This window comes from Meriones unguiculatus, chromosome 4, assembly GCF_030254825.1.
Source record: "Meriones unguiculatus strain TT.TT164.6M chromosome 4, Bangor_MerUng_6.1, whole genome shotgun sequence".
Taxonomy (NCBI): Eukaryota; Metazoa; Chordata; class Mammalia; order Rodentia; family Muridae; genus Meriones; species Meriones unguiculatus.
The window spans coordinates 36536386-36597001 of NC_083352.1; the positions used below are offsets into that span (position 1 = coordinate 36536386).

Here is a 60616-nt window from a genome sequence, read left to right on the forward strand (position 1 = left end):
AAATTAAACCTTCCCTCCCTGAAGTTGATGGTGCTGAACGATGTGTTTCGGGGACCAGAGAAGCAGCCAACGCGTAGTTTCGAACAATAACTTTCTACAGGTCAAGGAGAAAAGCGCTGCAATGGAATCCGAGTTTTGCTAACAGACTGAGGCTAGTGTGCAGCGATCGGAGGTAACTCCAAGAAGGTGAGGTGAGGCAGAAAGCGCCTGATACCGTACAGATGTGCAGTGAGTCTTCTCATAGAATCTCTTACAGTTCATAGCATTTTTATTTATGAATCAGGGGCATGTGCTAGATATTCAGAATTAAGATACTGTACGCAACTGAAGACTAAGAAATTAAATTGTACTTTTTTTTCTTAAATTCTTCTCTAAGAAGACAGAAAAACCTCTTCTCAGCATTTTTTTTTTCTGCACGAAATGTAATAATTAGGTAACAAAAGATACTAGTATTTGCTTGTTGATTGTGAAGCTGTGACAACGTTTGGTCTGTTTTACTCTACAAGCATTTTGGATCCAACCTGCTAGTGCCATTTCAGTTCCTTTGATCTCTGGCTTTTGTTTGTTTGTTGTTTTTGCTTTGTCTTGCTCGGGACCATTTTCTTTCTGTCCCACTCTCTCAGCTTATACTAACTGTTCTTCCTTCATCATCTCTTAGGACCCTTCGCATCTCGCTTATTTCGGTTTGAAAGTGCAGATTTTGTGCACCTACTTTTCCTTGGCTCATACTAAATAGACTATACACTTTATGAAACAGGTGGTAATTTATTGGCTGATGCTCAAATGCCCAAAGCTCAACAAGACACTGTCACATAATTGTACCCAATAATTTTTTTTTTCATTTTGGACAGCTTGCATAGTTATTAACACTGATTTGAAAATTAGGTGCACACGGTTCAAATACTTCATTACTGCCCCGGGCCAGCCCCCAAATCAGGTGATTAGAATCCTGGGAGCCATTTGAGGTGGTGGAAGACTCCACAAAAACCATGTTTGCTCCTAAATTATCTTCTCCTGTAATCTGACTGCTTTTAACATTCATTTCTGCCCAGTACTTTCATTACTCGGCTCTTTGTCAAGTCACACTCACTGGCAGATCTCAGTGGGTTTTGGCTTGTCTTCCTTAGCTCCATCAATCTTTCCCTCAGCGCTCCAAAAGTGTATAAGCTATGCTGAGATCCTTTCCGCCGCAAGTACATCATTACGGCGTGTTTTCAAGGTGCCACTTTCTGGTAAATTGCTCCTCCTAAACACAGCCCGTATGAAAATTGTGGAGTCCGCATTCACATCTCCAATTGTGCTTGTCCGAACCAATTTGAGAAAATACATAGAGGAAATTGAAAAGGCCACTGGAGAGCTCAGCCAGTAAAAACGATGGCTAGGCAAATTCTTTTTTAAAAATTTATTAATTACAATTTATTCACTTTGTATCCCAGCTGTAGACCCCTCTCTCATTCCCTCCCAATCCCATCCTTTCTCCATCATCTCCTCCCATGCCCCTCCCCCAGTTCACTGATAAGGGAGGTCCTCCTCCCCTTCCATCTGACCCGAGCCTATCAGGTCTCATCAGGACTGGCTGCCTTGTCTCTGACATGAATTCAGTGGCTGGCGCTTCACTAGGCAAACTTAAGAACTAGAGTTTGATGCCAAGTATCCACAGGAAATCTGAACAGCTGGCTTGTGATGCGGCTGAGCAGGTACAGACTTTTGCCACCAAGTCCGGATGCCTAACGCCCATTATCCGTAATCCACATGGTGGAAGGGGAGTGTTGACTCCTGAAGATTGTCCAGTGACATCCACACACACTGTATGACGTGCACATGTGCATGAACACACACACACATCCAGAGAGAGAGACAGACAGACAGACAGTGGGGGATATTATAATCTGGGCATGATGGAATTTGTTCTTAATCTGTTTGGGGGGTAGAGACAGAAAAGTCCCTTGAATGGCTAGATAGCTGAGTTTAGCTAATTAGAAAGCCCCAAATCTCAGTAGGACATGCTGCCTAGAAAACCTAGGGTGGATGGTACATGAGGAACAATGCAAGGTTGACCCTCCCCCCCAACTATGCACCAGCACATACATGAGACATACACACAGAGACATACATACAGAGACATACACACAAAGACATACACACACATAAAAACCTAACAGGTAAAAATTCTGTTTCTTTTTTTTTTTTAATAACTCATCACTGAATTCTGCCAGTCTTCCATTACCCAGGAGGGGGATTCATATAGGCAGAGAAGGAAAGAGTCTTGTAAACAGACATTTCGTGTGCTTGTCTGCATTTCTTCTGGGTTTGATTTTGCATTTACCAACCCTTTATGTATGTTTTCTTGGCCTTTCTCCCTCATTTCTTAGGGCTGGCTAGGGTTCCAAAGCGCACTGTCTCCAGCTGGTGGTGCTGTCTGGGAAGGAGAGGGAATTTAGGGAGTGGGGTGACCCCGGAAGAAGGAAACTGTTGACAGCATGTTCTGGCTTCCATGAGGTGAGCAAACTCCTCCTCCACAGGCTCCTGATGCCAAACTGCTGTTCACCCTGGGGTTGCAGTGATGGAACCAGGCAACCAGATCAGGGACTGAACCCTCCAGAACGGTGGGCAAAAGAAGTGTTTGCTGCCATGAACTGCTTCGGGCATTTGTCACAGAGACTAAAAAGACAAACAGCACCATTACTTGATACTTCCCTGGTATATCTGCTATATTTTTATTTAAAAAATATCTCCATGGGTAACATTCTATGATTCCCGCAGAAAATAATAGCGTTTATTTCTTTTTCCTGTATTTTCTTACATACATCAAGCCCCTTCTTTGTTACAGTGGAGGACAGAGCATCCCCGTATCTTCTTCAGTGACATCAGGGCCTTCTCCACGGAACAGTCTTCCATGGCCAATAGCTACCGAGTGATACCTATTGAACTCTTTCACACCGTTTGAGTTTTCTCCAAAATCCAGTCCACGTACTTGGCCACGCTGGTGTAGACGCCTGGCCTCTCCTTTTGAGCACAGCCTTCGCCCCAGCTCGTGATGCCCACCAAGTACCAGACCCCACTGTGTTTGCAGGCCAGGGGCCCTCCAGAGTCGCCCTGTGGAAGAGGGAGGAAAGGCAACAGGGCATGGATCGCTTCAGGCAATTCCTGTATTAAATAAGCATCAGTCACAGCAACTTCACCTAAAATTCTGGTCCTTTCTCAAGCATCTGAACATAAGATTGCTTACCTTTACCCAGCTTTTCTACTTTAGGCTTTGTTCACCTGAAACAAAACCATCATGTGTCCTGCTTGTGATGGCTTGTGACAACTCATCTGAGTCGTCCAGTTTGCACACCTGCCAACAGGAAACTCCAGCTAAGGAACCACCACTATCAGCCTGGCTTGTGGACAAACTGCCACCATCAGGCTGGCCTGTGGGCAAACCCCACCACCAGAGCTTGTGGGCATGTCAGTGGGGAATTTTCTTGATTCCTAATTGATAAATAACTTAAGTGGCTGAATGAGCCTAAAAGCAAGCCAGTAAGTGGCACTCCTCCAAGACCTCTGCTGAAGTTCCGGCCTCATGGTTCCTACCTCGACCTCCCCTTATTACCTTGCCCCTCCGCACGTTCCTCACCAAGGGCTCCAAAGCAGTGGAGCCCCCGAACCACAGGCTGAAGCCTCTGACATCACGAAAGCCCAGATTACCTTTCCTCTTGACAAGGTGTCTACATCAAGTGTTTTGTCATAGTGACGGAAGGCTGGCCACCCCAGAAGCAAGACCAATCATTTTTCCCCACGAAGGACTATTATTTCTCTTGACATTATTCGTAACCTGTCCTATAGTAACCTGTAGGCTAAATAAACCCTTTCCTTCAAGTTGTGTTTGCTCAGTGTTTTCATCACAGCAACAGAAAGCAAAGTAAGACACCTCCGGATGGGAGTGCTGGGTACTGTAAAAACCCATCAAACACTCCCTCCAATCTGGTGTAACTGATTGGTTGAGACAGTCTCACCTTGCATGCATCCTTCCCCCCTTCTTTGTATCCTGCACAGATCATCTTGTTGGTTATTTTATGCCTTCTGTATCTTGTCTGACATTCTTCATTTGAAACCAATGGTACCTTGGCTTTCTGGAGAGTACTTTGTATTTCATCTGAGAAAGGTCACATTGGTATTTTAGTGAAATAATAATTATATGGGTGTATTCAATTATATATAAAAGGTAAAACTGCACATAAAAACAGAGAAGGAAAAATTACTAAGCTTAATTCATAGGTCTTTTTTTATAACTACGAAGTATAAAGAAGACATTATTTCCACTATTGTGTATATACTTTTATTAGTGTTATTAAGTTCAAAATTAATTGTGACACTAACGGAGAATTTCTTCTCAGACAAAAATAATTAGAAACCAAGCTAGAACTTTTGTACAGAGTGTTAGGTCTCATATTAAAAGTCTTCAGTTAAAACAGTCTTTAGAGAGGCTTAATCGTATTTAACATTTCTAATCGCATGTATTGGTCTCTGTTATTAATCTCCCAGTAATTGAGTAGTGCTACGTTACTAGATAGAAAACAGAGACTTCAGGATGAAGCAGAGCTAGACACATAGTTCCTTACCTCTTGACCCTGTGTACCCCCATCCAGTCACCCAGCATTCCGTGTATACTACGTTTCTATCTCCTTTGGAAGGCAGACATATCGGCCGCTGAAAATCTAATTTTGAAAGTCATAGTTTAGTCATCAGAAGAGGTTTGGATTTTAGTCTGCCTGGAGATGGTGGGAAGTGGGGCCTAAGGAAGGAAGTTGAGTCATTGAGGGTATGCCCTTAAAAGGGATATGAGGACCCCAACACTTTTCTTTTTGCTTCCCAGCATCCGTGAGGTAGTAGTTTGCTCCTCTGCACATTCCTCACGATGGACTTTAAAGCATGGAACCCCCTAACCACACGCTGAAGCTTCTGACATCATGAGAGTCTAGACTTCCTTTCTTCTTGACATCAGGTACTTTGTCATAGTGACGGAAGGTTAACACAGAAGCAAAACCCATCATTTTCCCCCAGAAAGGGCTGTTATCTCACTTGATATTATCCATGCTTTCTCTATTTATGATATTCATATTATCTTTTTCTCATATATTTTCGTGCCTCGTGTTCAGTTTTGTCTAGAGAACACCCCAAGTGGAAGAAACTAGAGAAAAATAAGACAGGACTCTTTACACAAACTTTCATTTTAACAAGGCTTAATATTCTGTAGCATTCACTTAATCATGTTGCCAGGCCCTTTGTCCCTAGAACAGAATGTCAATCTACATTGTTCTTACTACTTCTGTATTTTCTAAAATGAAGTCATTCTATAGACCTGAAAAAGTCTGAATCCAAGTCTCTCAGGTGCACTTTCAGGGTATGATCTAGTATTCTAAGGCAAGACCCTTGGTCTCAACAGAGTGAGGCCATCTTCCTAGACTGTTCCTTGCTGTCACATGGGCCTGACAGATGAGACCGTGACTCTCATAGTGTGAACATTTTATCTAGGTCACCTTGATAGTTCACTTTCTACCTCAGATTCTATATACCTGTGTAATTCATGATGGATTCCAGTTTCAACAGGGCGATGTCATACCCATTTTCTGCCGTCTTGTATTGGTCATGAATTATTATTTCTTGAACCCTGAAGAAAGCAGCATCTTCATTTATTTCTGATTGATTTACAATGCCCCCGTAGACGCGCAGATTTCTAGATGTCTCTATTCTAAGGAACAAACAACACAGTGAAAGGAAAAAAATAAATTACGAGACAATTCCCAAATTTTTGTGTTTTGTAATTATGTATTCTCTGAAACCATTTCAACCTTTGGGTGTAAAATAAAATAATTTTATTCTCAAAAACTTAGTCGCATATTTCCCCTACAAAGAAAACACTGGAGTACTATTGACTTTATATCGAACACATTAAATAGATGGTCTTTCTATTCTCTATCAAATCCACAAGCTCAGGAAGAGTTGAGTTTTAGTCTCAACCTTGTCATTGACAGAAAAAAAAATCACATGGACTTTCTGGCATGCATGCATGCATGCAAAAAAAAAAAAAAGAAAGAAAGAAAGAAAAAAAAAAGAACAGCATCATCAACAACAGCAAAAACCTAACAAACAAGAAAATTTCTGTCCAGAAATAACAAAGAGGAGCTGAAAGCATCATAGAGGAAATTTTGCTCAACCAAATTTCCTTGGGATACACACTTCCCCAGCTAAAATGTTTACGTTTGGCCAATACTGAAAGTAATGAGAGGGTGTGTACTGAACTCTATGTATTTGGAGGCAGAGCAAGAAAGAATAAGGAAAACATGATTCAAAGAGTAGAAAATTATAAGCTTCATCCTGGCCCTGTGCACTGGGGCCAAGAACCAGCACTGGCTATTATTTGCATTTGAGTGAAGAGGCAGAACCGTGCGTAAACTAATGCTGCCGGATGATGAACGACTGTCTCTTCTGTGTAGGATTAATTTAGTGAAAGGGGTCATTTACATTTTCAAAGTGTGTGATGATGGTGACCCACGGGCAACAGCCAGGACTAACCCAGAGAAACAGTGAGCGGCCGTCAGTACCCACTGGTTTCCAATGATGGAGCCTCCACACAGGTGTCCCTGGATGGGCGAGGTGGTGTGCAGGGTCACCTGCCACGGCCAGTCCCCATGAGCAGACGCTGTTCCTCCGACAATCCTGGGCTTGATTTTGGTTGTGCACACTGCAACAGGAAGAATGTGGTGAGTGGTTGCCTACGGCTGCATCGTCACGGCTGGCTACTTCTGTTACTTGAGAAACCTCTCGGAAACCTTTCAGCCTGGAAGCAAGAAGGTAACGTTTAGACTGCTAATGAGTGAGCAGTGGCTGGGACACACTATCAGTCATTCCATGAAGACCTTACATGTAAGAGTTACATCTTTATATCTGTTCCATTTGTTTCCACAGAATGCTGAAAACATATATATATAGGTCTCAACATTGCATTGGGTATTAGGAAACACTTCCTTTAGTGGCATTGGTAGGTGTCTTTAGAAAGTCTAGTTACATTAGACACCAGCAGCCGTGTAACTTGTCACAAGCACCTTGCTGGGTGTGCCCTCACAGGAGGGTATTGGGAACAGTATAACCCACTTCTCTAACTTGCGCATCAGAAGGCAGACTGAAAGGATGCACGGTTTAATCGTCTCCTCTAGCTACCAATCTACAGCTGATCTGTTCTGTCACCTCCACGGGGCAGAGTCTACAAAGTCCACAGAAAAGAACAGAGTGAAGGCAGAAAGGGTGAGAAGTGCAATCTTGATCAAGGTGTCAATCCTGGATCCCACTTTTTCAAGCATGCCATATCCATACCCCTCAACAGTATTTTCTAATTGTCCCATCTACCACTAAGGAGTAGAATTAAGATCTATGGTCGTTTTTACCATGAGGAAAGCAGAGTATACGAACTACAATTTAATCAACTTTCTTGAGAGACACGGTCACCCAGAGATTGCCGTCAAACCTCTGCAGTCTCGGGAGGCATGATGTCTGGCTAGGGCATTAGGACTGTTGGGATAAAACTTCTGGATGTGCTGTAAATCAGGTCTTGAGAACTTAAGGATTGAGTCACCTTCTACAACAGCAAGGGATCTGACACCGAGGATCTAAAACTTCTAAAACTGTCATGAGGAGTGATTAGCATCACATTTCTGTCATGAAATCTCGGTTACATCATAATTTACAGGGCATCGAAATGTTGGTCATTATCTATTATATGCAATCATTATTTATGTCTTGCTGAAAGATCAGGTGGGAAGAAAATTAATAAGTTAATGCACTGGTTGTTAGCTTAATCACTGAGAATGAAAACAAAACAAACATTATTTGATCTTGAAAACAAAACTCAGCCCTCAGGCTCTGGCTCTTCAGGAAATGCTCTTTGAAATGATTAAAAATTACATAACACATACTCAATTTATCAATTCATGTGGGATTTAATGAAGAAATTGATTCATATGCTTAAAATGTAAGGAGGGTGGGCAAAAAAAGTAGAATAATAGAAAGTTTCAAAATGTGTTAATCTACAAATTATCTCTCGTCTGCATCTATTTTTCTTCTCATTTTTGATACAGGATCTTGCTGTTTAATCCAACCTGGCCTCAGACTTCTGATCCTCCTGCCTCAGCTTCCTGAGTGCTGGGATTATGTGTTCCTGTTTCCACCCCTCTCTGGTTGTGTTGATACATTCAGTCGAATATTTTCTTTAAGTTGTATTTTTTCAAGTACTTACCATTATCCATTTTGCACAACCTCAGTGTGTATCCAGAGACGCCTCCCCTCCCATGGAGTATTCTAGTTGGAGATCCATTTGAGGAAAGTTTTAAGTAACATCTGCCCCTATGGTTGAAAATGAAACAGTGATACATATATATATAATGCGTCCTGCAAGGAGATCCTCCAAGCAAACCCCCTGACCCCTGTCTTACTTCCTCTCATTGCAAGATCCTCGAGGTGGGTAATAGGTAAAGAACTGGCAGCGCACAGCGTCGGTGCAGAGTTTCTGGCAGGTTTCTTTGCTTTTCACATCAACGATGTCCAATTCTTCTCCCAAGAAGTCGGTGTCGTTGTAAAATGACGGGTGACAGAATACTAGACAACAAAGCACAGGCCGGGTTTGAAGGGTGCGGCCTTTCCAACCCTCTGTCTCTTCGGGACTGTTGATGTCAAGGAGAAGGGAGGCTCTGTTTGTTTACCTGGCGTACTGTGCCGGCAATGCTGAAGGCTGAAGCCGGAAAGGGCGTGGCTCTTCGGAATGCGCGCGCTCGGTAACCCACTCTCAGAGGTTTTAAGGAGGCAAAGATGCCTAGATGGCGAAAGGGGGTGTAGGAACAGGTATGTGAAACGTGTCAAAGAGAAAGAACACGTGTTGCAGTGTGTATGGAAAGCAAGGTTGACGCGCGTGGCTTTTTTTTTTTTATTTAACTTTTGTTAATTACACTTTATTCATTTTGTACCCCCCCATAAGCCCCTCTCTCCTCCCTTCCTGATCCCACCCTCCCTCCCCTTTTTGCATGCATGCCCCTCCCCAAGTCCACTGATAGGGGAGGTCCTTCTCTCCTTCCTTCTGATCTTAGTCTATCAGATCACATCAGAAGTGGCTGCATTGTCCTCTACTATGGCCTGGTAAGGCTGCTCCCCCCCAGGGGGAGGTGATCAAAGAGCAGGCCAATCAGATTATGTCAGAGGCAGTCCCTCTTCCCATTACTATGTAACCCAATTGGACTCTGAACTGCCCTGGGCTACATCTATGCAGGGGTTCTGGGTTATCTCCATAAATAGTCCTTGGTTGGAGTATGAGTCTCTGGGAAGTTCCCTGTGTTCAAATTTTCTTGTTCTGTTGCTCTTCTTGTGGAGTTCCTGTCCTCTCCAGCTCTTGCTATTTCCCACTTCTTACATAAATTCCATTCGCGCGTTGGCTTTTAAGAGCAACCGCATCCTCACCACCCCTTTTGAACCTCAGAGTCACATTCTGTAAATAGTATGTCACTGAGAACTTCCCAGAGCACTTTTGAAAACTGACTACTGTGGGCGTTCCCAGAGCCTTCCCTCTTGATCCTGTCCCTTTCAACAGTTTTAGCCTAAGCCAAAGAGTCCAGAACTGTCCTGCTACTTAGGGGTCGCCTCTCTTGACTGGGTAACACTTTTTTACTGCCTGGTTTTAGAGGAGAACAAATCACCTCTCGTGGTAACCGCTCACCTCTGAGATTCTTTTGGCCATCCTTGGGAAAAGAATGTAAAAAACAAACAACCAGGGTGATGGGTACAAATGCGGCGGCAAGCAAAGGCATCGGGCGCCAACACGCTGTCGACGTTAAGGTCTGCAAGCACTGTGTCAGGGAAAATGTCCCTAATGCAAGCTGTACAACAGAGACAACAAACAAACAATCAAACACACAAACAAACAAAAAAACTGGGTTAAAAGCCAGGGGCACCAACATCACAGACATTCCAGACAGTGTTTGTAAATTATATTAAAAATGGGACTTTCATCCAAACAACCTTTTATTTTTTTTTTATTTACAACAAAAGAAACTGATCATTATTTGAAATTTAAGCGGACATTCTTTCAAGGACAAATGAACCGTAACACAATGAAGTCAGTGGAAAGGCCACTGGGTCCATTTCATCAGTGAGCATCAGCTGTTTTTAAAGTGAGAGCTATAGGACTGGCCTTCAGCTTTACACGGGCTTAATGGTGCAACTATCCCACTGAGAGAACAATACCCACCCAAGTTAGAGAGTCCACAGGACTTCAGTGAAAATCCAGATACCACATAATTGAGTTTTGTTATTCTGGTTGGTGTCCCCGTTTGGCTGTACTTCAAAAGACACATTTTACTGAATAAAAACAAAGATAGAAAAATATTATTCTTTGCAAGTATATAAAAAGCACGAGAGGATAAGAAATGTTCATAGTCAGGGAGGAAATGAACGTAAGACTAAAGGAGTTTCCCAGGAGAGTATTCACCCGTTCACCTCAGGGCTAGTTGGCTGCTTGGATCCTGGCAGCTCCTCTAACCACTGGGTGGCCCTGCTGACTCAGGAACAGTATTATGGCATCAGTGAACAGACAGCAGGAGAAACCTGACGTTGTGACAAGTGCAATGTGAGTGGGTTAATGTTAGCCCTCTGAATACGCTTTTTATATACCGTAAAAAAAACGTTTTCCTGGCTTGCAGTTCACATTCTGTTAAGTCCAAGACATAGAAATTGTCCTCTGAGGTGAGATAAAGAGAGACAGGGAAGGCTACTTTCCATCTTTTTTTAATGACTGATTTTTAAATACATTTTAATGCTTTACTTCACATTCATTTCTTTTTTTAAATTGCTGAAAGCAGAATACGAATAGTCAATGTTAAAGTCCAACTATCAGACAACTGTAGTTTACTATGCGAACCTGGACCATGTCAAAGATTTCTAAGTCTATACTGAATCTTGGAAGATGGAGAGGTGGCTGTTCAGTCCTCTACAGTGACCTGTACACAGACACACACACACACACACACACACACACATGCAACACACATACACAAACACACAAGCACACACACATAAGAATAAAATGATTTAAAAAGAACAAATCATATACTTTTCTAATAAAACTTTAAATCTGAAAACTGCAGATTCAGTCATTAGTGTACAGATCACTTTTATTATTATTATATAAAAGGTTTCTTCCTTGAAGATTTCAAAAACCCACATGAAGCAGGATATAACGCTGTGTATGGGCTTCGATTACCTCCTCTTAGGCAAGGAACAGAATCATAGAGTTAGCTAGACAGAGAGCCAAATTTTAAGTTTTCCTCCTTTAGGTCAGGAGTATAATATTTATTAGACTGTGAAGAGCATTGCCAATCAAACCAGTTGCAATGCTCTCAAAACTACAAATGGAAAAATGTAGCGCTTTTGAAGTTAGGATACAGGGTAAGCATATATAGGATAAGCTTTATAACAGTGTGTAAAACCTGGATATGATGAAAGATGTCATCGAGCCACAGAATCTGTTCGTCTGCACTGTGTGTATTGCACATGGTGTGCGTGCGTGTGCGTGTGTGTGTGTGTGTGTGTGTGTGTGTGTGGTATGTGGATATGCAAGTGTGAATAAGAAGTCCAGAGAAGGACTTTTGGGTACCCTGCTCTATCACTCTCTGCCTTATTCCCTGGAGTCAGGATCTGTCATTAAACCTAGAGCTGACCAGTGAGCCACAGCGAGCCTCCTGTTTCTGTTCCCCTCACCATATTCCCGTGCCCCAAGCACTGAGGTTAAAGTCATGCACAGCCACGGCTGGCTTTTATGTGGGTGCTAGGATCCAAACATCAAGTCCTCATGTTTGCAGAGCCAATGCATTTAAACAATGAGCCATCTTTCAGTCCCGGAACTCAAAATCTTCATGACAGATTAAATGCATGCTAATTAGACGACAATCAAGGGAATTTTCATGACAGAACAATGATTCCTATTATGCAAATAGTATGCAAATGTATTCAGGGGTTAAAAAATTTAGGCTTCAAGTTGATGAAAATGAACCAAGGGTTTTCTTTCCCCTGGCACTCCTATACCCTGGGACTTGACTCGAGCTCACTCACCGATGCTCCACACTGGGAAAATGTCCTGTTGCATATGTGAAAAAATGGCAATGGACATCATTCGTGCATCTCTCTTGGCATTCCCGAGCGTTCTTCACAAGAGAACTGTTATAGTTCATGCCCTTCATGTCTAGGTCCACATACACATCTTTGCTGCAAGCTAAAAATAAAGGTGGAAAATATGGTCACCACCAGGATCCAAGGACAGCTACTCTATTGCTGTCTCAGCAATGGGCCCTCTTGACTTTCCATTTCTTACCCACTTTCCCATGGAAGTTCTTTGTTTTGTTTCACTCAATGTAATTCCTGTAATTCCCACTTTCACCAAGGGGTATTAGGATCAGGTAAATACATTATATAGTCCTATATCCCCCAAGGAAATAGTCTCTCTTCAAAAAAAAAAAAAAGACCAGGGCCAGATGGTTTCAGTGCAGAATCCTACCAGGCCTTCAAAGAAGAGCTAACTCCAATTCTCTTCAAACTATTTCACAAAATAGAAACAGAAGGAACACTACCAAACTCATTCTATGAAACCATAGCCACCTTGATACCTATATCATACAACGACCCAACAAAAAAAGAGAACTTCAGACCTATCTCTCTTATGAACATGAACTTTTTATTGATGTAAAAATACTCAATAAAATACTTGCAAACAGAATCTAAGAACACATAAAAGATATCCACCACGACCAAAAAGGCTTCATCCCAGGCATGCAGGGTAGTTCAATATACAGAAATCCATCAATGTAATCCACCATATAAGCAAACTGGAGAGAAACCATATGATCATTTCCTTAGATGCCAAAAAAGCATTTGACAAAATCCAACACCCATTCATGTTTAAAGTCTTGGAAAGATCAGGGATACAAGGCACATACCTAAACATAGTAAAGGCAATTTGCAGCAAGCCTGTAGCCAACATCAAATTAAATGGAGAGAAACTTAAATCAATCCCACTGAAACCAGGGACAAGGCAAGGCTGCCTGCTCTCTCCATATCTCTTCAACATAGTACTTGAAGTTCTAGCTAGAGCAATAAGACAACTAAAGGAGATCAAGGGGATACAAATCGGAAAGGAAGAAGTCAAAGTATCACTATTCACTGATGATATACATAAGTGACCCCAAAAGTTCAACCAGAGAACTCTGTCAGCTGATAAACACCTTCAGCAACATGGCTAGATACAAAATTAACTAAAAAAAAAATCAGTAGCCCTCCTGTATACAAAAAACAAAAGGGCAAAGAAAGAAATTAAGGAAACTACACCTTTCACAATAGCCACAAGTAACATAAAGTACCTTGGTATGACACTAACCAAGCAAGTGAAAGACCTGTTTGGAAAAAACTTCAAGTCTCTGAAGAAAGAAATTGAAGAAGATATCAGAAGATGGAAAGATCTCCCATGCTCATGGATCGGTAGGATTAACAATGAAAATGGCCATCCTGCCAAAAGCAACGTACAGATTCAATGTAATTCCCATCAAAATACCAACACGATTCTTTACAGAACTTGAAAGAAAAATTCTCTAACCAAGCAAGTGAAAGACCTGTTTGGAAAAAACTTCAAGTCTCTGAAGAAAGAAATTGAAGAAGATATCAGAAGATGGAAAGATCTCCCATGCTCATGGATCGGTAGGATTAACAATGAAAATGGCCATCCTGCCAAAAGCAACGTACAGATTCAATGTAATTCCCATCAAAATACCAACACAATTCTTTACAGAACTTGAAAGAAAAATTCTCAATTTCATATGGAAAAACAAAATGCTCTGAATTGCTAGAACAATCCTGTACAACAACAGATCATCTGGAGGTATCTCCATCCCTGATCTCAAGCTGTACTACAGAGCAACAGTAATAAAAACTACATGGTGGCATAGAAAGAGAATAGTGGCTCAATGGAATCAAATAGAAGACCCGGAAATAACCCACACACCTATGGATACTTGATTTTTGACAAAGAAGCCAAAACCATACAATGAAAAAAAGACAGCATCTTCAACAAATGGTGCTGGTGTAACTGGATGTCTACACGTAAAAAAATGAAAATAGATCCATAGTTATCACCCTGCACAAAACTAAAGTCCAAGTGAATCAAAGACCTCAACATAAAACTAGACACATTAAATCATTTAGATGAAAAAGTGGGGAAGAGCCTAGAATTCATTGGCACAGGAGACAACTTCCTGAACAGAACACCAACAGCACAGGCTCTAAGGTCAACAATCAGTAAATGGGACCTCATGAAACTGAAAAAGTTCTGTAAATCAAAGGACACTCTCATCAGGACAAAACGACTGCCTATGGACTGGGAAAGGCTCTTTACCAACCCTATATCTGCCAGAGGGCTAATATCCAGAATATATAAAGAACTTAAGAAGTTAAACATCAACAAGTCAAGTAATCCAATTATAAAATGAGGTACAGACTCTACCCAGCAGGGTATTAAAGCAGATGCTGAGACTCACAGACAAAATTTGGGCAGAGTGCAGGAAGAAGGGGGAGATGAAAGACCTGGAGGGGACAAGAGTTCCACAAGGAGAGCAACAGAACCAAAAAATCTGGGCAAAGGTGTCTTTTCTGAGATAATATTCCAACCAAGCACCATGCATGAGATAACCTAGAACCCCTGCAAAGATATAGCCCATAGCAGCTCAGTCTCCAAGTGGGTACCCTAGTAAGGGGAACAGGGGCTGTCTTTGACATGAACTCAGTGGCTGGCTCTTTCATCACATCCGCCTGAGGTGGGAAGAGCCTTACCAGACCACAGAGGAAGACAATACAGCCAGTCCTGATGAAACCTGATAGGCTAGGGTCAGATGGAAGGGGAGGAGGACCTCCCTTATCAGTGGACTTGGGGAGGGGCATGGGAGGAGATGAGGGAGAGAGGGGATTGGGATTGGGAGGGAATGAGGAAGGGGGTTACACCTGGGATACATAGTGAATAAATTGTAATGAATAAGTAAGTAAGTAAATAAATAAATAATAAATAAATAAATAAGAAAAAAGAGCACTGGTTGTTCTTCCAGAAGACCTGGGTTCAATTCCCAGCACCAACGAGGCAGCTCGCAGCTGTCTGTAACTCTAGTTCCAGGGGATCTGACGCTCTCACACAGATACACACAGGCAAAACACCAATGCACATAAAATACATAAATAAATCATTTTTTTTAAAAAGCTTGTAAATTTTCATTTTGACTTTCCAATCTAGTGTCTAAACTGAACTGACTAATTAATTCAGTCATTAATCATAAGCCATGTGACACTTCAGTCTGCATTTTCTCCCTTTTCATTTGAATTAGTATCTACAACAGGGGCTTTCATGTACAATTTTAGTTTGGGAAGGAAAAAGTAAATAAAAAATACTGAGAGCTGAAGTGGTGACATGCCTTTAGGAGGTTAAAAATGTTAATGAGTAAGAGTACGCTTATGAGGGAGAGGAAAGCATACTTCTACTCTATATAAGAAACGGTTCTTTAGTGGAGAAGCTTAATTCTAGATGGCACTATTTTATTTTAAAGTCACAAAACTGTATCTGAAACAATTCCATGTATGTATTGTAATGGCTAGTATTTCTTGCGTTTGATAAGAAATCTTACCACTTAATTGCTGAGGGCATTGCTTGAGGGAATAACCAGAAACTGCTCCTGTCATGTTTACCATTGGCAATGTTTCTGTGACACTGTCCTTCAGGATGCAAGCAAACCTGTTCTTTAAAAAAACAAATGAATAACATTACTCAGCAGGAATTCATGTTTTCAAAAAGTGGACCCTAAGGTCGAAGAGAAGGAAACAAATGACTGGGTCTCATGCCAAAACAAATGTTTACTTAACAAGATTCTAACTTTGCTTCCTATTTCAACATTCCTACATCTAAAAGAACACATATGCCCCTCCTCTCCAACACGACAGGAACAGGAATGGGTGGACTCCGGCCTATTGCTAAAATGTTGTTAAAAATCTACCAGTTTTTGTGTTGTCCATGAGCTAGAAATGCTTTTCTATTCTTACATAGCTACATTTTAAAGGCACTGGCCTGCCTTGGGCTGGGAACAATCCTTAGGTCTTTAAAGAGTAACAGGTGATCCTTCTAGCCCCTACATGGTTGCATTTTTAAATGGTGTTAGAAATACAGAATGTTCTATTTGCATTTGGTCCAATAAATCCTAACGTTTTATCCCTGGCTTGCCAATTTCTGTTCTAGATTTCAGAAGCATAAATAATATTAATGTGTAAATATTTGTGAGTCCAGCAATAACAAAGATATTGGCAACTTCATTTTGCATAAAAGGTTATATATTAAATTTTCAAGTTTAGCATAGAGGCAGAAATGGCTGGAATATCCAAGACTTTAAAAATGTGAGTAAAGAGACGGAACAGCCATGAAGAACCTGTGAAGTTCGATGAGAATTTAATTAACAGCTATAAATAACATTTGAAGCTTGTGATAGTATAGGGTAACTTTGTTCAGCTTCTTACACTTTGTTGTGAAATGCGTGTTGAAGAGTTTAGAAGTACCTGGCTATGATATTTTCAATCACTTTCTGTATTTAACAGTGACTTTACACAGGTAGGCAAAGCAAACGTGACAAAACATTGGAGTAAGCAGGAAATTATTGTAATGTTTTAAAGATATTTTTAAAGTATCTCTGTAAACATTTTTTTTTCTAATTGAATGGTTAGAAGAAAGAGCTAGATAATAGCCCTATCATTAACCAATAGCCACAAATAGAACAAATGTAAGACAAAACATGGAAGAAGAGAGAAAATGTGACTGTAAGACTGAGACCTCAAGAGGCGTTCCAGCTTTTTGCAATCGTGCCTAGGCCCCATCCTTCCTGTAACAGTTAGTACTTCAGTGGAAGGTAAACTCATTCGCCGGCTGGTAATGTCACATTATGTAAAATGACAGGAGGAAAATTGTAGGTAGATAATCAGCATTGGTGAATAACTGGCCTTGGAAATTAGTTCCTCCTCGGAGAAACAGAGATAGTTACCATTTGGGAGGCTCATCAGAAGACGACTCAGCCATGAACGTGAAGAGCAAGCAGCGCGGGTGATGGGTGCAGACCAGTTGGCAGTACTTGGCACTTGGTGTGAAAACGGTACTTATGTCACCTCCTTGGAAGCTGGTGTCCTTGAAGACCTTAGTGACACAGTCTGGGATGAAACATGTGGGTACACTTTACTGTCGATTTCGGTGGGCACTTCCCTTGTTACATAGTCTGATAAAGTTAGTGCACACATGTCTACGTCACAGAAAATATGTTTGAACTCAGATGTCAGATCAACTGAAGCTTTCAGGTTAGCGTGTCCAGGGAACAGCCTTAGATGGGAATAAAATCACAAACCACCTAGTGGCCTCGGTGACACCCCATTTGCGAGTGCTTGTCTCGTGAAGGCTGCAGGACTAATTCCATGTTTTCTCAGCTGTTGACCAGCAAAACATTCTTGGGGAAGCCCCTCCAGGTCAGCAAGGGCTTGCCCTGTTTTCCTTAATTCATTGTTTTGACACTGCAACCTACTAAAAGCCAAGACCGATGGCCCCTCAAATGATGTCATGTCAACATTACAAGTTGACTCCTGAGACCCAGAGACACCAGACAGGCGCTAGCATAACTGTCATCTGAGAGGCTCCACTGAGCAGATGATGGAAACAGATGCAGAGACTTACAGCTAAACACTAGAGGCAGCGTGGGAATTCCATGGAAGAGGGGGAGGAAGGATTGAAGGGGCCAGAGAGGTCAAGGACACCACAAGAAAACACAGACTCGACTGACCTGGGCACATAAGAGACCCACAGAGACTGAATCACCAACCAGACAGCATGCATGGAATGGACCTACGCCCTTGGCACATATGTTAAGAGTTGTGCAGCTCAGTCCTCATGTGGGACTCCCAACAGCAGGAGCAGGAGCTGAATCTGACTGTCTTCCACCCTTGGTTCCCTTTCCCCTAACTGGGTTTCCTTGCCTAGCCACAATAGGAGAAGATGTACCTAACCCTCATAACTTGATATGCCAAGACAGGTTGATGGAAGGCCTTCCTTTTTCTGAGCTTTTGCTGAGGATAAAGGGAGGATAGGAGGATGACAGGGAGTGAGGTGAGAGAGAGGGACTGAGAGGAGGGGAGGGAGAGGAGCTGCAATCAGGATGTAAAAATCATATAACTATATAAAAAGAACACATTTACTAACAAGAAGTATAAAGTTCAGGAAAGATCATTGAGTCCTATTTTACTAAAGCCTCAGATAAATTTTATTTTTAAAAAGCCAAAGTACATAAAAATTTAAAAGTCCTCTGTTGCTAGAAAGAGATACCTAATAACCCATATGGTATGCGACCTTTTTAAGGGACTGTTCTCTAGAAACTCAATAAAAGTAGTTTACATTTCTTCATGCAGACATACACACTCACAGAGAGGTCCTGATAACCTAATTCTCTTTATAACACTGAAAACAAATAATTAACTCAAGTGGAAATACATCAGGAAGACTAAACTCTAACTCAAATGTGTACTGCAGTAACAGCCGCCAATAACTGTCTCCAGAGGATGGTAGGTACAGAGTAGTCAAAATTGCCAAATGAGGCTTGTAGGACTGAGGTAGCCAGCGAACGCGCAGCAACCTCACCTGGCTTTTCACTGCCCCCTAACTGAAATGTGGTAGGTACATGCCTGTATTATTAATATAAGCAGTTAATAGATTAGTATTTGTAACGTCTGTGGTGATGACAAGTCATATCATTGCGACTCATCATGAACTTGTCGATTATTTCTATTAGGTTCTGGGCTCATCTCTAAATCTTTCCACATAATGTGTCACTCAGAACCACACCTGTTCTGTATTGAATGTTTTCCATTTTAACTAACCATATTTCAATATAATTCATTTCTCCAGTAAGTGTTTGTATTTTTAGTCTGTGCATTTAGAGACATCATTCCAAGAACAGACTTCACGGCACTCAAGAAGCTGCTGGAGAAATCCATGGGGCTGGAGAGCAACCTCACTACAGATCCGCCTCCAAAATGCAACAGTGTTGGTAGGGAATATGACTTTCTTCAGTCCTGGCAAGTATCCCAGGAGCTACCTGGAGACTTGACTTCTTTCTCCAAGTTCTGTGTTGTCTCCCATCGAACTTTGGAAGCTTCCAGATAACAGAGGTCTATTTCTACCTCACAGCATATCTGCTAACTCTAATTCAGTGTTTTAGTGCAAAGCCATCGTGACATTAACATGTAATTGTCAAGAACTGGTAAGCAGAACTGATTTTTAAAGGATGAATAAATGTGCAATTTTTACCTTGGAGACGGTCACTACTTGAATCATTTAATTGGTAATATTGGTTCTCATAATCTCCGTGTAGTTTCTAGTACTGGTGAAGACTGGCTACTGTTTGTACATTGAAGAATTTGAAAGGAAGAGGTTGAGCTTGGGCCTCAAATGCCCTCTCCCTCTGGAGTCCTGAGATTACAAGCATATGCCAGGAGCAGTATTTTCAGTCTGAAGACTCCTGGCTGATTGGCCTAAAATGATCAATGTGTTCATCACTTTGAATTTTTCTATATGCATAATCATATTTTACATGAACAATTAGTTAATTTCTGTCTTTTCCCTGACTTTTAGCTCCTTCTACCTTCCCTACTGGGGCAAGTGGGATCTCCTATGTAATATTTATGGGAAGTGGCAGTAGATACCTCCTCAAAACATTTATTGGCATGTATTCATTGCACCTAGTGGTGGGTTTCACAGAGATGCTTGCACATAAGTGTGTCATATATTTTAACTATATTCATTCTTCATACCCTTCCATTTCCCTCCTTCTATTCGCCTTCATTTCCCTAAATTCTAGGGCCTAGAGAGTATCACTTCAACTTTCATGAAGTTGTGTGTATGTGTGTGTGTACACACATATATAATTTTATGTATCAGTATAAAGTCTAGAACTCACAAACTTGAGAAAACGTGATATTTATCTTTCTCAATCTGACTTATTCCACTTAAGCTGATGATCTCCAGTTGCATCCATTGTTACACAAATGGCACTGTTTCATTCTCCGTTGTGGCCAAGGAAAACAACAAGAACACAAAGTTGGGTGGGTATAATATGGGGGATGGATCTGAGAGGAGTTTAGGAATTCTCAAGGAATTAAGGAAAACCGAATGAACTTTCTCAGCTAAAAACAGAACACGTCCCCCCCCCCCCGATTGTGCACATGTCCAGCCTTTTCTTACACGTTCACCTGCTGGTGACACCCAGGCAGACTCCCTGACTCGGTTGTGCATAATTTCCCATGCTGGTTAGGCTGCGGGAAAAATCAACATCTGTAATAGGGTTTCACAGAATACTGGAAGGAAAGCTGCAGAGCTCCTGGGAATATACAGGGTGGACTCTAATCAACATAGCAAAGAGACTTCACGTCTGCTCATTGTTCCCTGTTCACCATGGATGGCCAAGTTGTGTTATTCTCGCCTGACCCTCGTTACCTCAGGGGAACACATTTCAGTCACCAGACGTATGAGATTTCTCGAAAATTTTTGGTTTGAATTTCTCTTTTCTAATGTTTGTTTTGTTTTAAGATACCATTTGGTCATTGGGAAAGTTGTGAGTTCACGAAACTATTTTGTTATGGGTAAAATTTGATTAAAAATAAATATTAAATATTAATTAAATTAAAATTTTCTGCATGAATCAATGTCTTAAATCATTTTAATTTTATATTTGTTTCTATGGTAAAACATGTGTGGAATAAAATTTGCCACTTCTGCTTTTTTTTTTTTTTTGTATATAGAGCTGTGGCCTTAAGTATATTTGTAGTACATACAATTACCACCCCTATTCTAGAATTCCCCCAGCCAGTCCCAAAGATACCTGATAAAACAGGGTCAGATGAAAGGGGAGGAGGTCCTCCCCAAGCAGTGGACTTGGAAAGGGGCAGGGAGGAGATGAGGGAGGGAGGGTGGGGTTGGGAGGGAATAAGGGAGCGGGATATAGCTGGGATACAGAGTTAATAAAATTTAACTAATAAGAAAAATAAAACAAAAAAAGTCTCAGGTTGCAGCCGGCCATGAGGAGGAAGCTGGGGTTACTAGTTTTTGCATGTACCACCAACATTCACACTCAGATCAGGGGAAAGCTTTGCCCTTCAGCAGCCTCACCCTGGAGGTAGGCTCTGGCACTACCATGGCCTTGAGGCACAGTGACATGACTGTGCCATGCCAAATAATGCACATTCACTCGGAATTTCACCTGCCCTTTACAGTTTCATTCAAGGCTTTCTTGGTGCTCCACAAGTCTCTGTAAATTTTGAAGGTTAAAAATGATACAGAGCATTGTAATAGGAACAGGGACTGTCTCTGACATGAACTGATTGGCCTGCTCTTTAATTACCTCCCCCTGAGGGGGAAGCAGCATTACCAGGCCACAGGAAAAGACACTGCAGCCACTCCTGATGAGACCTAATTGACTAGGCTCAGAAGGAAGGAAAAGAAGACCTCCCCTATCAGTGGACTTGGGGAAGTAGACGTGCAGAGAGTGGAGGAAGGTAGGATTGGGAGGGGAGGAGGGAAGGAACCACAGGGGGGATACAAAGTGAATAAAGTGTAATTAATAAAGAAAAAAAAAAGAAAATAAAAAAATGAGACAGAGCATAGTAGTTAGTGATAAAAGAACTATGCTCTAAATTAACAAAATGATAACTGAAAAGTCTCAGATACTGGGTTAAGTAAGTATATTCTTAAATACAATTCAAAGAAGAAATCAATATTTTTTAACTAAAGCTAATGTTTATTTTATTTCCAATCCCTACCTAGATTTGCTACACCAAAAAGAATCTGCTTAAATGCCGGTGACAGTCTCAAGAGATTCCATGTAACATAAATAATTTTTAAAAGAATGTTTAAATTTTCATTTTAAATAAATTTTTATTTTAAATAAAGAATAGTGAAAAATACTTACACCAAGTTGTTAAAAAATCAATATTGATTAGGTAACTTCCAATTTTACTAATTCATTCTATGCAACAGTTAATAAATGAATTTACAGGATGTGATGTGGAATGGGAGAAGTAAGAGCATTAGTTAAATTAATCCAATGTGGAAGCTGTACATTAATATTTCCATAACATTTTTAGTCCAGAATTGGTGTATACGTGTATGCATGAGAGAGACAGAGACAGAGAGAAGAAAAGGACTTACTGGATTGAATGCCTTATGGAAAACTAATCAATGAGATGATTTAGGTCCTCTCATCCTAATATTGCTCTTATGTATCATAACAGTGTGTTATGTAGGTAGATATAGATGTAAATCTGTAGACAGATATAACTATCATTCAGATGATACAGGTGCAGACTCTTTCTAATTCTATATTTAAATCTCTTTCTTTGACCCCTTAGGTGAGAGCCTTAACTGGAAAGCAACTGGTTTTGTTTCCTTTCCTGGAGTTAACAGCATGGAGTTATCCCACAATACGTGGGACTGGAGTGTAATTGCTCTTTGTGGACTTACGCTGTTTCCCATTCTACAGGTCAGAAAATGAGCTATGCCTAGGCCATATTTAAATATTGGAGGAAATTTTTTAGAACTCTGATAACGATAGCTCTTCACAGTTGATGGCTTCTGGCAGGGTGGGTGGGGCAGGGTGGGGGTGAGGAGAGGAAGGTTTTCTTTAAGAGGATGGCCACTGGGAGTTTGACCACCCTCCAAAGAGTATAGGGGGAACACAAATTGAACTTGATGAGTCTTTTTTTTGTTTTGAGAGGGGGGTTGAGAGGGAAGGGTCAAGGGTGGGAGGGTAGACCTGGGCAGAATGGGAAGTGATTGTGATCCTGGAGCATTATATGAAATAATGAATAATATAATAATAATAATATTATATTAATAATATTTTATTCTAGCATTTATATTAATATATTGATATTATATATTCTTCTGAATATATAAATATAATAAAAATATTACATTAGGAAAAATGAATAAAGGAACACTTACCACTAGAAACTGAGGCAAAAAAGAGAAAATATACCAACTGATGTAATGAGATCATCCTACAAAGAGAAGAATGTGAACGTTTTTAGAACATAGAGTGTAAATTCATAACAAGCTCACTGACAGCAGAACTCACACAGAAGGAGAGGAGCAGCTTGCTAGGCGGTGTGCATGGGGTTCCACGGAAGTGATAGGGGAGGCCCAGCTGGGTGTGTGCTGCTCAGTCCAGCCAGAGTTCTGCAGAGGCCACAATAGACACTTCCTCCTGTCCTCTGTCCACCTCCACTGCCACCTGTGAAATCCCCCAGCCACTGTCATCTGAGGCCCCTCCCTGCTACAGTTTCCCATCTTTTCTCTTCCAACTCATTTCCTTTCTTCCCATTTTAAGCTCTCTCTCTCTCTCTCTCTCTCTCTCTCTCTCTCTCTCTCTCTGTGTGTATGTGTGTGTGTGTGTGTATGTGTGTGTGTGTGTGTGATATCAAAGAGCTCTGAATGATTATCCTCCTTACAACAGTTTCTATTTCTAAAAGAGGAAAATGACTGTAAATTGATTAACATATTGGTCACTTGTAAGTGTTTATGCCCTACTAAGTGCTGAACAGGCTGTTCACACACACACACTAAACCTCATATCCTGTTCCTCTGTTTCTCTAGAATCTTTTTTTTTCCTTGAAAAATACTTATTGACTACAAACACTGGTCTTCATTCTGCCTCTCAAATTGACTGTAGAGGCTGACTAATTATATCTACAACGTGAAATCAGATACATTAAAAAAAATCAAGCTTTCTCTACTAAAAAAAAAAAAAAACAGCCAAAAAAACAACTAACTAAGCTCTCATTGCAGAAGCGGGGGCATTAGTAGGCACAAGGGCTTGAGAGAAATGTTCAGCTTTGAAGCCGTACCTGCCTCTGCTGCAGGCCGCGGTGGACTTTTCTTTCTTCGCCATAGCCTTGTTCTTTTCTGTGTAGGACACCGTTACTTAAATGTTTACTTATCCCACTTTCCTCTGTCATGTGACATCCTGTCTTTCCACGGCGTGCACAGTGTGTGTCTGGTGTCTGGGAATGTCCTTTTGGTCCCTGCTACTGAAACCTACCTCTGAAGAGCGGCTAGCTCTTTCGACATACCAACCTCGCGTGCTTTCTTTCTACCGGATGTCCAAATGAGCAGTTTACACAGAGATGGCCGGAGAAGCTGAGACTGCCTGTGTGCCTTAGTGGGTGGGCAAACCCAGACTGAGGGTGCCTGCCAAAGGTGTACACACTAATGCTTTCAAACACCAGCTGCTCGCCGTGAGTTCCGGCTCAACTGCAATCTGAGCAAACAAAGCAAACAAAGAAATCAGATGGAGTCGGAGCTTCACAGTAGAGTGAAGGGAGCTCGAGGCAGGATGATGAGGGCTTGATGTGGGGGGCTGAAAGCTGGGAGGTGGAGGCTGGAGGCTGGAACGGGAGACTAAGCACTCAGATCGATTGCCATCGTCTTGCTCTTGCGTGGCTGGTTTCCCTTTGTGTAATCATCACCCTTTCAGAAGTCTGTGCCGACACGATTAGCTCTGAGGAGCAACACTCATCTGTCTGTTACCTATTTGCAAATACTGACAATGGAAAAAGAAATCTAGAGTGATAGGTAGTTCTCGCAGGGCTTCTTTGCGGCCTCCCTGAGACTCAGAGGCAGAAGCACAAAGTGGCATGTGCCATTACGACACAAACAATAAAGCCGAGAGGTTCCCTGAAGGATGAGACCCTTGTACATGCAGGAGCCTCCCAAGGGTAGGGAATTTTGTGGTTGCAGTTTATGACAAGGAAAGCCACTTCTACACAGCTGTTAAGCTATTTCCGTTAAGGTATCTATACCCTTGAGCGTGAAGAGGGATCAAGTATTCTTTGGAAAACATGACGCTTTGTGTTGTTACCAGACTTATTCAGTTACAGGTCATGCCACGGGAACAAAAATAAATTACGAGAGGGGTGGCTGATGGGTACTCAGACATGTGCTTTGTTCCGCTCACCTCCATGTCTCTCATTTTTAATATTAAACAGTAACTAGCCAGATGGGGTGGCACACACCTGTAAATTTCAGCACTGGGAGGCAGAGGCATATGAATCTCTGTGAGTTCAAGGCCAGCCAGACCTACATAGTGAGCTAGCTGCAGGACAGCCTGGACTACATAAATAGAGATACCTTGTGGCCAGAACAAAACAAAAAAACACTAATGGTAAGGAGTACTTCATGGTCTCCTGCTACCTCATCAATACACACGTGCACGCGCGTGCACACACACACCAAGACAAAAACTCATTAAGAGTCTGCTTTAGGATCGACAAGGTGACCAGCAGTAAAGGTGCCTGCCGCCAAGACTAGTGGCCTAACTTTTATCTCAGTGATCTCCATACATGGTTTTTAAAGGTGTGATTTAAGTAACTACCAGAGAAAGATAACTGAAGGTTCTGAAGAGGCTCCTAATTTTCTATAGAAAAGCGAAGTATAAGCCCATATTTACAAGTGATCTATAATTAAGAAACTCTTCTGAAGACCAGAACAGGAATGGGTCCTCTGAGGTCATGTGTAGCAAGGGAGACAGGTACGTAGTTCAGGGACAGTGTGCCGACGTCAGCTTCTGGAACAGACGACTTTCAGTATTTCAATATTTGGGGACACAGGTCCACTCTCTGTGTTTCATAGACATGCCGCTAGGGGATTTCTGAATAGATTTGGAAGCTGTCAGCTAGCCATGCCTTTGTAGGGGAGATGAACCAGGGTGAGAAATGCTAAGCAGCCCTTTAAAACACTCCATCAGAAAGAAGCGCAGGCGGGGAAAGGAGGAACTTGCTAGGGAAATAAGAAAAGGACATGCAACACACACACAGAGACATGAGAATGTTTTTCCTAGGGCAAGAAGTTAGGGTGAATAATGGCGTAAGAGCGTGGGTTGAGTTTGTGTTTGAGGGCGTGTGTTTGTGTGCCTGTGTATGTGTGTGCGCTTGCACATGTATGTGAGCATGTGTGTATGTGTATGGCTTTGAGGAGATCTTGGCATGAAGTACTCCTCTGCTTATTTTGTTCTGTTAGAAGGCAGTTATCCAGATGTTACTTTTTGACCTGTTGCTGTTGGTCATCAGCACCCATGTGGCATGGAATCACACATACACATCAACAAGGATAAAAGCAAATCTAAAAGGAGGTATCTGCTATATTCCTGATGGAAGTGCTGATGGAAGACAGACAGAGACAGAGACAGAGAGAGCCTTCTCCATAGCTGCTGACTGTTAAGTAGAGCAGATAGGCACAAACAAGAACTACAAGAAAAGAAGATGAGGAGTGGAGACAGCCCACGGAGCTTTGGGCTGAGCTCTGAAGTGTGAGTTTCTTAAAGGTGTGTTTGAGTGAGTAGATGCTTGCTGTGTGTCCCCGTGTCCGACACGGGAAGAACAGCAGTCCTTCTTCCCAGAGATGGCCCTTTCTTGGATGGACCTTACACAGATCTAGGGCCTCCTGCCTTCCCTTTGTCCCGTGAACGTGATGCCATTCAACACTCTCATTTTCCAGTAAAGCACGTGTTAGCCTCATGAGGCTCCAAGTGTAAACATATGAGTTCCTTTGTTTACCTTGTATGTGATTAAATAAATAAATAAATAAATAAATAAATAGAGCATTTCAGTCCAACCGGACTCCAATTGGCAGCTTTATCATAACACTTCATGCCACAGGAAAACCCCACATTTCGAAACATTGTTTTGTCCAATGGAAGCCATCCCTGGAGAAACCGAAGCCCAAGGTTTTATCCAGTAAGAACTCCGACACCTTCTGTGAATACCTGTTAGGGTTATCAATACCCGAGACACATATTTTCATTGAGAACCACTTCTTTCCTGTTAAATATAAGACAACATCCACACCAAATAAGACAACAGCATTTATTACATACAAAAGTAAAAGTTGAAGCTACATGCTTTAAAGAGAAATTATAGGAATCCAGCCAGATTTTACAAAATCCATTTGTTCCTGGGGTCATTCCTACCTCTTCCCCTTCCCATCGTGAATTCTGTGGATAAGCCACGAGATCTTCCACATTTAATCCTCTGCACTATTCAACAAATGGGCAAGGAAAAGTTTAATCCTCTCTATAAAGTTTCGCTTTTCTCTCTCTGTGCACTTAACTTGCACAATAGTTTGTAAATAGCTAAGTCTGTCTAAATATTAATCAGCTTAAATAAATGGAGCTAACCACACACGATCCACTTAGGGAGCACTGGCAAGCTGGGAATTTGTCTTGCCTGAGGAATGATGTCACTTATGCCAAGACCACTTTTTATTTTTAACTCAGTTGCAAGCCTGGATTTTATACAACACTTTACATCTGATGACACTTCATGTATTGCGATTGCAGAATGCAGTATCAACTGAACTACCAGGGTTCGCTGGGAGATTCCCATCAGGTTCCCCACCCTGTGTTAGTACTGGGTGATAAGCCCATTGCAGGAGCTGCACACAACAGGAAAAAATATAGCCTTACAGATCTTAACACCCATATGTAGCCAAGACCATGAGGCAATGGCCAGGAAGGTGGTTTAGTAGGACAGGTGCTCTGTCCCTTCAGGGTCAAGTAGACCATCATTTTTACTATAAAGGAGATGTTACAAAGATCTCTTCCATCCACTGAAAAGAAGCAGGTTTCCCAGTTCTTTGCTCCAAATGAAAGAGCAGGATCAGTTTCTAACAAGCAAATGGCCGCTGTGGACAGGGGCTAACTAGGGATCTGCTGAGGTCCAGCAGTTACATGAAAATGGTCCCCCAGACTGTACTAGGATCTGGAGTCTTGTTTCCAGCTGCTCCACATCCAGACAGTTCACTATCTCATAAAACCCTTTGACCACTTTTTCCAAACAAGTTTGGTGCTCTTTGGATAGTTCCCCTTGGGGCTCCTGTTATTCAAGGCAAGAAACACACTTGAGCAAGACACTGTCTTGTGTTTTTAATCCCACGACAAGGATGTGAGGTAGACATCATCATTTACATTTTGAAGAGAATTCTGGGGCTCTAAGCTTGGCCTGAGACCAGGAGGTAAAGCTGGTGCCTGCTGGGCTCTTTGCTACACAGTCTCCTCATGCTGGAAGTATCTCCAGAGTGTTTCCATCGCTGCTCTGTGTCTTCTCCAATATCCAGTCCATGTACTCAGCAACTTTGGTGTAGACTCCCGGCTGATCCCTGCGAGCACAGCCTTCACCCCAGCTGGTGATGCCCACCAACTGCCACCTTCCATTGTGTTTACAAACTAAGGGGCCACCGGAATCTCCCTGGGTCACAGTGGGTAGGAAAAAAACAAAACAAAACAAAACACAGTGTTAGAGAGCTGTGACTGTGACTGTGATGACTCAAAGAAGGAGACCCTTGTTCAAAGTCAAACGTCTTTAACGTTTTACAGTCATGCTTTTGCATACGCATGTGCAGCTTCCCCACTTCCCTGCTCCCCATTAGCCATGAAAAAAAAATAAGTGGATGGTTACAAAGCCAACTTGTTCACTCTCTCATTCTCAGATAAACTCAACAATTTTAATATCTTTACCTCTAGTTCAAATAAATCTACCTTTCTTGTATTTTAGCATGCCCATGGCACATAAAATTGTCCTTAAATATGGCATATACCCATACTGATTGTGACCCATTACACCAAGTATAGGTTCTAATATGCCCATTATTAGTAATAGATAATATGCATTATGTATATTTAATTTGCTAAAGGTTATTTATGAAGTCTTCAGATCATTTAATTCTGAAACTTCAAAAAATGAAAATAACAGAATGTAATTTCGGAAAATTTGCTTTTGAATGAACCATCTCCAGTGAACTATCAGGGTTTTTTTTTTTTCTCCACAGTCTAGCACATTACCTTACAAGCATCTGTCCCGCCTTCTTTGTAACCAGCACAGATCATCTGCTTGGTTATAACATAATCTCTGTATTTTTTCTGGCATTCTTTATTTGGTATCAAAGGAATAGCTGCCTTTTGTAGAGTATTTTCAATTTCACCTACAAAGCAATCAAAAAGTAGCTTTCAAGAGAGGGAATACAACAAATAGGGAGATAGGAGGGAAAGAGAGAGAAAATGGAAAGAAATAGGTAAAGGGAGAGGAGAGACAGGGCGAGGAAGATGGAGATGGAGATGGGGGGGAGAGAGAGAAATCTGTGGAGGCTTCCTTCTAATGAAGTGTTTCAGAAGCTCTATCATCCAAGCTACCAGGCTGGGTTCTATGACTTCTACCATCCCCCTGTATCAACAGATGGCTCGACCAGAAAAGAAAAAAGTTCTTTCATACATTTGTACTATTAATAGAAATGCCTGTATGTTCTTGCCTTTTATTGTTTTACAGGTGCAAATTATAATAAAATAAATTATAATTCATAAATTCAAATTATATAATAAATTATATAATTTATGAAAATAAATCCCAAACATCAGACCTGGAGAATCATTTTGTTCTTTCCATAAACAAAGTTCTACCACAAAAGATAACTTATTTTCTACCCATGTCTATATTTCACATATGTATGTATGAATGTATAACTATATGTATGTATATATGTGTCCATATATATGTAGCCAAGGCAACATAGTAAAAGATGGGAATTAATTGAATTCAGTACTGATTGTCTCAGGAAACACGGAGATGACACAGCCAGCCATCTCCGTTTGTAAAAATGACACAAACGTATCTAATAGTGTTTATCTGGCACTTAATATAGAAAGGAAGCATACTTAGTTCTAGGAACATAGTTCAACTCTCAACACACAGGCGCTCTTGACCTCAGACCCACACAAACAGTTGATTCATCCATAAACTCAGAGGAAGGCAGAGAGAGAAACCAACCTCTGTGCTCGCTACATTCCAAGTAAAGCTGAGCACCCCCTTCAGTTTCAGATGCAGATAACAAATGCAGGAATGTGGTGCCATTAGCAGCACTGTTGCTAAGGGTCACAGATACTCCTCAGTTGTAGTTACAACCGAAACAAAAGTATTGTTTATGCCCACCACTATTTCAACATTATGAAAATTATTAAAACAACCTGCTATGCACTACATTAATAAAGATATATGCTTCTCATGGTGTCAAATTCTGTTATGAAATACTGGTAACCATATTGAAGTCTACGTGTCTCTCTTTATGAATCTGTGCATTTTTACCTAAGTAATTAGCAGCATAATTAGAGGAAAACTCAGATTTATCACATTGCATGGATGTATGTAAACAAACACTAAGGGCTGCCCTTGAAGAGTGAGACTGACTGGCACATTTCACCTGTCAGGCTGTACCTCTTTCCTTCGTGTAGCCCCATCCAGTCACCCAGCAGTTGGTGTAAATTGTATTTGCGTCAGCTTTGGAAGGCAGGCATATTGGTTTTTGGAATTCTGAAAGAAAAATTCGTGAATAGATTTGGACTAAGTAAAGCCGTGGATATGGACTTTAAAAAAATGAATCCCGATCTTTCCCCCTTACTCTTCTTTCTACGAAGCAACACAACAAGAATGAGCCTTCTGGGACTAGTTGGGACTAGGGGAGAACAGCAGGAGTGGGAAAGGACAAGAGAGGGAGGTGAAGGGAGGTGAATGAAATCAAAACATACCATGCCCATGTATGGAATATAATGAAACCCATTACTGATATTGGAGAGTAAAAAGAACGGCCCCCCAGCTTTCTGAGCAACTTCTAAAGCCCACAACTCAAGGAAATTCTCACATTTTTCGGTGGCATTTTGGCATGGAACTTCCATGGGGGAGGGGGACCTCTTCAACCAACATTTATTGGCAAGTGTGTATCAACTTTCCTGTGTTTTGTTTACTATATACTGTGGCAGAATTCGAAAGCAGAGCAAAATTAGCCACATGGTCCCAGTGCTTTATTTGAATACCTTACTTCATCGTTACAACAAAGCAATGAGACCAGCGCACCTACAGCAGCTATCAGAGGTGGCAGGAGGAAAGGCAGGCTGTCTGAGGTTACAGAATCGTTAACGGACACTAAGAGCTAAAGGTGTTGATAGGCACTCCGTTTTCTGTGGAGTGCTGACATGCTCCGTGTTCCGCCATCGCCTACCCAGTATGTTCTTAGCAGCTAACATCCAGTCCCACACACTTTCAAATCGTTTTATATTCACAAGCCCAAGCGATGGCCATTCTGCCATCTTGTCAAAAGATGCCCAACGTCTCCAGATATGCTACCTGTGCCCACCATTTCGATACCCTACACACAGGTGCATACCACTCTCAGAAAGTAAGTTGTTTTTTTTTTTTCTTAAGTAGCAGTGATTGCATGGAGGATCTTTACTTCCCAGGCAGCCTCATCTCTCCCTCACGGACACAAAGAGAATTGCTGCAGATCTGTTTACTCACGCACGCTAAAGTGGAAATCGACACTAACACAATTCAGTTGTTCAGTTTTTCCTTAAATGAGCTGCATACCGGTATAATTCAAGGGTGCCTGAAGCCTTATTAAGGCAATATCATAATTGCCTTCGTAGATTTTGTAGTTCTGATGAATAATAAGTTCCTTTATTTTCGAGAAAGGCGTTTCTCTCGTAACTTCTGACAGATTAAGAATCCCACCATAAATACGCCACACATCTGGATAAGGAATCCTAGAACAGACACATGAAAACCAAAGCAACATTGGCATCTTTCCTTGTTCCTTTTTCTTAGCCCTTTTTTCTTGAGGTGGGGGAAAAAGAACACATTCCGTATGTCCTAATTATTCTTTCTGGCAAGGCAATTGTCTTTGCCTACACCAGTAGTATTGGGTTTTTGAAAGTCTAGTTTATAATAAAACTTCTAAAACTTTTCTATTTAAGATTCCCTTGTGCCTGAAAAGATTTTTTTTTTGTACGTGTATGGGTGACTATATGAAGAAGGTACACACATTGAACATTTACTGATAGTATAGCACACAAAAAAATTACTTCAAAACAGTTCTTTGGTAAATATGTAATTTTATCACTTCTCAGTGATGAAAGCAAGCGCACATATTAATGGAATAAATGTGATTGTTTATTTCCACATAAGAAGTTAGAACACGTCTAAATGTTTGATACTAAAAGAAGGAGAACATGCTCGGTGTTTTTAAGAGGTCCTTAATATCTCATCGCTGACAATGCTGAGAATTGCCACTTCATAAGAATATGTGGCACCAAATGGCAGACACGGGCGTAAGATCATTTAGAAAGTTTTAGAAGTTCTACCCAATACCCAAGCCCAAGTTGATACAATGAGTTTTTTTTTTGTTTTTGTTTTTTGTTTGTTTGTTTGTTTGTTTAATAAAACTCAAGTAGTCAGCTCAAACAACAATATTTAAAATCGGAGCCTGGCACCAAAGACACGCTATGACGAGAAACATTTTAACGGTTTTGCTCTTTGTAATGAAACTGTTACGTTCCTGTAAGAGAAGAAAACTTAGTGCACACATATTACACACACTGTGATTTACAACGTTGCACAATCTTCAGTCTGAGGTGTGTTTAGGGGACCATCTGTCGGGTCCGCATGGCGTAGCGGCATGCGCAGTGCAAAGCTCATGTTGTGTGTTAGCAACGGAGGCTGCAACTGTGCATGCGGGGACCTTCTACTGTTGCTAAAATCTTTGAGAGCCCCCGTACTCAGCTGCATTGAGCACGTACAGCATTTCAGTCCACAGTATAAGAAGCTGTGGGTGAAAATACTCAATACTTTTTAAAAATTACTTTATGTTTGTTACAAGTAAAAAAGAAGGAATGCTTCTGTCCCTTTCCAAGAAACAGTGGGAAAATTAAGTTCGGTTTACCAAACCTGAAAGTAGTTGCTTTCATCAAATCAGACCTATCAAGTAGCCTTACTGATTAAAATAAGCCCCAATAAAAATTAATGGTGTTTACTGCCTAAAATCTACCTACCCATCTTTTGAATTTTAACTTAACCATGTAAAAGATACACAAACTAAGTTTAAAATTATGATATTTTCGAGGCAACTTGGAAACATCCTCGAAACAAGTATGTCAGGGCCAAGGAGATAATTCAGTGGACAAAGGGCTTGCTTCTCAAACGTAAGGACACAAGTTCAGATCCTCAACACACAACTGGGGCTGAGAATGTGCCAGGAGACAGCAACAGACAGGTTCCTGGGACTTGCTGTCCAGTCTAGTCAAAATGGCTAGCACTAGGTTCAGTGAGAAACCCCGTCTCAACAAATAAGGCAAACAGCGATACAGGAAGATAGCTGCCATTAATCTCTATATATGCAAGCAGGTGAACATGCACACACACAACACACACACACACACACACACACACACACACACACGGGCATAATAAACATGAAAGCAAAACTTACGCATCAAAGCAATGGGCAGCTGTCACTATCCATCGGCTTCCAATGATGGTCCCTCCACACAAATGATTCTGAGACACCATCTTCACTTGCAGGCTGACCTGCCACGGCCACTCCCCTAAAGAAGAATTCGTTCCTCCCACAATGCGGGTGTTTATTTTCGTCGTGCAGACTGAAAAGCGTAGAGATGTGTGGTCAGAATTAGACATGTCAGCAACCCGTCCCCCCAGCCAAGGAAATAATATAAACACTCCCATTACATACGACCAAGCCATCAATGACAACAACCAAGACATCCACACCATTCCTTAACCAAGGAGCTTTGCTCACTAGAGCTGTCCACGACTTTGCACAGTCTCAGAGAATACCCAGAGCTCCCCTGGGCCCCGTAGGTGATCTTAGTTGGGGAGCCATCCATGGACAACCTTAAGGAACATTTACACCTGGAAAAAAATGAGCAGTATAAAACTAAGCCCACGGAGAGGAGAAAACTATAAAATAACTACCTTGCTGCTTATCAAGGAAGCGGTCCCTTACCTGTCTACCTTGCAGTCTTGGGGGCGTAAGGAGTAAGTGAAGAACTGACAGCGAATGGCCTCTGTACACCTCTCTTGGCACACATCTGCTCCTTGCACAAAGGTCACACTCAGTTCTTCGCCTCCAAAGTCAAGTCCAGAGTAAATCTTGGAATGGCAAGGTTCTGCGGCAGGTACAAGCACCAGAAGATACATAAAGAGATGGGAAACGAGCCACATTAACAGCGTTTCTAGTTTCTCGAGAACAGTTCCATTAATTCTTAGAAGATCCCAAGTTCTGTTGCACCTCCTGACTCTTGGTATTGGTCAACTTGACACAAAATGGAGACAGCTGAAAAGAGGGAACATCAGCTGAAGAGTTGTCTCCATCACACAGACTCCTGGGTATGTCTGTGAGATAGTTTCTGGATTAATGATTGATGGAGGAGGGCCCAGCCTGCTGGGGCAGTGCCATATCATATCCCAGGTGATCCTAGGGTATGATATAGATCATATATATGTACACATTTCTGTATGTGTATATGTATATATACATATATGTAATCATTTATGTATCTATTTATGTATATACATGTATTTATACATATATGTGTGTATGTGTATGTCTGTGCAGCTAAGCAATTTATAGGAGCAAGCCATAAAAAGCAGCATTTCTCCATGGTCTCTGCTTAATTCCTGCATTTTTTTTTTTCTGCTTGAGTTCCTGGCCTGACTTCCCTCAGGAACGGGATTATGACTGGACATGTGAATGAAACAAACTCCTTCTCTTCCCCAGCTTGCTTTTGGCATTTACCACAGCAACCAAGAACCAAAGTAGGACAGAGGTCATAAACCATCACTCTTGAGTCACATTACCAGGGCGAGCTTTTCTGCAGGTGAAGAGGCTGAATCCAGACACAGCATTTTCTTGAGGAATCGAGGGACCTGGTGTTCCACTTTTAGATGTCTTAAGAAAACAAACATTTCTATTAAAAAAAAAGTGAAAAAGAGAAAGAAGACCACATTAGATCTTTCTTTCTTTCTTTCTTTCTTTCTTTCTTTCTTTCTTTCTTTCTTTCTTCCTCTCTTTCTCTCTCTCTTTCTTTCTTTCTTTCTTTCTCTCTTTCTCTCTCTCTCTTTCTTTCTCTCTCTCTCTTTCTTTCTATCTTTTTTTCTGCAACTCCATAAATTGTGTTCCTCTGAGCAATTCTCTTCAGTCAGTCAGTCTGCAAGACTCCTAACTATTACAGGGACTAAATCTAAATGGAGTCACTTCTCCCTCTGGGAGAGAAAAAAAAAAACTATTAGGTACCGACAATCAGAAAAGAAGACAGAGGATAAACTTCCACCTTCTAATTAGAAAAAGAAAAAAGGGAGAGAGAAGCCATCAAAGGACAAAACATTTGGATTTATGCTGCTGGTGGAATTACATCCTCCTGCAGGCCCCATGTCGTACATAAAGAAAATGGGGAGAAGTAGGCGGATTAGACCTGAGATAGGTCGGGCTAAGCAGGGCTCTGATTTCTCACAAGATTAAAGGATAAGCTGCGTGAGCAGCTGTTACTCAAGCCAACCCCCAACCTTAAAGCCAGCGAGAGAGCTGCCCGCTCCCTTAGGCCTGCTGCTGTTGTTTGACTCAATGGTATGTTTGTTCGGTGGAAGGGAAGGTATGTAGAGAAACTGGCTAATCTCTGAGGTGACCTGGCAGAAAAGCGCCCACTTAAACCACATGCTCCAGCGCGATAAAAACCAGCAAGGCCTCTTGCAAGCCTCTGCTAGGAACGGAACCGACTGGAAGGGAACACATGCCCGCTCACACTCACTCACCTCTGTGATTCTGTCTTCCACTCATTCGTATAGAAAGTGAAGAAAAGGCAATTGGGATGGAAGGTGCAGACGGTGCGACACACAAAAGCATCGGGGGTGACCACCTGGCCCACATCTAGGCCTGCAAAGGCGAAGTGCTGGAAAATATCCATGGGGCAACCTGTGAACTCAGCAGGGAGACAGTCCTCGTGACACAAAGAAGGGTTTGCTGGTGCTTCAGCAAAGTGACTAAGCAGACTGTGACAAATGGGTGCTTGCTGTAATAAGTATCCTGAGTTAAAAATTGCCTGTTGAGAGACTGAGGCGGCCTGCACGGGTCTTCAAGAGATCCTTAACGTATATAGCAAAGCTTCCAGTTTACCAGCATTGTTGTTTGTTTCTGTTGTTTTGTTTTGTCTTTTTCCAGGCCCGGCTGTGGCCTCCTCCCTCATCTCCTCCCAACCCCACCCTCCCTCCCTCTTCTTCTCCATCCCCCTTCCCTAGTCCACTGGTAGGGGAGGTCCTCCTCCCCTTCCAGCTGACCCTAGCCTGTCAGGTCCCATCAGGACTGGCTGCAGTGTCCTCCTCTGTTTTTCACTGGACTTCTGGGTGTGGGAATGTGTGCCTTCTCTTGGATTCCCTGGTGTGTTAGTTTTTGTTTTCTTATTTTGTCTTGTTTTCTTATTATCCCTCAGAAACCTGTTTGTTTTCTGAAGACGGAAAGGGAGTGGGTCTGCATGGGAGGGGAAGTGTAACAACTGAGAGTAGAGGGAGAGAAAACTATAATCAGGATATATTTGTGAGTGAGAGAGAGAAAACTATTTTCAATAAAAGGGGAGAAAGCCTGTTCACTTACCTCAAAATTTGTAATTTGTTCTTTGGGGAAAAAAGTGAATGTGTTCTCATCTAGAGACAAATGTTAAGTGCTGTAGCATAAGCAGCACCATTTCTAATACAAGACGTTTAGGTGACTCATGTTTCCCTTGGATTACTAAACCTTGGGGGCCCGCTGTTTTATGTTTTGTCTCTTGAGTATTAGGAGAAGTGTTTTAATAAAGAGATTAACACAAATTCCGAGGAGCTAACAAAAAAGCGCCATTTGATAGTAGAACAGAAAAGCTTCATTTTCATTCCCTTTAACATAATTTATTCCTTGCCTATTTTATCAGTGCTGTTTACATGATTTACCTGATCCGATAGCATGTACGAATCAATTTGATTCCATATTAATAGTATGGAGGCTTAAGAATAATGACAGGTTGCATTTGTCTTCCTCTGTGGCCTAGTAAGGCTGCCCCTCACTAAGGGGGAATACAATGCAGCCAGTCCTGATGAGACCTGATAGGCTAAGGTCAGATGGAAGGGGAGGTCCTGGGGGAGGGGCATGGGAGGAGACATGGGAGGGGCTACAGCTGGTATACAAAGTGAATAAATTGTAATAAATAAAAAAATAAAAAAAAGATTTTTATTAAAAAATAATTACAGGACAGTCAAACTTAATATAGCTAGATCAAGAGAACACACTTCCTATTCTACGTCCTTTGAGTAATCTTGGAAGCTAGCCTGAACTACTTGAATTTTTAAACAAAAAAAAAAAAAAAATGAAGCCCCTAGTTTTTGGAAGAAAATATATAGCTTGCCAACCTACGACAGCATCCTCCCAAGATGTCCCTAGCAGGTAATTTTACAACTTCACTGAGACATTTATAATTGAAAAGGAGTTCACCACTTTGTGACAAAGCCAATTTCTTTTCTACCCAGTGGAGACTTTTAAAAATCATTTTCCTACAAGGACCTACCCATCTAAACCAAACCTATGGATTTGTGAACCAACCCATTCCCTACTGACAGCCTTTCAAACAGAACAGACTTTGCCAAGAGCTAATATTGTCATCTTGACTCCTTTTTAAGTTGGATGTATGTAACATCCTCCTTTACTCGTTTCTAAATTTTACCTTACTTCTGGGTATTCTGTCATCCTGGTAGCCCTCACTGGCTGTACTCCAGGATTCTATTGCTCCATACGAAATGCAGAAACTGAACCAGGTAAGATGCATATCTGGTGTTCCAAAGACTGTTTTCATTCTAGGGTTAGGTTGTTAACTATGTGTGCTGGCTAGTTTTATGTCAACTTGACACAGCTAGAGTTATCAGGAGAGGAGGGAGCCTCAAATGAGAAAATGCCTTCATAAGATCAGACTATAGGCAAGCCTATGGGACATTTTCTTAATTAGTGATTGATGGGAGAATTGTTGTTGCCATTTCTGGACTTTTGGTCCTGGGTTCCTATAAGAAAGGAGGCTGAGCAACCAGGATGAGCAAGCCAGTGAGCTGCACTCCTCCATGACCTCTGCATCAGGTCTTGCCTCCAGGTTCCTGTTCCGTTTGAGTTCCTGCCCTGACTTCTTTCAGTGAGTGATGGCCTGGTAACCAGAAGTATAAGCTGAAATAAACCATTTCCTCCCCAAGTTGCTTTGGTCAAGGTGTTTCATCACGGCAATAATAACCCTAACTAGGACACATGATTATTAAAAGTGTTTCAGACTGTTAGTGAGGCTGGGAGAATAAAAGTGCCCATCTTTTCTATAACTAAAATGAACACTGGCAAAATGAACCAAACCACTTTTAAAAAAAGAATCATCTCTGGAAATTAACCAAAGGAGCGCACGATCCTGGGATAGAAAAATGGCCAACTCTCAGCAAGATCTGTGTGAGGTTTAACTCGTCCTGCATTTGTGCCCCTTCCTCAACCCCACAGAGACCTGGAAAACAGCCCCACAGGTGTGCAGAAAACCAACATATCAGAGTGGTTGGAGCCCCTCCAAGCCACAGTCCCCCATTCCCAGACAATGGCCATTACTTGATTTGTCTAGAAGCTTCCTGGAAAATACCATTCCCCAGGCTTGAGTTTATTGCACTTAACTCTTGCTTTGCCTGGAGTTGCCAGTCCACTCCTTGACAGCATGTATCTGAAGAAGAGAGAAGAAGGGAGGAAGGAGGGAGAAAGGCAGAAGGAGGAGAGAGAAGAAGGGAAGAAGGAGGAGGGAAAAGAAAAAAAAGGATGAGGAGGGGGAGGGAGAAGTAATGGATCCTGGTGATCATGTTACAAGACTTTATCCTCCTATGGTGGAAAATAAGAGTCGGGACAGATACCAAGCCAATAACATGGAAAGAGTCCCCTCAATTAGAGTTGCAAATAGTTTTGGACCACTAATAGAAGGTGTATGATTGCCTCCAAAGTTTTCAAATCCATTCAGGAAAGTGCAGAACACAAAGCCTCAAACAGTTCATTTTGAGTTGAGAGGTAAGAAGCTAGACAGGTCGATAAAGAAGGGAGGATAAGAGAAATCTGTGTGACTTTTAAGTGGGAAGTTTGCTATGCGACCTTAGGATATGGTTTTACCCCAGGAACTGCAGTTTTTTTCATCTATAAAGCTAAAGGCGTTGTTGGCAAAATTAAGGACAAGGGTGTGGTAATGACTACCGTGCCATAGGGCAGTGTAAGGTGATGGTGAACACTATGTTTAGAGGATAAATTCCTGTGCTAGGCTTGAAGGTACCCTGTAAGCTGGCCAGAGATGGACCACTTCCTGGTGCATTTGGGCTATTCTAAAAACAATTGCTGATTGCTACAAAATATTTCGCTACCTCAGCTATTTCTACAAGGTAATGGGGCACAAGATTAAACAGGCTAATGACTCCATTCTGTTCTCCTATGAAACGCTTGCTTGCCTGGATGACTGAGGCACCTGCTGAAGGTCTATTACAAAATCAAGTCTTGCCCATACCCAGAATGGATATGAGTTACTTTAGCTTTCCAAAACTGTATTTTGTGGCTTTTGCCTTTATAATTCTTTGGCTTACAATAGCCAGAGCCTTACCTAGAGAACTCTCTCTCTCTCGGGTTTGGACTTGGCCAATCTTTTTTTTTAAAAAAATATATATTATGTGATATAATTTTTCTTTCTTTAAAAAAAATTTTATTACAATTTATTCACTTTATATACCAGCTGTAGCCCCCTCCTTCACCCCCTCCCAGTCCTGCCCACCCTCCCTCTTCTTCTCTTATGCCCCTCCCCTAGTCCACTGATAGGGGAGGTCCTCCTCCTCTACCAATCTTTTTACTTAAAAAAAAAAAGCCTCTAATTTACTAAAACCAAAACCTTAGTCAGACTGGTGGTGAATCTCTGAATGATCCCCAGACTCACACCACTCCTTGCCAGCTGTAGCCACCTGGTCTTTAGCTTCCTTGCCTCCAGAATCAAGAGCTAAATGAATCCCACTCCTCCCCCTTTTGTTTTCTTAGATGTTTCTCAGTCCCCTGGCATTTGGGAAGAGCTGCACAATGCAATCTAAGATGAGCACAACATACAGAGCAGAACACATTTAGGTCAAGAGCCCTATCTTCTGTAGACAAGTTTTAAAAACTAGGAAAAAAAAATGGGTTTTAATACCAAATAGTTAAGGTATTTGAGCCAACTGAAGGGCGCAGCATGAAGGGGATACATTGAGGAAAGGAAAAACAAGTAGGAAAAGAGATTGGTTGTTTTTGACTTCTCAGTCTTTCACAGAGAGATCATATCCCAGAAATCAGAACCTAATACAGCATCTGGCATAGAGCCAGCATTCATTGTTGGAACAACTTACTATAAGTGATTTGGTTTCAGCAAATCTTATCACTGGCACCTTGATGTCCTAAATATGATGGCAATTGTCTGGATAATTCAATTACAACTGCCTCTGTTTGTCTGAAATTATAGGGCTTCGTACATTCCTAGCAATATGCTTATTTCACTAGATATGGCCACCAGAGAATGATCTCGTGGTTTTCTTTAAAATGTCACTTTCTCTCCTAATGATGTTGTTGCAGGAATATTACAATAAAAAGTAGAGGTTTAAACAACATAAATTTATGGCCTTACAGTCCTAGAGATCAGAAGGCCAAACTAAGTCTTACTGGACTCCAGCCACGAGGATGGCTTGGTTCTGTTCCTCTGGAAGGGCGTGTAGGGAGACCTTTCCTATGCCCTTTTCAAATTCTACAGGTCACTGGCATCCCTTTGCTTTTGGACTCATCTTCTACCTTTAAAGGCAGCAATGTAACCCTTTGAAGTCTTTCTACCTCTGACTTTGACCCCCCGTTTCCCTCTTTATCATGTAAGGACCCCCAAGACTGGATAGGGGCAGATGTCGGTAATCCAGGATAATTCTTGTTTCAAAGTATTTCCATATAACCACATCCATAAAAACCCTTTGGTCAGAAAGCATCATATCCCGGGTCCCTGGGAATGGCACGTGGCTGTTTCTGGGCACATCTTATCTGGCACCTCACCACCACAATGGACCAGTTGCTGTCTGATTACCGATCTCTGAGAGCGCACAGGACTTCAGTGAGAACCCAGACACCAGGTGGTCCTGTGTCCTTATGCTGGTGGGCGTTCCGCCTGAACTGTGCTTCAGGAGGCAGCTGTTCCTGGGTGTCAACAAAAGATGTTGTTACGCTTCTCTTCTTGAGGAGCACAAAGATGTGCGGGTAATGTTTGCTATTGATGTGATAACCACAGTGGTACATGGCTGAGCCAATATTAGTCAATAGACTCTCTTCCCTTCAGCAAAGGGCAATGTAGAACGGGATGGCATGCATCACTGCCTGACAGTCCATATACAGCCCATCAGCAGACCAAATGAAGCTCACTATCTTTGGGGGGGAAGGGAGAAATTCCACACTTAATTTTAAATTTCCATTAAAGTGCTGCCTCCTGCTTGTACTTTCATTGGAGTAAAAGCAAACTTTTTTTTTTTTTTCCAGTGGAGGATACTGCTGAGTCCTGGTGTGTTCTCATGGGGAACCATTCAGCCTCACTCACCGGTACTCTGGTCTATGAAAGGCACTTGTAGCATATGTGAAAAATTGGCAGTGAATATTATCTGTGCACAGTTTCTGGCATTCTTCAATACTGCCAGCCTTAGATATGTTAAAGTTGGATCCTCTCATATCAAGTCCTTCATATAAGTCTTGGTGGCAAGCTGAAATGAAACACAGAGATGGTCTTTTTTAGACACAGATTTCCTGCCAGTATCCTGTTTTTGGTGACTTCCCTGGTAAGTACAGGACTTAGAATTTTTATTGCATATCTAAATTATCAAACCCTGCTGGGTATTAACTCACCCCGGTGTGTTTATCTTACTACAGCATCAAAAGTGGGCTATTTTCCTTCCTAAACTGCAAGGTGTATGCAACAATACAGAACAATACAGTTTCACACTGAAGTTATCAGTGGCACTGATAAACAAACAAGGCAATAACAGGGTCCTGGTGGTGTGGGCCAGAGATACACGGTATTTAACAAACAACGCACGTTTGACTTCTGAGTCAAAGGAAGTAAAATAAATAAATAATCACAATCAGCATCTATTTCTCTTCCTTCACCTACTCAGCTCTGATTGTGATTTGTGGCTGCAGGTTTCACTACTTACGTCTGTGTTAAATTTTTTTTACAGACGGTCACAACTTATTTATACGCACGATGGAATCATTTCTTTTCTCACTTTAAAATTTTCTTAAATTCTACCACCACCACCGCCACCACCACCACCACCACCACCACCACCACCGTCCTGTCTTGTCCTTTCTAGGCTTGGCTGGCTTGGTACTCTTGTGTTGGCCATAAGAAGCTCTAAGTGAACGTGAAAGGAACAGATGAAATCTGTTGACCCTGGGCACAGCCCTGGGAAGGACCAATGTCTCATACCTATGTGAAAGTGGCAAAGCCTTCCCTGACTCTAAGCACTGGCCTTTAGGAACAATGGACCAGGGTGTGTGATGGCTAGCAACTTCACCTTTCTGTTCCAGGATGTTTACAGCCCAAGAAGAGAGACTGCCTGCCTGCAGAGACCTTCCCCTAAGAGTAGTTAACCCCCTGTGTTGTGCCTTACAGCTTTCCTACATGTGAGTGTGTGTGTCTGTCCTTTCTGATTCTCTTGATGCCCCGAGTCACTTTTCCAGGACCCAAGCCATGCAGCATGTAGCAAACCCCCATTTCAGACTAGTCTGGCTTTCAACTTGAAGTGATCTTTGCTTCTGCTTCCCTGCTGCTGGGGTTATAGCCATGTGCTACCCAACTCATTTTTTTTTAAAGTTTCTTCAATTCTATTTAAGCATCCCTTTCACTGAAATATAACTTATATGTCAAAATACAGTTAATTTTTTTAACAGAAAGTAAGACAAGTTAAGCTCTTGTAGGTTTTGTTTTTAAGACAACTTAATTAATTCTTAATTAAGCAAACAATGTGTGTGATATATGTGTGTGTGTGATATGTATATATGTGTGCATGTTAGCACAAACAATAGTCTATTGTACCTAACCGTACATGGGAGACAGTATGTATATACAAACTAACAGAAAAGCATTATATTTGGGTATTGTGTGTTAAACTCCCAGTGGTTTAGTTTATACAGGGTAGAAAATTATAAATCATAGTAATGGAGTTCTTGCTTCAGATAAGAAAGAAAGTGGATGAGAGTTAGAATAAGGTAATTACAAATAAAAATGTATTCTTAATGTTTATTTATAAATATTTATAAATAGTTTTTACTAAAAAAACTATTTTTTACTAAAAAACTATTGTTTCCTGAGACCATTTTTTAACTTGAAAATATTTGGGAGAAAGTTAGAAAGGAAGATAGAGCCAAACTCAATGAGGATAATTAAGTTAGGAGAAAGAAAAAAAAAAAAGACAGCTAAGCAGCTTAGAAAAGGCACAGCATTTCTATTTCTTTAAATTTTGTTGTTAGTCACACCCATCAGACCTAAAATTTAATCAAATAATAAAAAGCAAATTATATTGGTATATGGGTTGATCTTACAAGATAAGAGAAGTGTATGTCACTAACTATAGCTATTACACTGCTGAAGTAGCATTTAGAGCAAAGCCACTGTCACCCTTCATTAATTACCTATAATTCAAATTGCAGACTCAGAACGTGTGTGTGTTGAGAAAGATGTTATCGAAGCAAATGAGAACCTACAGACTGAACTGTGCAAAAACAAAACCATGTAACCCAGAGTGGTTCTTAAGAGTCCACCAACCACCAACCACCTCGTTCTTTTTTTTAGCATTTCACTTTGTAATCAGCCCCCGTCACGTTATCGAAATGCCTTCTTAGTATTAAACCTTTGAAATGGTACAGAAATTGTTTTCTAGGGTATCAGTTTCTACGGATTGTAAGAAATACTATGCTTAGCAAGACTGATACAGGTCAGCCCTCCAGTCTGGACTGAACGGCAACAATAAGAGTTCTTAAACCAGTGGCTCCCAACCTTTGGGTTGCGACCCCTCTGGGGAGGTGAAATGACTCTTTCAAAAAACACAGATATTACATTACAATTTGTAATAGTAGCAAAATTACAGCTATGAACTAGCAATGAAAATAGTTTTTTGGTTAGGGATCACCACAACATGAAAAACTGCATTAAAAGAATCACAGCATTAAGAAGGTTAAGAACTACTGTCTTAAACCCTTAATCAATGGCCCCAGAGGTGGCCAGAAAGTTCTTCCTTGTGGCCCTGTGCCTGGTAGAATTTGTTGTGCCAACTCTGGCCATTACCATACAGCACCATCTCCTCCAGTTGTAACAATCTAAAATGTCTCTAGCTATTGCTAAATGTTCTTTGAGCTGAAAAGAGCAAAACCAGTTCTGATGGGGACCACAAATTTTCCCAAAGTGAAACTATGGATGAGATATACTCTGAGCCTTATCTGAAAAGTCTTCCAGAAACAGGGAAGGCCTATTGTTTGGAGCGCACATTCATTTTCTGCAAATCTTACACTGTGCGCGAGCACCATAGATAGCAGAGGCCCATTAAGGCTGTGTATTGTAACTGATAAAGACATGAACATTTTCAAGATGAATGTACCCCTTCTTACGACCGTGCTGCTGCTCTATCTCTGTTATCTTTCTTGGTGGGTCTCTTCCAAAAGTCCATGAGAGGACAGACTTTGAGCAAAAGCTCCTCTGAGTTAGACTGTTATTAACTCAAACTTAGCTGAAAAATCCACGTCTTACCGCTTATTTGATGGCCACACTGCTTTAAAGAATGACCAGAAACTGCACCCGTCCACTGTAACCTCGGCAAGGTCCCCGTGATGCTCTCTTTCATGAAGCAACCAAACCTGTTTTTTTGTAAAATAATAATAATCACTTTTTAAAAGAATGACAAACACATTAAGAAATTATGCAGCATTTTTATATGTTAATAAATAAAGAATAATGTCTGGGGTCAGAGAACCAATAGCAGTTTCTTAAAACTTGCTGAAAAGGACATTCTTAAGACAATTCCACACTATCTACAGCACAGTTTTTCTTTGTGTTTGTGCTTTAAGGACACAGAACCAACCACATTCAAGACTTGATGATTATCCCTGGGTTTAAACCTCCATAAATCCTCTTCCCAAAAGATAATTTGTTTTATGCGGCACTGAGGAAGAAAGCCTGGGCTTCAGGCCTGGGCTAATCAAGTTCTACCACTTGCTTGCTCATCCCAGCCCCAGCTGTTATTTAGTTTATTTTGAGACAAGATCTTGTTAACTTACTCCAGCTGACTTTAAACTTAGGATTTTCCTGTCTGAAGCTTATACATTTTCTGAAATTCTAATTATTTTTATAAATATTTTAACTTACTTTAAAAAAAATTGCATCAGCCATGAGTTGGGTTTCTATGTGATGTTTATTGAGTCCTGGTATTTTCCATCTAGTAGGGGGCTTTTTCTATCTTTAATATCAACTTATGTTAATTTTATAAGAATCCTAGAACATAGTTCAATTTTTAATTCAGTGAGTCTCACATACAATCTGTTTTTGTTTTGTTTGTTTTTTATTTTTGTTTTTGTTTTTGTACAGATTAGCATGTAGGGATCAGAGAATGAGTGTCAAATTTCTAATTCTTAAGTTCAGATAGAGTGAAGATGAAAATTATGTGTATGCAAACAGAAACAAAAATTTACATCTTGCCTATTGAGCAAATGCAAGAAAATGAAGGTGAAATTTCCAGCTATATCTCTAATACGTGTACTCAAAATTACCAGTTAATAACACACACATACACACATACTCAAAATACACATTATAAAAGTGAAAACTGGCACACTACAGGTACCATTAAGATTTGCATACTGGATCTCAAATCTATTATCAACAAAATTCCTGGTTTATATTTTCTCAGCTTTGTTACCCATAAATATGGTAATAAGTCACACAATTAAATATATTTCTTTATGCAGGCGAAAATTTTCACCTTTTACTAGATAAGGAGTATATGTGAATAATATATGTATTTGGTAGTGCAATTATAAAATCCACTGTGAAGTTTCGTATTTTCTATTTCTCATGGCTATTGAAACTGGATAGAATTCACTGAGTTGTATAGTCTCCTGCTTAACTTGGGTGTGTGATTGTTTTATTTGCAGAATTTATAATTAATTTTAATTAATGAATAATAAATAATGAATAAAACAAAAATATATAATAGAATGTTACTCAGTGACAAAGAAAAATAAAATCACAAAAGTTGTAAAAACAAATGGATGGACTTAGAATATCTAGTATGAAGTGGAGTCGTGTAATCTCAGAAAAGAAAAAGCCCTCATGATCTTCCTCATATGCAGAACTAGCCGATAACACATGTATATACATAAACAAATGTACATTTGGGGACAGTATGACATGTTGAAAAGTGAACAAGAAAGACCAACTGTTGGACTATGAGGGAGGACCCTTTCTCGTTACATGCTCTTTCCTCGTGCCTTGGCTAGAGCATTTCTCCCGCCTACTGCTGTGAATAAATGAGGTTGTTCAGAGCGTCCGTTTCTCGGTTCAGTAGTCTAGTAGTCTATTTTGGAAAGACCCAGTCTAGGAGCTTCTCATGAAAACGGTCTTTGAAATCTTTGAGGCGTCCGACACTGGTTTTGCATATGACTGGCAGCAGTTAGGAAAATGCCTAGCCTGGCCATGAGAAAACATCGCCTCTTACCTTTTATCTGGCCCTTTGGCAGGACTCACTGAGAGGAAGCTGAACAACAAGCACCTGGGATGGAAAGTGCACATCTTCCGGCAATACTCGGCATCTGGGGTGTAGATGGCAGCTACATCCCCTCCTCTGAAGAAGGTATTTTTATACAGTTGAGTCAGACACCCTGTGATATAACCGTTAAAAGCTGATTAGGGGACAAGTGTAAACGTTGTCGTAGAAATGCATCTCTTTTACTTTTCTTTTTCATTTATCCCAATGACTACCCGAAGATCTTCATAGCTACAGAGGGGGAGTGAAATATTATGACAACTATTTAAACACTACACATGCGATCTAAAGTCTTATGGACACTTAGGCATGGAATTTGATCCTTTTTATTACCTACATGATAATTTGTACATAAATTATTCCCCTGTGAAATACAGAATGGATTTTTTTTTTCTGCATGATATCTAACCTGATGTGAAAACATTTCACCTTAAAAACAGAAATACAGATTTTTTTTTTTCCAGAACCCTTGACAAACATTTCCTTAGATTCCCCCAACACTTTAAGTGGAACTTGAGGTCAGGACCATTATCCGAATCTTCTTTCTTTTTTTTTTCATGAAAGAAATCAATAACCGAGACTCAGAGTTCAGACATGGTTGATATCATATAGTGAATAAGTATCCTGGAACATAAACTCTCTCTTTTTTTTTTTTTTGACCCTCAATCCTGTCTGTCCCCCTTTTGAGCATTCAGTGTTACATATTGCTCCCTGCCTTGGCTTTATTTATGCAAACTAATAATTATTGAGCACTGATTTCCCACAAGCTCATTTCTTGGAAAATGCATCTGCAGAGACCCACACCAAGACATTACGCACACAAACATACACACACACACACACACACACACACACTCACAGAGGGGGAGAGAGAGAGAGAGAGAGAGAGAGAGAGAGAGAGAGAGAATCAGCGTGTTGGAAGAACTCACAGCTCTGAATGTGATGTCTCCATCAAACTCCTCCTCTGAGAGCTCAGGAAACCCCACGGAAAAGAAGGAAGAAAGAGTGTAAAAGCCAGAGAGATGGAGGACACCAGATCAGACCCTCTGAAGCAACTGAGCAAGGTTCTTATGGGCTCACAGAGACTGAAGCAAGCACTGGGCTGACACGGGTTTGCACCAGGTCCTTTACAAACATATCATAGCTTTCAGCTTAATAGTTTTATATAGTAGTCCTGAGTATATGAAAGAATGGGTTGCTTTGATTCTTGTGCCTTCTCTTGGACTCTTTTCCTTCTGTTGATTTGTTTTGTCTAACTTTGATGTGATGATTTTTGTTTTTATCTTGTTATTTTTATTTTGTCATCCTTGGTAGTTATCTCATAGGAGGCCTCTAATGAGAGGCCTACAGGGACTAGATCTGGAGAAGATGGAAGGTGGGGAGGAACTGAAGAGGAATAGAAGGAAGGAAAACTATAATCAAGATACATTATATATAAAAAAAGATTTTCAATAACAGGAAAAGGCTAAATAAATAATTTTCAAATAAAAAAATGAAAGTGCGTTGGATATAACCTAGAACCCCTGCTCAGATGTAGTCCATGGTAGCTCAGTATCCAAGTGGGTTCCCTAGTAAGGGGAACAGGGACTGTCTCTGACATGAACTCAATGGCAGGCTCTTTGACACCCCCCTTCCCCAGGGAGGAGCAACATTGCTAGGCCACAGAGGTGAACATTGCAGCCAAGTATCCTGAAGATACTTGATAAGGTAGGGTCAGATGAATGGGGAGGAGGACCTCCCCTATCAGTGGACTTGGAAAAGGGCAGGGAGGAGATGAGGGAGGGAGGGAAGGATTGGGAGGGAATGAGGGAGCGAGCTACAGCTGGGATACAAAGCTAATACACTGTAACTAATATTTAAAAAATACAAAAGACAGAAAAAGCAAAAAAAATAAAGTGCATTTATAATCTATCTTGAAAACAAACAGAAATGGATGTTGCTTATGCTGACTCATAACTCTATTCTGTAGTATATCTTGCATCCCACAAATCATTAGAGAATTATCATTAATGGATTTAATTTATGAATTTGGATTTGTCTTGAAAAGATTCAGTTCAAATCTTTTTGCTGAGCTTTCTACCTTGAGTAGCTTGTCTATTTGCATCAGCCAAGTTTTCACTGATTATGCAATAGTCCAGTGGCCACCTTGTCCGTCTCTCTTTAAGTATCGGTGTTGCCATTGCTTCTCAAAGAATTGGTTTAATTTAATGTACTTAGTTAGGCACTGGAGATTTAAATTTGTCTATGTTATACCTGTGCGGAGATCCTGCTTCTGAGACCCATTTCGATGAGCCAAACCAGCAGCATCGCTTCTCTTCTGATCAGAGAGGTTGCCATGCCTATCTCAGGGTTAGGTTTATATTTGGAAAGAGCAGATTTTCCCGGCTAGATGCTCCTGGAAATAGGTGTTCCCAAGTGGACACCCTAAGGTGTCCTATTTGTACAACATACTGAAGAGCAGGCCCAGTGGTAATGACACTTACAAAGAGACTTTTTTTAAATGTGGTTAGCATTTCATAATTATTGAGCAGACACTTCTCTGCCATCCCATTCCACAGACACATACAAAAACATAAATTGTGACCAGGGATAGCCCGGAAGTAGCCATCCTGCAGTGGAGTCTTGGCCAAGTAACGTGTGACTCAGCCACTGAAAAAGAGTGACCAGAAGTGTTAACTGTAGAATTGCTTATCATCCCCCACCACTCCCCACCGCCGCTATTGTTGGTACAGACAACAATAATGATGATGGTGGTGGTGGTGATGATGATGATGATGATGACAGTGTTGCATGTACAGAGTTCTGCATAACTTAAATGATCTATAATGATCACATCTTTCAGTTTTCAACATTGGTCTCATGTCCATGGACATTGGGCATGCCATTTAGCCCTATTAAAAATTTACATAATCAAAGAAAGAAAAGGGGAAAATGCCATAAGTAAGGAAAGAAAAGCAGCTTAACTCTGAAAATTCTAGGTGAGTGGGAGACAGAAGGCTCGGGAGCCTTCACAAGCTGCCCTCTCACCTCCACATGTGCTCCATGACACATGTGTATATGTGCGCAGGTGCAGGCATAGATACAGAATAAATTAATGTTAAAACACTTTTAAAATTTTATGTCAAATAGGAAAAGACAATTTACCAAAGGTGACTAATACGTATATGAAAACTGCAAACAGTGCAGGACCTGTCTTTCCTAGAGAGGTGTGGCTGACCTCTCATCAAAAAAGCCTCTCTTTGCAACAAATGGACACTGTCACAGAAAACCACAACTGGACACAATGTGGAGGTCAGTATATTGTGGGGAGCGCAGGCTCAGTGGAGACATCTGCATCACGTATCCCGAATCTATGGCTCAGGGGTTATCATGAAAAAGGACACAGAAAGATAGACTATCAGGAAATCCACTGTGAAACAGTCTCTCCTAGAAACAGCTGCATAAACAAGACAGAACAATGGTAATATCAGTAAATGTGGCAACATGGAAGGGGGAAATTTCACAAGGTCTCACCCTTAGTCAAAGAACTACAGACAACTAATGACTTCTGGGAGAAAGAGAACTAGCCTCTCCCAGAGATGAGCCCACTTGTTGGTTGCCCAGTATACACATAAGCCATATACACACAAACGCAAGTGGACCTGGCAAGCTGTATTTACACATTTCTGCACACACATACACATGCATAATAATGAAAAAGAGGCAGTCAACTTGAGAGTAAGAGGGACATGGGAGAGACCCAAGGGAGGGTCCTGAGGAGGAGATAAACAGAGGAAAGTGGGGTGATATCATTCTAATTAAATTAAAAACATATTTAAAAACTTCACAAAGTATATGTACATACAAATTAATCCTTTCTACACTGGAAGGTCAAATACACAACATTTCAACCAATATTTCAGAATAGTTATATTTCAGATAACTTTCTTAAAAAGAATAATAAATCCCTTTTTCTGAATTAACAGTGTAATCTCCCACAGGTGCCTCCTAAGCGCAGTAGGCAGCATGTCAGTCTCATAAGCTGAAGGTCCTGAAACAATGTAATCTCTCAGAAATAAGATGTCGATATTAAATATATTTTGTATTTAAAAAATGGTAAGAGCCACTGATTCACAACACTGTTTAAAAGAAGTAGGTTGCCAAAGATTAAAATTTAAACAAACAATATTTCCAATGTTTGTGTGCTGGCTTTGATCACAAGTGAAAGAAAATCAAGCTTAACACATCTTGACTATAAAGGAGCTCATCAGTTTAGAAAGCCAAAAAGGGGGAACTGTAGAGAGCTGCATAATGCCGCGCCTTAAAGATGGAGCTGGTTTCCACCTTCCACCTTCCCGATGGTGAGTGCTCTCTGTCACGAACAACTCCACATTTGGCTAAGGCCGAGGATCTGGCTTGCTTCCATGTATGTGGACCTATCTGCATTGCCCACGTGGCACGCCTGGGTTGGCTACCCAGAGGCTATTTAAGCTGTGGGCTGGCTTTCCCCAGGGTCAGATGATTGTTCAAGGTTCCTGAATAAACTGAATTAAAAAAAAAAAAAAAGATTTATAAAAAAAAAAAGTGACAGATCTTTGATTATAATTTCCAAGGTTGTATCTTTATTTGATATCTAGCATATTACCAAATATTTTGTCTCTGAATCAGATGGTTCCAGATTTAGAATTACCAACATCTACATTGGTATGACATGTCCAGAATGTCAGTTTAATAGGCTTTCAATCATCTAATTAAAAAAAATATGAAGAATGTCAAATAAATGTGGTCAAGGGCAAAAAAAAAAAAAAAGAAAAGAAAGAAAGCCAAGGGCCCACAGTAAGTGCTTTCAGACGTGCTTACACAGTGCTCAGTGGCTGCATCAGCGCACAATGTGTTAGCATTGAGTTACTCTATTACATGCTGCTGCCTTGGTCTCAAGATGTGCGATGGCAGCAAGGTGGTACCAGAAGCTCAAGTTGACTTGGAAATAAAAATAAATCTGAGCCTCCTTCTAGAAGCCAGAGCATCAATGGCAGAAGCATCATCTCCAGAACCATGTGGCCCAATACTTGGAGATGGTTTCTCAGGAAGAACTCTGGACGCTACACTGGACTACATAGTAACAGATGTCTATTAGTGCTGTTCTTGTTTGTTTGTTTGTTTGATTTTCCAGACAGGGTTTCTCTGTGTAGCCTTCGCTGTTTTGGACTCACTTTGTAAACCAGCCTGGCCTCGAACTCGCAGAGATCCACCTGCCTTTGCTTCCCTGAGTGCTGGGACTATAGACATGCGCTAGTGCTGTTCTAAGTGGGATGGTTTAGCACTCCCAAGCAAAGAATGCCTTTCTGGAAGATACCACCATAATGCATGCCATAAAACCTTCATAAAAGATTCACACTTTTGTATCTAAACCTTCAAAAATTTATAGAAATAATTGAATATATGTACACAATACCATAAAACAAAGAACTAATGAAATATTTGTTTGGGTTAACATTAGCTATGAAAAGCAAAGGTAAGTTATTTTTAAGTCATTACACTTTTATAAAACAGATTCATGCAAGAAAATATAAAAAAACCAAAAAATTAACAATGGTTATTTTGCACTGGGACTACATAAAATACTCAGTTTCAAGCATTACATGCATTCACATCTCTAATTTTCCTATCACGATCATGAATTTTAAGTCATAGCTTTTTCTCAGCCATGGCCCACAGCATCTCTGCCCATCGCTCCTCAATTTGATTGGTTTGAAGATGGCAATAGTTGTGACATAGAAGAGCAGAGACAGGTGATGGGACAGATGGAGGTAGGTGTAATTAGCAGACAGGGAAGAAGAAAGAACTAGAGAAATGACTTCTATAGTTACAAAGATAAGGCTTCTTCAGAGCTGTATTTGGCGGAATACTTGAGAGTCAAGTAAACAATCCTTGAGGTGTGGCTATGTCATAAGTCACCTTTGACTCAGATTTCACCCCTGTGGGATACCAGGGGAACCCTCACTCTATAAGGACTATTATAGAGGGTGTTTCAGAGTCATGTTTATTTTCTAAAACTAATGGAATACACGGAGAAAAAAAGTACTGACACCTAGTACTTAAACTATTCATCCGGACTACCTAAGGGACAACGCACTAACTAAATTCTAAGCTAGTAAACAGCTCCCTATGCCTTAGATTAAAGATATCATCCACTAATCAGATACTTGGATGGGACCCAATATTATACAAGGTCTTTTCAATTTCCAGGTAGGGTTTGTTTTTGTGGAGGCTATTAATAAAAACAAGCAACTATTTGGGGTGAGGGGCTCTGCTGGAGAGTAAGGAGTCTCTAAACAGAAATTTCTGCCAACAAATACACCGAGAGCCCATGGTTTCCAAGTTCCTTCCCCTGTTCATGTGTGTTTGGGGCTATGTATCTAAAGAGAAGTTCTGGCCTTGAATTATCAGAGGCTGCCTCCTACTCCAGAGCTGTATGGTTAAAGGCTTTCTCCAGGAGTGGTATAGTTTGCATAACTATTCTTCTCTCCCACACTATTAATTTTAACTTTTATGGCTAGTACTTACCACAGGAAACTGTAGCAAACAAGGAAATGAGATAACCCACGTGGCTAAATAAAATCATCCTTTGAAAGAAAAAAAAGAGTATTTGTGTAACGGCTAGGTTTAGATCATATTTACCCTGTATTTACTAGACAGTTTAATACAGACTTTGCCTTTTTGGTAAGTGTGTAAATTGAAAAAAACACATGATCACCAGGAGAATGAGGATTTGGGGAGGAGGAGCATATTTTGTATATAAAAAAATTAAGACACTTATCAAGATACAGCTGAGACATCTGGACTGCTATTTATATATATTAGCTTATTTATTGCTATTTTAAAGGTTTATTTCTATTAATCTTGTAAAGAGAGCTAATAGAATACTTATTAAATTTCTTAATTTATGCAAAATTATTATAAATAAGGACAATGATATCCACCCACAATCTCCACAAAAACCTTTGAAGATATTCAAGCCAACTTAAAACAACTTAAGATTTTTAAACCAATCAAAAAATTCAATCTTGATTTTAAATATTTTATATTAAAATATTTGTACAAAGAAAAATGATTCCTTCTGGATTTTCTAAATTCTCAGGAAATTAGTGCATTACACCAACATATTTTTTTTTCATTCGCCAATAGTTATATTAGGAAAAAAAAAGACACAGGAGGTGACGAGAATAATAGAAAGTGACTACCTGGAAGGCCAGGACCGCTGCTGCTGTGGTTCTCGGGGAGAAGGAGTCCCAGTTGAAAATGAAGTCTTCAGGCTCTCCGAATATGGCACTGCGTGCAGTATTTGCTTGGTTCCAGTGTTGACACTGGGCTTCTGGCATCAGTTTCAACTGTTTAACCTGTCAATACAGTCCATGAAAATCCCGGTCCAGGTTCAGCTACTTAATATGTTAACCATTCCAGGAAAGCGTATAAGCAGGATGGCAAGGTTGGAGTTCCTGGCGTGCTTCCCTTTGCGGCAGAACCCATGGGAACAGTGGACAACTCTCCACGCACAAAAGTCCTAAGGAATCCGGGTGATGGGTTACAGCAGCCGGTGAGAATGTAGACATAAGCAATGTCTAAATGCACTGGGGAAAGGTAGAAGTTTCACACTGACCGTGAAATCCTGCTACCAAGCGTGCGGATAAAGAACAATGACGCACTTCCTATGGGTTCTAACAGCAAGCCTGTCCCTTCAGACCCAGGATCCGGCATGGTAACCGCAGGCCTAGCCAGCAGGCCCACTCTAATGGGTCTAGAATCTACTGATGGGATAAATGACTAATAGGTTTGCCCAGTGCAGTGAGCTTTAAAAGCCTAAAACCACTGCGGAGCTTGTAGGATATCTCAGGGAGTAAAGGCATTGGCCATCAAGGCTGATGTCCCGAGTTCAATGCCCAGAGCGCACACAGTGGAGGGAGAGCACCAACTCCCAAAAAGCGTCCTGTGACCTCCACGCCCACACGTCTGTGTGTGCACACCTGCACACACATGTCCACACAAGAGGTGAGTAAATAAAATTTAAAAACTGTATTTAAAATAGCATCTCATCGAAAGGTGCAGACGCCAACACAAAACCGGAAGCTCACAGATTAAAAAAAAATCACCAAAGAGAAAAAGTAAAGCACCTGTATGTGACCTTAAATTCATGAAGGGCAACTGATTGCCTGATTACAAGTTTGGCATAGGTGCTGGAGGCCATGCCCCGCTCTTGCAGGGGTCCCGAGGTCAGTTTCTAGCACAGACATCATGGAACTCACCTGTAACTCCAGCTCCCGCACATCTGACGCCTCGGTGAGCACCTATACTCCTGTGCCCGTACACCTACACAGAAGTAGGCATGTTGTACAAGTAATTAAAAATAATATTTTCCAAGACAAATGTTTGGAGGAGTTCTGTGAACTACAAGTGACCCCGAGTTGATGACTGAACAAAATCAGGAAAACAACACACAGTGCGCCAGACGAAGAAGCAGCAAGCACCGAGAGGGGACATTTATATTATTGACATCAGGACAAAATGAAAAGAGAATTTTAGAAAGTGAAGAAAGCCTAAAATCAATATAAAACATTACCATGAAAATTTCAACCCAGGAGAATTGATTTAAAAAAAAATTGAGAAAATACAAACCAAGCCAAACAAAAAACCTCTTCTCAAATGTGATGAACAAAATGTTTGTCCAGATACACTGATAATTTTAAAGAATGGCTCATCAGTGCACATTATATTTGGTCTCTCAAGAGTCAAAAACAAAGATAAGGCTACAGAAACAGCAAGAGAAAAATGTAGGTTTTACATACAAGGGAAGTTCATAAGACAATTAGTGGGGTTCTTAACAGAAATCTTGTAATCCAGAATGGTATTCCACATTGGCACAACAGGTTTGAAGTGTACGTGGTTTCTAAGTTGTAACAGTTATGATGTTTCATAAAAAAAAAAAAAAAAAAACAGAAACTGAAACACACAAAATATGAAGAAAACAGAATCCATCCAGAAAACAATGAATACAGTAAACTTCTAGGTGCTTCATTATCACGAAATGTAAATAGATAAGAATTCCCAGTCAAAAGCCACAGAATGGCTGGCTGCATGATGTCCTGTACCAGGTTGCTCTTTGCGACCTGAGTCACCCTTTTGCATAGCATATTCTTGATGTATGCACCGCCCACATTCTGTCAGTGACCAAATCGATGGTTATGGCATCCTGTGTTCAGTATACATGGAGTTGAGGACTATGGGTTTCAAGTATCCATTGACCACCTTATAAAGTAACCTCTTCGTGAAAAGGGGATTCCTGTACATAACGACAAAACAGACAACATATCAAGCTGTAAATACGGATGCTGTCAATGCAATGGGCACCTAAATATGTAAAGGAAATACTAAAAGAAACAAAGGGAGAAGTAGACTGTGGTAGCAGGCTATCAACATAGAGAAACCATACCAACATAGGATAAATAAACTCTTCAAAAGCACTGCCCTCCATGAATTAGGTATCTTAGAATAAATGAACAAATTTCTAGGAATCTCTAATCTACAAGACCAAATTATTAAAGTCTGAAGAAGTAAATTATTTGTAAGGTTATTAACAAAATAATAAGAATATTAAGAATATTTCTGTTATAACATGTCCGTTGTGTACCATGAAGAAGGGGAGAAAAAAAGCAGTGGGCTTGGGAAACAGCAGAATATTTTATTATTCCCACTACATAAGTAGAGTTGCTGATCCATCAGAGCCACCAGAGAAGGACTCAGGAGCCCTGTTTCTTCTGGCAGCCCTGAGTAGAGGCTGGACCAGGGTTTATAAACATAAAACCTGAGAGCATCTGGGCCAAATTACAGTTATAATTTTTACTAATCAGAACTTTGGGATTAGGGACTTTCCTAAGCGTTTCATCATTGTCAACTGACATTGAATGTAAATGTTTTTACAAAACAATCAAATTCATTTGTTCTTTCTGTTGTTAGGGACAGGTATTATGTTTTGGGTAACTGTTGTTGCTTTGAGAGGAGGTTTATAAGCTTAGGTAAAACGGAGTCTGAAGTCAAAATGGCAGTACTTAAGGCAAGTTCCTTTTATCTGCTCCTAACACTTTTCCCTAAGCACAGCTCAGAACCTAATGCTAGAATTCTACCATATGTTTAAATAATTAACATTAGTTTTTTTTTTTCCAGATTCTTTCCTACTTTTGTCATGATGTTGTGATACAACCATGTTGGTATAATGTTCTTTTAAAATGTATATGCCTTACCCTTGTTAATTCAAATGCTGATTTTCCCACCCCCAACTCTCTGGTTTCTATCCGGATATTGCATTGTGATACTCATTATAAGCGTCCTGTATCAACTTTGTGTAAACAGGACAAAATAAAGCAACGAGATACAATGTTGTGCAATGGGAGGAACCAGAGACAGGAAAGAGGGGAGGAGCCAGAAGGCAGGAAAGGAGTGGGGAGAGGGAGAAGGGGAGAGGAGAGTGAGGAGAGCAGAGCTGGAGGAGAGATCTTGGAGGATGTGGAGCATGAACCAGACCTAAGATTTCACAAAAAGTAAGTATAATGTGGGAAATCTAAATGTTAGGAAACTGAGGGCTTGGAGGTTTAGGAGGGAGTAAATATTGCCCAGCATTGTGTTCTAGGTTAACTAAAAACCCAGTCTCTGTGTGCTGATTTGGTTATATAGCTGCTGAGGATTAACAGCAGCATTACCAGAAGATAAACCCATAGTAAATATTAATAACTTCCTACAACACAGCCATAAGTTCCTGGTCAGGAGAATGTCACCACACTTTGCAGACTTTTCCATCATGCTGTTTAAACTTTCCAGACACCAGAATTTTGAACCAAATAAAACTCTATTCTGCATACATGCCCAATGTCAGGTATTGTATTAGACTGATGCAAAACTGTTTGAGACGTGAGATCATATGACCACCCAAAGAGCCGTGCTTACCTGTGGCATTCGAAAAAAAGCAAACCATAGAGGCGAAGAGGATGGTGGTTGTCAGGGTCTGAGAACTGGTGGAATGGATGATGTTTGTGAAAGGATGGAAAGTTTCACCTTTTAGGAAAAATAGATAGCAAGATCTCCTGCCCGGCAATTGCAACTGTAGTTAAGTATTTATTTATTTATGAGAAAGAGTAAATTTTAAAGATGTATCCTATTTCTAATTATGTGTCTCTCATCTGTACAAATGCTCTCAGGAGCTCATGGAGAGCAGTAAGGATGTCAGATCCCCTGGAGCAGGAGGTAGGTAGTTGTGAGCCACCTGATGTAGCTGCTGGGAACTGACCTTGGGTCCTTTCAAGGGCACCACTGCGACTCCTTTCCATCCTTTAGACCAGGGTTTCTCAACCTTCCTAATGCTGTGACCCTTTAATGCAGCTCCTCCTGTTGTGGTGACCCCCAGCAGTAACATTATTTCATCACTACTTCATAACTGTAATGTTGCTAGTGTTAGGAATCATAATGTGATATCTAAAATGATGACCCCTCCGCTCCCAGGGTGAGAGCCACTGGTCTAGATCTTCATAGTGTGAGATTACAGGTGTCCACAACTGTGCCCCTGGCACTCATGCATTCCTAACTTCCATAAAAATTGTCGAAAAACTTTGTTTGTGATGGTGATTGTGCTAACTTGATTGGGGTATTCATTTCACCATGTACTTGTACACCAGGACGTCATTATATTACACGCATATTAAGAGCCCCTTATTTTGTAAATCATACACGGGGAAATATACGGGAAATGCATTTAAATGCTTATTCAGAAGAAAAAGAAGTGTTTTATGACAGAGACACACAGTTCAGGCCTAGGTTTCCAGTTTTGAAAATGGTCATATCATCCCTTCATTTCAGGACTTGCAGCTTGAGTCTTATCTATGCCTTTATGTTGTGTGTGGGGGGGGGGTGAGGGCATGTGGGTGTGTGTGCGCGTGCACATCAGTGTCTCTATTCATGTTGCCTAGAGCTGCACCTGAATGTGGGGATGGGGTGGACAGCTCCTCCTACAGGTGAACAGAAGCAAACGACGATACTAATTTTCTTCCTTTTTATAATACTGAAAGTTTATGTTCAGGTCCACCCAGTTTTTAGTTGATAAGCCACAGTTTACAGAACAAATACTGCTCAGCATTTTTCTTCTAAATAATGTTTTAAATGGAGCACATTCCCTGGTGCATGACCTGTGTCCACTTACTGTAATTACAGAATGGTCTCCAATAACAACAATACAAACAAACAAACAAAGATTTTAATATCCAAGCTTACTGAAAACTGCTGCATAGCGATTCAGTAGCGGAGTTTAGATTTCCTCTCAGGGAGCCCTATTTTATTTTTAATTTTTAGAAAAGTGTTTCCAAATATAATACAATGCAAGCACTTCATTAAAACTTCTAATTTTCAAGTCCTGGATTTATTGACTAATATTTATTCTTTTTTTGCTTTTTAAAAAGTTATTTAAAGTCCATAATCAGCCACCAGAAAATCTCTGTTTTCTAGTCTGCAAAATTACAGTATGTCACTTTCACTAGTAGATTAGATCTGGAGAGAGGGGAGTCATCAGTATCTTATATGTGTTGCTGGAATGCAAAACTGCATTTATTAGAAACAAAGGCTACCGTTGCCAATAAGCATAACTGGACTTTCATAGAGCAGCACACTTAAATGGCCTGCTTTCTAGAGAAAGTGATATACCAGCCACCTGCAAAAACCTCTGTTCTGTGAAGTGTAAAATAAATTGAAATAAGTGATATCATCTGCTACCAGGCTCAACAGGGGTAGAAGAAAAAAGAAATAAAGAAAAGAGAAAGAGAGAGAGAAGGCACCTGCCTTCAGAACACGACAGACATGCTCAGAGGTTGCTGGCCTAAGGTGATATTCTAAATTTAAACCTTCATAAAATATATTTCCCAGCTTGGTCTTAGAGCTCTTGACAATGAAAAGGAAGTTATATTTCCTTAATATAATAAAAAACTAAAATGTCTTTATGGATTCAGGAGAACAAAATCAGTTATGTTGAAGAGAGCCAGCAATAGGCACAACCCTAAATCTCCCATTCTGATCCTGGGGATTGGATTGTGCAGGCACTGTGAGCCAGCGTCTCTGCAGTGACTGTGGTTCATGAGAAAAGTGGTTTTATAGATGGAATTAAGGTGATTATTCAGCTGACACTGAGGTTATCAAGGTAGAGATTATCTGAGGTGGGCCTGCTGTCATCATTAGAGCTCTTTAAAGCAGGGTGCCTGCTGCTCTTTTTATTACAGTGTGTGTGTGTGTATCTGTGTGTGTTCTGTGTCCTGCATGAACCATGGGATTCTAGTGGATATCAAAAGACAATTTACAGGAATTGGTTCTCTTCTCCCACTGTATAAATTCTGGAGATCAATGAAACTCAGAGCATCAAGCCTGGCAGCAAGCTTCTTAACCTGTCCAGCCTTGTCACCCACCCTGTGCTCCTCTAATAGGGAGAATTCAGTGAGATTCAAAGTTTAAGAGAATTGAACAGCAGGAAGACATTTTTTAGTGCTGCTTTGGATATGGAAGAGCCGGAGACAAGGACTTGAGAGTCGTCTCTGTCCAACAGCTGAAGAAAAGTGGGGTCTCAGGCCCGCACCCACAAGAAAAAAAGAAAATTTCCAGTGACTGAGTGGGCCTGGAAGAGGATTCATCTCCTGAGCCTCACTTTTAACCATCTCCAAGCTCCTTTTTCTTTACT

General features: G+C 40.9%; 2 protein-coding genes across 9 annotated transcripts; both read right to left on the reverse strand.

The window, feature by feature from the left end:
- Positions 1–2682: 2682 nt before the first annotated feature.
- F11 (coagulation factor XI) lies at positions 2683–24346 on the reverse strand. 7 transcript variants are annotated; one of them, XM_060381661.1, is made up of 15 exons: positions 24032–24346; positions 23126–23181; positions 17133–17295; positions 15735–15841; positions 12133–12292; positions 10274–10383; positions 9743–9902; positions 8739–8848; positions 8472–8634; positions 8276–8382; positions 6559–6727; positions 5559–5734; positions 4605–4700; positions 3999–4138; positions 2683–3096 (listed from the first exon to the last, which is right to left on the reverse strand). In XM_060381661.1, the coding sequence occupies exons 1-15, from the start codon at positions 24136–24138 to the stop codon at positions 2935–2937; spliced, it is 1986 nt and encodes a 661-aa protein (XP_060237644.1). In that variant the 5' UTR covers positions 24139–24346; the 3' UTR covers positions 2683–2934. The 7 variants fall into 7 exon arrangements, with proteins under 7 accessions (XP_060237644.1, XP_060237646.1, XP_060237643.1 ...); XM_060381663.1 differs by having other exon boundaries at positions 24028–24346; XM_060381660.1 differs by lacking the exon at positions 24032–24346 and adding an exon at positions 23259–23425 and having other exon boundaries at positions 6592–6727.
- A 2682-nt stretch (positions 24347–27028) lies between these two features.
- Positions 27029–54248, reverse strand: Klkb1 (kallikrein B1). Of its 2 annotated transcripts, XM_021652709.2 has the most exons (15): positions 54102–54246; positions 53425–53483; positions 46831–46993; positions 44868–44974; positions 41667–41826; positions 41163–41272; positions 35821–35980; positions 34870–34979; positions 34016–34178; positions 33809–33921; positions 33482–33650; positions 31585–31760; positions 30439–30534; positions 29016–29155; positions 27029–28422 (listed from the first exon to the last, which is right to left on the reverse strand). In XM_021652709.2, the coding sequence occupies exons 2-15, from the start codon at positions 53480–53482 to the stop codon at positions 28231–28233; spliced, it is 1917 nt and encodes a 638-aa protein (XP_021508384.1). In that variant the 5' UTR covers position 53483; positions 54102–54246; the 3' UTR covers positions 27029–28230. The 2 variants fall into 2 exon arrangements, with proteins under 2 accessions (XP_021508384.1, XP_021508386.1); XM_021652711.2 differs by lacking the exon at positions 27029–28422 and having other exon boundaries at positions 29103–29155; positions 30425–30534; positions 54102–54248.
- Positions 54249–60616: the final 6368 nt, after the last annotated feature.

Excerpts from the sequence above, each read along its gene's own strand:
- F11 (XM_060381661.1), bottom strand. The coding sequence starts at position 24,138 with ATGACAGAGGAAAGTGGGATAAGTAAACATTTAAGTAACGGTGTCCTA. Across the intron at positions 15,842-17,132 it reads TCTGATGAGCCTCCCAAATG|GTTTGCTTGCATCCTGAAGG; the intron begins GTAACTATCTCT and ends TTTAAAGAACAG. Across the intron at positions 8,635-8,738 it reads TTGCCGGCACAGTACGCCAG|TATTCTGTCACCCGTCATTT; the intron begins GTAAACAAACAG and ends TTTGTTGTCTAG.
- Klkb1 (XM_021652709.2), bottom strand. The coding sequence starts at position 53,482 with ATGATTTTATTTAGCCACGTGGGTTATCTCATTTCCTTGTTTGCTACA. Across the intron at positions 44,975-46,830 it reads GCCAAAGGGCCAGATAAAAG|GTTTGGTTGCTTCATGAAAG; the intron begins GTAAGAGGCGAT and ends ACAAAAAAACAG. Across the intron at positions 31,761-33,481 it reads GCTGCCCATTGCTTTGATGC|GATTCCTTATCCAGATGTGT; the intron begins GTAAGTTTTGCT and ends TGTCTGTTCTAG.